Source organism: Dermacentor silvarum, chromosome 6, assembly GCF_013339745.2.
Source record: "Dermacentor silvarum isolate Dsil-2018 chromosome 6, BIME_Dsil_1.4, whole genome shotgun sequence".
NCBI classification, from domain to species: Eukaryota; Metazoa; Arthropoda; class Arachnida; order Ixodida; family Ixodidae; genus Dermacentor; species Dermacentor silvarum.
This window is the reverse complement of record NC_051159.1, coordinates 78,169,140-78,241,228: the sequence shown is the minus strand read 5'-3', so window position 1 is coordinate 78,241,228 and position 72,089 is coordinate 78,169,140. Positions and strand designations below refer to the sequence as shown.

At 46.3% G+C, this 72,089-nt stretch overlaps 2 protein-coding genes across 2 annotated transcripts in view; one reads left to right on the top strand and one right to left on the bottom strand.

Annotated features, from left to right (window-relative positions):
• The window catches only part of LOC119455077 (uncharacterized), a 4,470-nt gene extending 1,181 nt beyond the window's left edge, over window positions 1-3,289 (bottom strand). Inside the window, exons 1-2 of the mRNA XM_049668919.1 lie at window positions 3,014-3,289; window positions 2,149-2,333 (exon numbers count right to left, since the gene is read on the bottom strand). Of these exons, the coding sequence (XP_049524876.1) occupies window positions 2,149-2,333; window positions 3,014-3,175 (347 nt within the window). The 5' untranslated portion in view covers window positions 3,176-3,289. The remainder of the gene's footprint in view (window positions 1-2,148; window positions 2,334-3,013) is intronic.
• Window positions 3,290-21,683: 18,394 nt separating this feature from the next.
• Window positions 21,684-63,631, top strand: LOC119456735 (transmembrane protein 145-like; the record flags this gene model as incomplete). The annotated part of the gene is made up of 13 exons (XM_037718557.2): window positions 21,684-21,764; window positions 22,171-22,245; window positions 29,985-30,170; window positions 34,216-34,297; window positions 35,078-35,149; window positions 35,985-36,134; window positions 43,757-43,929; window positions 54,993-55,165; window positions 55,598-55,718; window positions 57,886-57,945; window positions 58,839-59,042; window positions 60,167-60,238; window positions 63,512-63,631. Coding segments are annotated over 13 exons (1,569 nt in total), but the record flags the coding sequence as incomplete, so codon positions are not given.
• Window positions 63,632-72,089: the final 8,458 nt, after the last annotated feature.

The window sequence follows — 72,089 nt, the reverse complement described above, 5'->3', positions numbered from 1 at the left end:
CTGTACTGTCATCGAAACCAGTCATCGAAACCATTCTTTATTAGGTTATGAGAACAACCCTGAATCATAATCATATTTAAAAACCAGAATAACCCTTAATCATAAATTTATTTAGGGGAGCGTAATCTGCACTATTGGTATATCGTAGACAAGCTTTTATTTTATAGTCTACTTGTGGTTCGAAGCACTGCCACCAAGCTTGGGAGTCTCATGCGCACTCGCGACGCCATCGTCTCCCATATTGAGTCCAGTATTCTGCTGCAGTTATTTGCCGCGAAAATGACCTAGTGGCGGTGGTACCGTCAGCATGCATTAGTGTGGATAAGCGTGCGGTGGCACACAGGGAAACGGACACTTGTATGAGAAATCAGGAATAATTTTCCAATAATTAAACAGCATCATTGAATTGAACTGATAACACGTCGTCCTACTGCGTCCCAGTTTTGTACGAAGAGTGCAGAACCTCCGTAGAAACGTGAAAGAAGCATAACATGTCCGACCACAGAGGACTCGCACTCAGCAACACAACTATGCTGTGAGCGTCTTCGGCTTGCATCATGCCCAACTATTTATCCCCGATGTCACGTCGCTTACCTAAAGTGTCATTTTTTCGGTAATCGCACCATGGTATTCAGAATGCAGTATTCATTTACAAAGAAGGCAAATGAAAAACTTCATGCATTTCTTAAAAGTGTGTTTCATATCTTTTAGCGCCTTGGCCCTCATAGATGTGAAATAGACTTAGCAGGCAGCGCATGTTTCCAGCTTCTCCACGTTATCAGCAGCTAAACGTGAGCAGCATTCCTGGCAAGTTGGTAAGCCATTACTCAAGTATTCATGCCCAGCAATAAAATAGAGGGAAGGAGAGCAACGCGCGCCGCGCTCATGCTCTCCTTCCATCTCCTTACCATCCCATGTCAACATGTGCACGGCACGGAGAGGAGGCGAAACACACGCCGCTCCGCGAGGTGGTTGCTAGGCAATGCACGGTGACGTCATCGCCAGGAGCAGTTATTGTTCGCACTACGCGGCGCAACCAAGAGCTGTTGCGCTTGGTTGCGCCGAATGCTTTACAAATGTTTCCCTACCTCGTTTTCCTACACCTCCGCTGTTAAAAAGGAGATGGCCATGTCCAACAACAGTCACTTCGTTCGTTTGGAATGGTGTCAAACAACTTTCGTAGGGCACTGAGCGCACAACAAAGACGCTCGATTTAAAATTTAAATGTATTTGGCTAAAGTAGGGAATGACATCCACGCAGGGCACGCTCCACATGGGCAGTCGCTGAACCTATCAAAGCGCTAACAAGACAGCGCATGACCAGTGCTTCTGTTCATCATCAAACAAGGTAGGCATGTTCTAATGAGTGGCTCCTACAGTCACGGAACAGCCTTCACAGCCTACGCACGCAGTACCTGCACTTGTACATGCATGTGTACATGCACGTTTACATGTGTACAGCCTCCCGCATTTTAGCTATACCGCACGAGAACACTATATTATGGTCGTACATCGTCCTGAAAGGTGCATCGCATTAGACGACTCTTGCACAGGACAGTGCTTAGTGCACTTGAGAGCACTTCTGCTGGTCTCACTGATTATCGCCGCTTAAAGGCTCTAAAATGACGCGTGATGGACGCTCGCGCGATATAGCTAAAATGCTGCAGGCTGTACATACTACTGGCTAAAACACGATGCAAGAGTAGTGTACAGTAACCATAGTTTTGTCATGGTGTTTCAGACGGCGATGCCCTTCCGCATCGCAGCGAATGCTTTACAAATGTTTCCCTACCTCGTTTTCCTGCCATCCCGAATGTCCTATACGGAGGAGGGCATCAACGGCGATAATATAATAATATGGCAATAGAACCCTTACCCTTCCATTAATTCGCGTGACATTCATCGGTATATACAACAGGCGCTTGAGATCGGCAGTATTCATCAGCAGGAAGTCAAGCTTCAGCGCGGTCTGATTTGTTAAATTATTTTGAGCAAAAGAACATAGCTGTGATGTACCACACGTAAACATACGGGTGTGTCACGGCAGTTAGATTCGAAACGATCTAAGTGCCGCGCTATGGCAAGCAATACCGTATAGCGCACACACATGGCCGCACTGAAATGCTAAATGCACCGATGATGCCTCACTTGACAAAGAGTTTTCGAAAGAAGTCCTCGTCGATGTGCCGGGAGAAGATGTAACCGTAGGGCGACTTGTCGAGCGGCTGACTGGCAACGACGAAGGTGCGGATGTTCTGGCGCTCGCAGAAGCCGGCCATGTGTAGCAGTATCGAGCCGTGGTCTACGAGCACCACAGCGCGGTGCGCGGCTACCTGCGCCAGCGTGGAGTCTGAGAAGAGCTGCGTAGGCATATAAAAGGCCCCTCGGGCGCGCGACCGCTCCCACACCTTTTTCACTGACTTCGAACGGCTGTGCTGCGCAAAACAGAGAAACGAAATGCGAAAGGCCGGGAGGTTAACATGAAGACAAACACTCAGCTTGCTACCCTACGCTGGGGAAAGGGTATGAGGGGACATAAAGGTACAACAAAAAGACGAAAAATTAGGTGCATGCACGGAAAAGGAGAGAGAAAAAAAGAACTCGCACCTACACGCGCTCGCACACACTTTTGTTTTCCTTATACCTTTATCCAACAAAAGCTAGATATCCGGAAGGCTTTCTGGTAAACATAGTAGTTCTACTCATCTGTAACTTTCAGTTATCAAAGCGGACATTTTCTTCCTGAAACGAGTGACCGGTTTAGAGAAATTAGACTGTAATTAAGCTTAGCAGCAGGCTTGTATAAATCATAAAAGTCAACATATAAGAAGTGCACATCTTACCCCTCCCTCCCCTAAAATAGGCGCTATAAATTTTCTTTTTACATAAATGAGCGATGATTTTAGGAGTGATAACTATTTCCAAGTTTTTTTCGTCGATTTCCCTCCTTATTGTGATGGCAAGATTTGTTTCTAAACCCGCTTTCTATGCTCACAATATATAGTGGCAATACCTCCGCAAATGCCTGGTAGTAATTTCCACCCGGTATAATAGGCGTGAGGTAAGGCCTCGCTGCAAGGTCATCGACTCCGTCCACCTCAGGCTTGAAGTTGGACACGGCTTGTTTAGACTTGAGTAGACTACCGAAAGTGTTGGACAGCACGACAACGGTCATTAACCATACAGTCACGAGCAGTCGCTGCGATGCGAGCGAGTAGCGTCTCGGTGAGCCTGAAAGAACATACAAAGAAGCAGATGAAAGGAACGAGTAGTTGACCACTAGATTTGACCCCGCTGCGTCATCGTAATGCAGAACAATAGAGTACCGCATCAACCATGCTTCCTTTACCACACCTCCTACAGCTATGACGTTCTCCACCCCTCCGCTTACTCACGAGTGCTCGACGTCATATATGGTTCTCATTCGGTCATTCGGACGAGTATGGTTAGGATGATAAACACGTCGCGCTGGCTAAATGAACTTTATATGCGAAGCAAAACGCGTGAGCCGATATTTGCGCGATAAAAGTAAGGACTTAAGGTGAGTTGGTTTTTGAACTAACTCGCTATTTCTAACTATGCAATTGCTGTTCATTTTGTAAGGTGTTACGTTCCATGTCACTACGTCTATGCCACAAAATGGGTGCCTTCTCCATGTACGAAAGAAAAACTGGGAATGAAGCATCACGTTGGTACAAGACACCATGTAGGGGAAATTCGTAACATCAGAAGCGGTGCATTGTGCACAACAGTGATCGGTGAGAAGAAACGTGCTGCTGTTTTCTAGTCGTCTGAGGCAATTTTTATTCTGATTTTCTTTGTACGCGTATAGAATTATTACACCGTGTTGTTTGTATTTTCTCGGTAGCTCTTGACAGTTCAAGAGTTAACAAACAAGCCCCTCCTCAGTAAGTCTTATAAGTGCCATGTTCTTCGTTTAAGCAAAAGAAAATAACTTTTACAAACATTTATTCGGGCGTATAGTAGACTTCCATAAACGAGCGTTGCATACGACGTACTTTCAGTGAAGAGCAGGCCAAGCAGTTCCCATCCGTAGCCGTAGGCCCAGTGGAAAAAGGTCACGCAGTTTCTGCGCTGAGCTGGCATTGCCTTCCAGCCACTCAGGGCTAGTAGACAGGACAGGCAGATTATGCACACAAAAACGGCAAGCCACACCTAAGGACAGAAGATCGCGTGCTAAAGATTGTCATGTACAGTACCAATCGCTCTTGCATTTCAATGTTCCAGCCTGTGCACTGCTTAATTATTTCAGGAGCTCGTGACTCATGTCAATAGCGCAAAATCAATCGGGACACAAAGCGAAGGCCCAGATACCATGAACGTTGCAATACAACTGAAATTCAGTTGACGTTTACTTAACGTTTGCGCTCGCACTGGTAACATCATGTATCCAGAAGCCAACTAGCCTGTCTAGCAGCATTATTTATTTGAGGCACGTTCATACACCTATTGCATGTCAATGTCTGCAAACTATAGTCATTCCTTAGTAGACATCTGTTTAAAGTGTGATATCGCAGTTTCAGTTCAATAAAAAATGGTCAACTATGGGAATGTAATCTCGCTTTAAGGCCAATTAAATTAACTTTCCTTCTGAATATGACAAAGCTTGTGCACTGAAGTTCACGACTATATTTTAGCGATGAAAACGAGGTCGTTGAACGCATTGCTAAATCAGGCACATTCTTTTTGTTTTTATGTTTGTTTTCTCACAGACCGATAAATCTCGTCATCGGCTTGTGGTTGCTTGTAGATGGCCAAATGATGATTGTCATGTGTAAACTTGGCTCCATGGTATCTTGGCTCGTACTGACCTCCATGGATTGATTGTGTTTGTAGCTAAGCAACCTCCCAGAATATTTCAGGGACCATTAGTTCCGCACCAGAAGGTGGCAATGACAACCTAGAAAGGGTTCCGTGTTTGTTTAGTTTTTTGCCTAATTTCCTGTCACGTTTACCAAGCCACATATTTTATTTGCTGCGACATTCACCATGGTCATACCGACGTCACTGAGGACGCCAAATGAAAGGCCACTACAAACTATCACCTAAAGCCTCCGTGGTGAGCTGGAAAATACCTCCACGTATCTCACAACCGGTGATGGAATAAAAACTACAGAAAGCTTGCTGCGCATTATTTAGCTCATGCACTTATTGAGCCGGATTCCCTGCTTTTTTTATACTCAAACTACGGATAATTGTGCCAACATGAACAGTCTATTAACAGCTTACCTCAATGTCAAAAGCGTCGATATGGCTGAAGGCGTCAAAGTGGGCTGAGGAAGAGCTTGACAACATACTGAAAGCGATCGTGTCAATGCACGGACCAAAACGCACAATGGAGTGCCGTTCGTAGCTTAGTGCCATCACAGACATGGCGGCGTCTGCTTCCTAAAGGGCGTTGCAAAACAGCACTCGTTAATGGGCGAAGCAGAAATAAATGAACTCACGAGTGAGCGAAACGATGCGTGCAATGAGCTCGGGTGACAAGTTCTTTAAGTATACAAGTTTCAGTAATGGTACGTGAAAAGACTTAATATTTATAGAGACTTCAAGTAGTTGCTGCCAGCTGTCATAAACGTGCAGCGCTCACGCACTTCACGCCTCTACATAGCTGAGTTATTACCCCTCTCTGCAGAGCGCCGACCATCCCAGTCCATGATCCATTTGGCAAACGCACGCCGTAGTTAAGCGCTTGTGTAAGCGTGTATCTGAAAAGAAAGCGGCATTCTCGTTTTGTTATTGGTAGTTGTGAATCACAGACGCTACAAAGGTATAAATTACTAGCGTAAACTTGCTGCTACTGATGTATGGTCATTTGAGAAAAAATCGCAACCCGAGGCGAAAATTGCACATGATACGAAGATGGAGCTTCGTGCATCTATACTTGTAGGCCATGCATCCAGCCTGCCCAAAATTTTATCAGTTTCGAGAATGTTGCATTACGAAAACTGTATTTCATTTTTCATTACCTAGCATTACAACTACGGTGCATACCTATAAAAAACTGATTTTAAAGCTAAACATTTTGACAAGCTTATTTGTGTGCTTGTGCTAAATAACTATCAATAAAATGACGCATCCAACCGCAAACTGGGACTTACTGTACAACGGACGTTTCGGCACCAATTCGACTTTTTTACCAACAGTTAAACTACGTTTTCAAGCCAAAAGTATGTCGGTAATTGATGAAGCACGCTTAACCTAAACTGGTAGTTTTTACAAGAGAGAAGTGGTTATTAGATAAGGGGTTGGTGTTGGAGATTTCGTGAAAGCTACTGCAAGGCATGCGTGGCCTCTTCCTCTCCTCTTTGTTAAAGAGCTCAGGCCGTGAATGTGCCCATATTACCGCGAAGTTATCATTAAATCATTGAAGTTCTTCGACATGTGCTACGACTCGTGTAACAAGATTTTTAATGCGGAAGCGTCAAATGACCCGTTAAGCGAAAAAGCCGGCATCTGTAATCTGTATAGCAGCGAAATGGCACCTAAAGTCTCACTGGCTGCGACGTCACGTCACGAGCGCGCCTAGACGGAGCAGAGAGGGCGAAAGGGTACACCTATTGCCGCAATAGCGCGCCAGGTGTTGCGTGAGCGGAGAGGGCATCGCCGCGGTGCCACATCACCCTCACGGTCACTCTCGGAAGCCGACGTATGGTCTGTATCTCTCTCTCTCTCTCTCTTACCACCAGTGGGCTTAGCTGTAGCCCATGCCTGCTGGCTTTGGTGGCCGCTGCTGCTTCCTCCATCTCTCGTCGCACAGGACCTCGGTGACATATGGCGTTGGCACCACAGGCCTGCTGCTGCTGCTGCTTGCTGGCTCTGGCAGCATGTACCGCTATGATATGTTACTCGCAGCGCAAAACTTGAAGTACCGCTCAGCGGCATTCAATTGGACATTAATGCTTTCGCATTCACAACTCATAAGTGCTTAGGTGTCCTCGGTGTCCATGGGTTGCCTGATGCTTCCGTTGAATTATTTATTTTCTTTGGACAGCCAGCACATTCGATCTAATATATGCATTGTAAGACAAGCAATATAAATATTTAAGCAATATTAAAAGCAAAATCAAAGCACCTTTTTTTTAAAAAAAAGCTTGTTGAACGCGAAGCTTTCTGCCATGCAAACAGAATTAAAGTCAAAGTCTAAAGCCAAGGACCACGACACGAACCCAAGAAATGCTGAGCGACCCGATGCGATGCATATGGGATTTGATTGCTTGTTCAGGATTGTATTTTTTCAACGTTGAAGTTGAATGAAGATACATTTCATTGAATTGCATAGCCTTTATTGTCAGATCATGCAGCCGTTGATTACATGCACACACTCACACTTTCACGGACGACTCTACACTTGCACAGTATTGCGTTGTGATCGCTGTGGTAGACGGTCAGATGCTCTGCCGTTGCCGATACGGCCCATACGGATTGCGGATCGGCCTTACGGGCACGATCGCGCTCGCGCGTACGTGTACGGCAGCCTCTCCTGCCGCGCGCAGCACCCGCTGCCTACCCATGGTGACGGCCAGGAATGCATTGCGTGACGCGCGCATTGCAATGTAGGTATACAGTTCGTCTGGGTAGCGTAGTGCTGCAGTTCCCATTGTTCTTACCGGTATAATTGCGAATGTAAACTGTAGTGTTCTACGATACGTATGTCGTGCGCCGTTGTTCCATTGTACGCGCAGATGCGCCGATAGTTCCATCGTGTAAGTTTGCTTTCCTGCAGTACGTTTTCGGTGCTCACGGATGCATCCGTGAGACATAGAAAGCTTCTCTTTAAAAAGGTAAGGCATACATATTAACGCGACGTGGAAACAAAGACTTAGTAGGAGGGAGTAGGAAAGAACTGAGTAAGCGCTAACTCGCACGTGGGCTCTTCCTCTCCTCTTTGTCACAGAGCGTTAGCGCTCGCTCGGTTCTTTCCTACTCTTTCCCATACATAATATTTTTCGACGCCGTGCTAATATGTAGTTCCTAGGCTTCAACCAACTCGCCCAGCTACATATTCTACTCATAAATAAGATTATAAAGTATTTCTTGCACACAGTGACTTCATGTTATTGTCACATTTGTAGAACAATGTAACATGCTCTGATCTGCATGTTGTTCAGTAGCAGTTGGGTAAGTACCCCGTCACATAAGGCGCAGTGATCAAGGCACTCGCAAAGTTCTGCGGAAGTGTACGTACGTGAAGTTTAGGCTGCTTGCGACCGCACTGAGTGCATTTCCTCCGGCACCCGCCATGAACAGCTTGCCATCCCGATACACAGCGGTTTGATATGGCGGCCACTGGCGGCCACAAGAGAGACATGACAACATGCAATCACATGAATCTCCCACGGCATCATCGATTAATCGAACACTTGTGTTATGGCTCGAGTTATGGCACAAGCTATCGAAACAACTAAATACAAGTGAAGTTGTGTTTCCACGCTATTGATATCGTGCGTTGAATGTAGTACCTGCGATGTTCCACACGGCAACGACATTGAAAAGCTGACACTGCTCTCGAGAAGAGGCTCAGCGCCTGAGATGAAAAGATATCTCTATTCAGTAACATCTAGCTGTGAGCGTCCGTTTTCCACTGTTGTCAGACATTTTTCAGCTGTAGCTATAGTCTGCCATTTCGACAAGTCATCGACAGTAAACGCGTCCCGGCTGCCTTCGCTATAACTGCGTAAAAAGAAACATTACAACCGGCTGTTCACAATATTTTAATATTTCAAGCTAGTGCAAAAAGTGGCGTGATTTGGGTCACTTTATGGCACCATTTTATTTGCCGCTGTACAAGTATACAAAGGCATTTGTGTCAAATGAACATCGAATCTAGTAATATTCAGACAGATTCTGGGTGACACTCTGGCGTCCATGGCAATTATTGAGAGCTAGTATGCTTTGCATGTGCTCTCATTGTATGTGCTCTCCCATGCAAAGTCAAGGACATCGAATCTAGTAATATTCAGACAGATTCTGGGTGACACTCTGGCGTCCGGCGTCCATGGCAATTATTGAGAGCTAGTATGCTTAGCATGTGCTCTCATTGGATGTGCTCTCACATGCAAAGCCAAGGATGAGTCTGTTGCAACGAGCATCTTGTTTAGTATCTGGTATTCTTGCCAAGAAACTTGAGATATTCACTCGCTACCTGTTTTATGTAATCGGTGCGAGGCTCACCAATATAGCGGTGACTGTAGGACCATTTTATGCGTCAATTTGATATTAGGGGTTGTGCAATAGACAGATGCAAGAAAACATTGATTGCTCAGAAATTTTTTATGGCTAGTTTCACGTTTTTTGCATGACCATCGGCTTGGGTGTTGCCGTAGCGGGGCACATACTCAGTACTTCATGTCATCACGCCAACACAAGCCTAGCTCACTTGTTACCTGGAGCGCGGGAATCTAATCGAGTCCGTATTTTCATCGGCAAACAAATGTTCAACGTTATCGCTCGGCGCAGTACGCGCCTGCATGTATCGGAAGTTTCTTGAATGTTATCGATGCTTTTATCCGTCGTCTGTTGTCACCGGCGCGTATGTAATCTGATTGTATGAGCGACGCGAATTGTCTAGTACTTTCTGGAACACACGCGGGCACCAGGGATTACTCTGGGACCTTCGATGACTCATGTACAAAAGCTGACGCGTTTCGCAGCTGATCAGATTTCGACGATCGCAGACTGTGTTCGCCGCTATCGTTGTACTTCGAGTGCAACTTGCTTTTGTGGGCACAGGTACGCCCAATAAAACGTCCATTTCATCATTCCCTAATTTCCATCATGAAAACGCCACTTAATATATATATATATATATATATATATATATATATATATATATATTAAGTGACGTTTTAATGATGGAAATTAGTTTTGGAAGTTTTCTAATGAAGCTGGACATTTCATTCCACATTCTTGTACCACTAAAAGATATTGAACGTTGACTATGCAGTATGAGTTCTCGGCAAGTTGAATTTCCTACGCTGAGCCTGTCTGGTATTTCTTGTGGGTATGAGAAATATTGATGAGATATCCGGCTTGTTCGCGGTTAGTGTTCTGTGGATTAGTATAGCTATGTTACAGTCCCGAGCTTGGATAAGTGGCATTATATTTAATGGTATAGGGGGTTCCAAGAACTATATATAGGGGGATTCAAGGGGCTCAACATTTTGGGGGTCACAATCGTACAATCAAACGGATAATTAAGCCAGAGAAACAGCACAAGGTGAAGGTGGGGTCGTTGATACAAAAGTTACGAAAGCTGACGAAGATTACTTTTTTCTATTTCAATGAACGCTTGCTGTCAACCTATTATGTGTACGCTGTAAGGCCTGTGTTGTTTAGTATTTCAAGTAGCCTTTGGCTGTTTCTACTTCCCAGCAGCAATCATAAGACCTCGCACTGTATCGAAGTCCGGCTTTCAAGAGATGAGAGATTAGGAAAAAAGGATTCTCTGGAGAATGTGTGCATGTTCTCCTTTAATACCGCTTGCCACAGGAATCAACGTATCAGCCACTGCAGTTCAGTGTTCACTGAACGAACAGAACGTCCTTGAGAGATCGATTAGTTTTTTTGTGTGTTTTTTTAGTGGCTTAGGCATATTATGTGCCTTCTAGTTTTGTAAGCTTGTGGTTTATCATTATAAGAGAGCATAAAATTTATTGGAAACTGGTCCGGCAGTTTTGCTTCGGGGCAAGACGGCGTAAAAAAGGATTAACCCCTGTCCCGTCCGACCCTCCGTCAATATAAGGTTTTTTGTTATCTGATGTAGATTACTGTTTCATGATTTTTTTTCTTGTCTAAGATAGAATTATTCTATGTAATTTGGAGTGTTTGTTCACAGAAGGCATGGCGAATGTTCGTTTTGAATCTTTTGTGCACATTATGCTCACATAAAAAAGGTGTTTGAAAGTAGCAAATGTGTTACAGTAGCTAAAAAACCGCGTGTAAAGAATTAGGATGCTTCAACGATGTTAAATATTTCCAATGCAGAAAACCAGTTGAGTAGTAGCATCACGTTTAAAAATTGCTCGAAAAGAATCAGGCGAACGCAAGCCGTAAAGAAAGGCATGAGAGGATGACGTTTTCATCCTAACCGAAGCCAATTTCATGAGTTCATGAAATAACTTGGATTTTTCCTTTTCACTTGGTTATAATTTATGACCCGCCGCGGTGGCTTAGCGGCTATGACGTTACGCTGCTAAGCACAAGGTCGCGGGATCGAATCCCGACCGTGGCGGACGCATTTCGATGGAGGCGAAATGCAAAAACGCCAGTGTCCCCTGCATTGGGAGCACGTTAAAGATTCCCTGGTAGTCAAAATTAATCAGAAGTCCCCCACTGCGGCGTGTCTCATAATAAAATACTGTGTTGTGGTGCGTAAAACCTCACAATTCTATTCTGGGTATAATTTATGCTTTTTCGCGGGCGTTTATGACGCAATGGTAGAAAAATGCACAATGTCGGTTTTGTATAAATCTTCCAGCACATAATTGAAGGCTCTCAATGCGGCTTTGCATGCTGTACTTACATGATGAAACATGATTCTGAATAGTTTTGTGTTGCCGTAGGCCATGCTGAAAGGAACCAAAATGTGATTAAGAATCGCTCACCAATAACTTATCAAAATGTTTGAGACCTCAAACCACTGTTTATTTCGCTTACAGAGCAATAAGGCAAATATGATTCTGACGCGTCAAGGATAAGTGACGTCTAATATATTTCGACTTTGAGCCTACGTTCCAATTTCTCTTGGCCTCGAGTAATAACCATGATAAGTAAGAGTGCACAAGCTACCACGAGTCACTGGTACAAGTTACTGGCGCTAGTAAGAAGCAATGCACGGATAACAGCCCCACTTCTCAGAAACTCCTTCGACAGCCGTGTGTGTGATTAAGTTTTGCAAAGCTTTGTCTTCTCGTAGCAGTGCATTAACCACGAGCCAGCTTTCTGCAGTGATATTATAGACTTTGGAGACCCGAAGCATTTTATATAATTACTCGTAGGGTATTACATAAATACCTGTCATTTGTAAAACTAGGAGGAATTTTTAATGTCGTGCTAGTTTTACCGAGAGAATAGCCAAAGTTGCTCCACCCAATTTCTGGGCGCCCTTTGCAGTTATAATAATCACGTTCTCCAAGTTTTCTCCGCTTGAGAAAACTTGAAAATTCAGAATGGCTTACAGATGAAGACGAAGAAAGGAACGCGTTCACACGTTGACACATATGTATCTTGCTTCGTCTTCTTCAAGACGCCTTGAATTATCGCCATAAATAATACCAACACGCCAAGACGCGCAGCAGCGTTCTTGCGGCTTTGACCATCACAGACGCATGAGGCCCCGGTCCTCGAATCTTTTCTGTAAAAGGCCTGCCATCTAAGTGCCTTAAAACTGTCCGTATACTGTCTAAGCTGTCTGTGCCCTAAAGCTGCCCTAAAGTTGTAAGTTTCCGAAAGCTTGATGCATATGTGTTTGTGTCTGTGCAAAGTGTAAACTTCCCTGCTCCTCACATTTCAGTCTCCTTTCGTTCTTCCTCAGTGCTGGGTAGCCAACCGGGTTCAGCCTGGTTAACCTCCCTGCCTTTCCCTTATGACATCTATCTCTCTACGCAATACAAATTATCTGTTTACCCTACTCCTACGAAAACTGCAATCTTCCCAACCCAGGATGGGATCCCTTGTCTACGACATTTCAGCCACCGTGCAGTCTTCGTCGTTGTAGTGACGTCCTCGATTTTATCGTCATCAATGTATTTTTTGCCATTTTCGTCATGCCAGCTAACGCTCGTTAGGGTAGTAGTAGTAGTAAACACTTATTTAGGTCCTGAGAAGCTAGGCAGGGAGCCTGCTAGCCATACACTTAAGGTTTTCCATTATGTGGCCTTCCGCAGTTTTTCCCTTTAAATGTGGATGTTTGTAGATATACTCACGTTTCTTCCCGCCTGCGGTTCTGACTGCTCCGTAGAGTCGAAGCAGTTTCTTTGAGAGTGGATGCTTTAAAGAAGGGCCAAGTACGTTTGAATTTAGCCCACTGATGTCCCTCTATTACGGCAGAAACCTTGCAGTGTTTCCGTTGTCATGGGAACGCCGTGTACAGTGAAAGAAGCCTGACATGGCATATGAACTACATTTGAAAAGTCAGAACCCTGTTTTCATATTTTAATGCTCATTTGAATTATGAACAGAACACACTGACCATTCCTCGTCAGGTCCCTGTGTTCTATTCGTGGCAAAACCGTACATTCTCTGTTTTATAAACATTAACTTCCTTAGTTCGAAACAAAACTGCATAAATAAATGCTACCGAACATTGATCATTTTTGTTGACTGAAGATGATTTCAACTGCATGCGTTGTGGTCTACCAGCTTGTGTTACGTGTCTTGCGTCTTCAATGCCTCGATACACTCAGATTACAAGTAGGCATTGAAGACACAAGACACGTAACACAAGCTGATCGAATGCAACAGAAGTAGCCAAAATGGTCGTATTTTTCACTCAACAAAACATTTGTTGTTTAGTAGCATAAATATGTAAGTTACCAAAATTTTACTGTGACAACATTTCAAAGCTAGATTGGGGGTTCCTTTGTTCATCCATTCATCCACCCGCGCTTTCCGCAACGCCGACAGCGACAGCCGTCATCGTCAAATCATCGTCGTTATGACTTCGCCGTCAGGCCACGTCCTTCATCTCCGCTTCAGCCTCACCTTAGGTCGAAAAAGAAAAAAAACTTTGCCCACATCTGCCACTACTGTGCTTTTACTGCAGAAAATCCTAGCGTGTTTACACATTTTCAGTGTGTTGAAATCGATGTGAACAAAATTTTACGACCTTGTCAAGTGCCGTGTATCACTCCTAAACGGAATATGTTATTCACGTACACGTATTTGATAAGATCCACAAGGGTTCTTGTTCGCGGAAACTCTGTGCCATTGACTGCCCCTTCTGCTTCCATCTTGTTCGTTATCGACATAAATCTACCCCCGCTATTCCTTACGCACGTATTTCATGATGCGAACCTAAGCCCGGCTGTTGCAAACACAGAACTGCAGCAAAATGGGTATATTTATTGTCGCATGCCGCATTTAATGAACTATTGGAAGACGGGGCACGTATCATAAGACACGTGAGCTTAATAAATAAAAGATTTTATGTCGGATGTTTTTCCATGGAGTGAAGACTCTATGGATACCAGCATCATGCCAGACGTTATTGTCACCATTGAACTGAATGCGATGTTCGGCACCCGCCGCGGTGGTTTAGCGGCTATGATGTTGCGCTGCTGAGCACGAGGTCGCGGGATCAAATCCCGGCCGCGGCGGCCGCATTTCGATGGGGGCGAGATACAAAAACCCCTGTGTCCCGTGCATTGGGGGACCTTAGAGATCTCCTGGTGGTCAAAATTAAGGCATGCCTCATAATCAAATCGTGGTTTTGGCACGTAAAACCTCAGACTAGAACTGAATTGCGATGTTCGGAAACGAGCAGTGATTAAATACAGCTTTGCAGTCCCAGGAAAGGCGCTAATCAGAAATTGATGTGCTAGACCGCTTGTGCTATTCCTGTGGCTTCTCCTCCTAGGCTGATGGAAATAAGCACTCATGGTGGCGCGTGTAAGTAAAAAAAAAATCTGCGTAGGAACCATCGATGACGATTGTCAAGATAACCGAATAACTTCTGTGGTAGGTAGGTAGGTAGGTAGGTAGGTAGGTAGGTAGGTAGGTAGGTAGGTAGGTAGGTAGGTAGGTAGGTAGTAAACTTTATTGAGTTCCGGAAGAATCTTCATCCCGTTTTATAGGGGCAAGACTGCGGGCCGCTCCCACGTTGGCACGGGAAGGCCAAGCTTCTGTGGAACGCAGAAAAATAAATAAGCGCTGTAGTAATGTTTCCAAGATATACTGCTGACGTCGATAATGGTGTCTGATAATGGCGGCACAAATTATAGCCAACATGTGTTAGTAGACCACATGACCCATGACGATTACGGCGCTGGCGTGACAGCGGCGGTGTGTCGACGACGAATTAACGACAAAGGCGATGATGCCTGCGCTACACGTCGGCGGGAGCTTTACCGAGGCGGCATGACCACAATGGAAAAACGACAACCAGGCAACAATTGCTCAATGGTGGTGTTTGTGCATCTCGACGGGAGACGCACAGTGGACTACGGCGACGAATGCGTCTGTAAATGTCAGCCGAGGCTGCAGAGAAAAAAGTTGCAGATGATCCCTAAGCATATTCTTATGAGATGAGAGCGCGAAAGCGTTTACTTTCGCTAGGTTGTTTTTACGGAGAGGTGCTGCAAAGTGGTGTTGCCGAGTTGTGATGAATGAGGTAATGTGGCATGCCGAAATTGTATTTATTTACATGATTTGGTGCAATCAAAGTGATGTAGACACCACTTTACATGCCCTCTTGTATTTCCTCTTCGAAGCAGTATGGATCACAGGTCTCGGGTATATCGTAGCAGTACGACCACCACCGCGTTGTGGGTGGTGTCATTTAACAGTTTCCGCTGTCATCGCCCCCTTGTGGTTCGGGTGACGACTGCGGCTGAGTAGAGCGCGCGCCGAGTGTTGCTACGACAGTTGCTGACGCCGGAGTCAGTTCCGGTGAGAGAGGTCACGTGCTTTCCAGACACGGCTTTTGCGGACGCCAGCTGGGTGCGCGCTTTCGCCAACCTAGCCAAGAAACGCTCGTTAATAAGCAGCGTACATGCATGTAGGCTCCCTACGGAGCAACGCTACAAAACGCCACCACCGAGCGCAGCATATAAACCTTCGGAAGCCAGGAAGCTCTAGGAGAGCTTCTTTCGCGTATTTGCCAGAGCCAGAAAGCCTCCAGAGCAAGATCTGGGGAATTTTCGCTTGGAACTCTTGCTTGTAATGGGTGTTTGCCTAGGTACAGTGCGGAGGACAACGCACCTCGCTACCCCCCCCCCCTCCCCCTAATTAAGCGCCGCTTAAAGTTCCGTCCGAACGGGATCATAACGACCCGGTACAAAGTCCGTAATAGGGAAGCGGCCATTGTTTGTTGTCAGCGGTTGACCCGTGGCACTGGGGCGTAGCTAACAGAATGTTTGCCGCTTCGCTGTGCGTCTTCCGCGCTCTGGCACTGCCGCGGCCGTCGGCAAAGGGAGGAGTACGTGCCACATGGGCACGCTCGCTCTGTGCATGCGCCCCCCAGCCAAACTAATTAAGCTTTATTGCGATAGCAATTATATGGACACTTCAACCGGATTTCTGCCGTCGGCGTCGCCGTCGCCGTCGCCGTGAGGTTCCGTATAGATAAAATCTTCGCCGCGCGCCGTATGCCCCAGCGGAAGCGTGCGGGGACGCGCGCTATCACGGAGAGCGAACGCACTCAATCTCCCACGCGCAAGCGAGGAAGAGGAAAGCCAGCGCCGGAGAGAGCAGAGGGGGGGGCACTTCTCTGCCAACAACCGCGCTCGTCGCTCGTCCGCACAGTCTCTTATCTCTCCCACGCGCAAGCAAGGAAGCGGGACGCCAGCGCCGGAGGGAGCGGGGGGGGGGGGGGGGGGGGGGGGGGGAGGCGCACTTCTACGCTGCCAACAACCGCACTCGTCGTTCGTTCGACCGCACCGTCTCTTATCTCCACACGGCTCTGACCTTTATGCGCCGTGCATTCGCCGCTCAGTTTCCGTTGAAGCGATAGACCGCACGCTGCCAGCGTTTTGACAGTCGTTGGCTGCAGTCATTCAGTGTGATCTATTCATGTTTGTTTGTGCGCTCTCACACCACGCTTGTTCATTCAGTTAGTAATAGTCGGGCCACATTTTCCAACGCACGCTACACATGCAATGCTGCCCAGATCGGCAGTGCAGCACTACAGGTGTGTCCCTTCGCACGCGCTGCCCACGGTAAGCGCTTCTCATCAACACCACCGTTTCACACGCGCCTTCTCGTGGTCATCGAGTCTCTCTTCATGTCGGTCTACTTACGCCGCAGCACACCTGCTTACTTAATCAGCTCATGTTTACTACAATTCATATTGCTACCAAGGCCGCTCACCTTACTTCGTATGACATTGCTGTGTTGCTATTGCATTCATTGCTTCGCCCTTAGGGCGAAACTGTGACCATTTTTTTTATCTAATCACCTTATGGTCCATATTGCAATTTACAAATTCTAGCCAGGGCGTTCGCAAGGCGGATCCTCTTGGAACGAATTCTCCGGATGACACCAGTTGCGAAATATTTATTCCCGAACTTTGCGGTGATATGCATTGGCGTTCCAGTTAATTTTGTGCTGCGATGTATAAACGACGCTTTATTTAAAAAGTAAGTGGAACGACAGGGAATTTTTGCTGCAAGTTGGGCGGCGCATATCTTGTAAATGTTGTCATCCACACAATTATTTTCAACTGCTTATGTGTTGAAATCTCGCCCCCTAGAATTTGTAAATTGCAATATGTGCCATAAGGTATTTAGTTAAAAAGCTAATTAGTAAAGTTTTGTTATTAGTCAATTATGCATTTGCATTTTTAGCATGTCCGCCTCTTCGGGTAGACAGGCTCACCTACTAGAATTGTGCTATCTGCCACAGACAATTTCTAAATGTTTCGAAAGTGTTCGCTGAAACGCCATGTATACAGCCAACAGGCAATGAAGCAAGGAAAGCGTGAGGGTGATTAGCTTTAGTTGAAATTTAAATGTAGAAAACAATGTGGAAAAGGGAAAAGGAAAGTTGACGAAAAGATAACTTGTCGCCGGTGAGAGACGAACCCACAACCTCCGTATTATACATGCTTTGCACTACCAATTGTGCTACGGCGAGGCCAACTAATCCGTCCACTATCTTGAGTATTTACGGGCACTCGATCTAGCCCTGGGAGAGTGCCCGTAAATGCACTCTCCAAGCGTCATGGCGCTGTGTCATTCAGCGCCATGGCACTTGGATGTGGAGCATCCTGTATTGGCCGATGGTCTCACGTAACACGTGAACTTAGGAGAGCAGGCACACAGCCATTAAACCCTCGTATGCTGCCTAATGACATCAAGGCCGCCAGATTCGAGACCCTCGCTATGAATGAGCTAGAGTGATGCAGCTAATTAACCCTATGCTTTCCGTAGCTTCATTGCCTGTTGGCTTTATAAGGCCGTGAATAACAAAAAACAGCCCTCTGTTTATCTTCACCTCGTTTCTTCATGCTTAGAAAGATGAAAAAAAAAGTAATTACACATGGAAGCGCTCAAAGCGTATTTAAAATGGCGGGGCATCATCGACATCAACCGACAACATCGCAGAATTTGCGGTGTTGGGCACAGTGACACCAGCCAGAGCCGCGGAAAAGCTTTTAGCTCTCTACGTTTTCTCTGACGCCCCTGACTGTAAACTCAGGCATTTAATGAACCACGTAATGTGATGTCACACTTGCTGGCTAGACGAGGAGGCCGGCGGCCCGCATCGGTCTTGCAGCTGTGGGCACAGCAAGAGTACTGCTGCGCGTGATCGTGAGGCGTGCACGTGCCCTCATTCACTCCGTGAGGACGGGCACTAATAAGGCGTCGCCGAGGAAGAAAGTCCCGACCGCAGGCAACTTCAAGAGGGCTTACTGCGCCATCCTAGAAGCCTATCTTTATGAGCAGCGCCGGAGAAGATTCTGCTGTTGGGTGGAAAGCATCTGAAGCATGAGTTCATAAAGTATGGCAGCGGCTATTGAAGTTGCTAAAATTAATGTTCGATGTGCTCCACAGTTTTATAATGAAATTACTAGAGAACACTGGCGATGTGATCGATCAGTTACTATGGAATTTATGTGTATTGGGTGGGCTTATCTAATCTTCATCCTTGTGGCTTCGAACGTTTTTGTGGCTTCATTTATTATGCTTCATGTCTTTATTGGCATATATTTTCTAAAAAAATACACTTTTCTAAATGCAGAATGCAATAATGATCTGTGCACATGTTTAACTATGACGAAATGCTTCATTTACTGCATTTTGTTGAATATGATCGATTTGAAAAGTGACAAACTTGTTTGTAGTCATAAGGATGAAGTTTAGGCCCCCAAATTTGTGTTCCAATCATCTTAAGGATGCTAGCTGCCAGCTAAACCTTTCTTGCTAAACCTTGCTAAACCTTGCTAAACCTGCTTGCAGCCCCCGTAGTGACCAGCCCAAGGTTTCGCTCTTGCAATTTTTGCAGGAAACTCCATAGCGTCCTCGATGTCCTCCAGATTGCATTTTTTTTTTACCCAGAGCGGTGGCTGACTGGCTAGGCCAGTCTGCTGCTGAATAAGTCGTGCGCTGCACTTTCGGTCGCAGCAGCCGCATTTCCACTAGAGGGAATTGTGAAATGCTAGTGTATTCAATATGCAAAGGCCCCTATATCTCTATTATGACTGCTTATGACTTGATTAAACCTTTATGACTTATTGAGCCTTTACAGATTTACGGAGTATGTCAGTAATTACGTTGGTTTTAGGTAGTTCGCTAAATTGCTTCAAATGCATACATTTCGGAACTACATCTTTCTCAGCTGTTAGTATGTTCACGTTGATGAGAAAAGTTTTAATCGATGTGCGCATGAACTGTGGCAATGCTTTACGCTTTTTTGACAACACAGGTAGAAACAAGGTGTATTGTATCTAAATAAACGTCAGTGCACGTTCTTGGAGAGGCAGCTGTATAAAATGGTTGTGCAAATAACTCCCATAATTAACCGACCTTAGAAACTTTTACCTAGGAAATGCCTTTGTTATTATGAGCGCGAACACAATTAACCAATAGGGCGCCTTTTACATTACTCACTATTTAGCTTCGCAAATTACCGATAAATGTAACCGAAGTTTTTTGTGTTTTTTTAAGTACCCCGAAGGTAATAGGTAGCAGAAAACAATTCATGGTTTGAGAAACGTTGTTACCGGCTTCGAATACGGAATGAGAAGTTCAAGGAATTCTTACAAAGCTTAACATCAAGTATCTGTGACGTTTTCATGCTGCAGAGCTGCGCCGGAAACAACCTAACATAGTAACAATTTCAGAATATATGCGCCGAGCACATTCATAAGCCAACCACTTGAACCCGAGAAACACAAAAGAGAGCGAAAGCTGTGCTAAGTGATGCGTGAGGCGTCAAATTATTTGCTTCTTCTGGGAACGAACGGCGGCACGCCATGAACGTAGCTTTAATGTCCACCAAAGCGTTCTCAAGCCGTGGACGGGCGTTCGATCACCGGCGTCCCCATGACGACCGGGTTCAAAGCAAAACAAGTCCCGCACTTGGTCAGTGCGCTTCGTAAGCGAAAGGCGAGCCAGTCCCACTGGCTGGCTTATGTGACCCTCGCTTTGCAATATCGCTTGCAATGATCATCAGTGCTCTTGTGCCAAAGGTAATCGCCACGCTTCTGTTCCTTGCAACAACCAGCCATAGTAAAATTGTCCGAGGGGTGCTCAGGACATCAGAGGTGAGTGAATTGTCATTTTCATTTGGGTTGCTCATATCCTAAGCCGCAATAAGCAGGCCCAGTTTTCTCGAACTATCTTGAAATTATGTAAAAGTTTTATTCTGATGTTTCACTGCCCCACACCCCTGTTTGCATCTGGGAGGCTCTACCGTAGAGGTACTAGATTCATTTTGACGACCTCAGCTTACTTTGAGAACGAAAAGTTTACACGCAAACGGGACGAAAGAAGCAGACAAGATGTACAGAGCAATAATATAGGTCCTGTAAGGCCACCGTGGCTTCCAACATGTGGTTTTGGCTGACGTTTCTCATTATTTCTCTCCTGATGTCACGTGACAGTGCACGTATGCGTGGGGTGAATGTTCCCGTTGGTGAATGTTCGCTCGGGATGACATAACTGGCATCGTATTCATCTTTAAATATGGGGAATATTCTTGCTTCCGATACAATTGTCTTTATGTTGTGGCATGAAACAATGCACATCGAATGATCACCAAAATCAGAATGCGTAAACCATTGCTCGTCAGAGCTTTTGCTGGGGCCATTTACAATTTTTTCGTTCTTTTATGCACGGTTTTACTGCTGCCTTTCATCACAACGTGACTGTTCAATGTCGAATAACTTTTGATCCTCGTGTTACGAAACTCGCAGAGTTTACACATTAGTTCAATTAAGTTCAGTTTGGAGAAGTTGTAGGAAACTGACGATAGTGTTTATGATATAGGTTTTTTTAGTGTTTAACGATGAGACGTATAAGTGAGATTCCTTACATAATTTAGAAAAAGGCTCTATAAAATATAAAGGTGGCGATTTTGGCGTGTTGTTACTGCCTTATCAATGGTGAGCCAGCGCTGAACCAGCACTTATCACTGTACCTTCGTGTTTAGGCGCCCTGTTTCACCATCGGATCTATTAAATATCTCCATAGACTGCTGTTCTATATTAATAAAATGGCGGAACGCTAATCTAAAAGGCTGAAGAGGTCTTACTATGTCTTTCGCACCACAAGCCTTGCTACAAGCTTCCATAGCGCCGCATACTTATGAGCACAGCAAAAGTGGTCGAAAAGTTCTGATCATTTCTAAGCCTCAGTCTCCAAGTAGGAATAGAAACAAGCTTGTTTTTCTCACTTTGCCTTTCATTGAATATATTTTAGTTTTTGAAAGCATTTGGAGACAATAAAATGTGAGGCTATGTAAAGTACTCCACCGGGTTTTAATTATTGTGATTATTTACTTCGCAGAACTGGGCATTTCTGACGAGATTCTGCTTTCTGTCACTGCAAGGCCATTTCATTTACGAGTTTCAGTACCCAGTGGTAAGTAAGGTCATGTAAGAAATTATTTAGCAGTTCTTCCTGTATTTCTGTGTAATTTGAGAGCGACAGTCTTTTTCTTTACCAACCTCAAATACTTAATTTCCAAAGTGGCGACGAAGGATGTCGGGTTATTTGATATAAAAAATTGCATGGTACACAAAACAAGTGCGATGTGCGGAACTTCGCAGGAAACCGTTTCTCCCCTAAACGACCTCAAGTACAAATTAGCACAATAATCTAGCCTGAAAAATGCAGCTCCGAGTTACAAAATATGTTTCCAGTATGATTTAACTACTATTGCAATTTGCCACGGGCATCTAAAATTTGATCGCTCTTGAACAATTAGCTTTGTAAAAAGTTATGGCAACCATCGTAACAGAAAATGATATTTTTTTTCTGTTTACAGGAATATGGCCCGCAGAACCTGCTCTTGTATTATGACGAGAAGGACCAGTGGCCTGCTGTTTATAAAAAACCAAAGGTATGAGCAATTCATGGCTGTTATTAAATGTCGACTTCGTGTGATACGAGCTGCGCTACTACGATGCGTTACCGCGAGACGCCCTCTACGCATACACGTCCTACACCGAAGACTACCGCATCGGAACTACCGGTTACCGTGATTCCGTAATAACATGGGTTAAATTTCTTTTCCCAGGACTTGCAGGCAGACGATTCTTAAAAGCGTTTTCGCCGCCGTCCGGTGGCACTTTGTACTCACGGAGGCCAACTAATGAATATATAGTTTTATTATAAAAACGTTGGATACATTGACCAGCAGCGGCCAATTGTCGGCTCGTTCGCTTCCTCCTCATCTCTACACACTCATTTGAGCACCCTTGCGAATTGTGGCGGTACCCTTATTTTACCCCACCTCTCTAAAATCCTACCAATCAGTTATTGTGCATGACAGGTTGTTTCAAAGAAGGCGGGATCATCAAAAACCTACACTATGGCCGCCCCCTTTTCTAGTCAGATTTTTTTTTTTCGAACACACAGTCCAATGCGTAAAGGAACGCCTTCTTCTTTCCGGGGTTTTACGTGCCAAAACCAGTTCTGATTACGAGGCACGTCGTAGTGGAGGGCCCCACATTAATTTTGACCACCTGGGGTTCCTTAACGTGCACTACAATGCAAGCACACGGACGTTTTTGCATTTCGCCTCCATCGAAATGCGGCCGCCGCGGCCGGGATTCGATCCCGCGACCTCGTGCTCAGCAGCTTAACGCCTTAGCTAACTGAGCCACCACGGTGGGTCTTAAAGGAACGCCACATCGCTTTCTCGCTCAAAGTTCACACACCCCAGTGCAGCTGGCCCGGCGTAATGGCATGTTCTGTGAGCACATAAATCGCCCCAAGAACCACTAACTCCCGGCATGCCGCAGAATCTTACTTGCGTGCAACGTTTTTGCTATACGTATGCCGGCTCGGTGGTGTAAACTGTGTATGCATCTCCCACATGGCAAAGGGAATGCCCCCACTCTTGGCAGTGTCTGTGTTTGTGTTAGGTCACAAGAAGTTTCATAATGCCGTTGAGTGTCATGCGCGTGGTGATGTGGCTGCTTGGCCTCCCATTGCATACGCCTCTCCATGAAATAGACATATACATTGGGCACCACAGTGTAAGCGCGCCATACCCAGAGGTCCCTGTCTCGAAGAGCAGCACAGATCGATGAAAACTAATGATTTGTCCTCGGCTGCGAAAGAATAAACAACCTGCGCGAGTGTCATGCATGCGGCCTCTAGATTTTAACGCAGTTGCATTCAGTTCATGCAAAGCTGATTATGTCAGTCAACTTTACATGTCCGCGTCTCGACCGCCTGTTTCGATCCCAATTCACCCAATGATACTTTCTCTCCGTCATCGCAGCAAGAAATAAATTATCAAACCAACCATCATGTGATCTCGCCTCCCGCTGAGGACAAAGTATTAGTGACGTTTTATTACTGAGATTGGCAGTTTGTTTTGACGTTGTTAGGCCTAAGAAGCGATGCCACCGAGCCACGCAAGTGCTTGATGTTTTCCTACCAGATGGCACCATAGCACAATAGGTAGTAGGAGGAGCCCTAGGGTACGTTGTGCGTATTGCGACCGTCTCTACCCGTTGAAAAGAACGCGGTTTGAGTCGGTAGACAAGACAGAGTGTATTTTGTCTGTAGGATATGTATGCCAGACTCGCGACTAGACCGTCTAGAGCAGGGGAAGGATAAGGTAGCATTGCGGGTCGCGAAGCTAGAAAAGGAAATCAAGATCGCGCAGAAGGCATAGAGGTTTGGTAAATGATAAGCTAACCCACGTACAAATTCAGTTGAGGGCCGCCATTCCGCAAAGCAATGCTGGACGCTTTGCTGCGAACACCGCGAACTGAGTTGGCTCTCAAGCGGGAACTGGGCAGCAAGCCGAAACCGCCAGGCCGGCAAGCAGTGGCGGCTACGTCAGTGACGGTCAAGAAGGCGCTGCCACAGATGTGGCGGCAGCGGAAGACGAGAAACAAGCGAAGGGCGAAGTTAGGACAGAGGGGGAGGGTATCGCTGCCTCAGGTACAGCATCCGGCAGCGAGGAAAAGTGACGTCGAGCTCATTTTGTTGGTAATTTCAGCATGCAATAAGTATAACCATGCAGTGATAAGAGAGAGACAAGGTGAGGACGAGTGAGTATAGATTAGAGCACTTCCGGGAAAACCAGTCAGAGAAGTGATAGCAAAGGCCAAGCAACACTTGGAGGACACAACAAAGGAATGGAGATAGTGGTGGTAATGGGAGGAGTAATAATGTACTGCAGGTATGGATGCCAAGAATCCCGAAGCAAATATCTATAGTAGTTAGCGAACCTAAGCACATTTCCAGGAAAATGCAAATCGCAGTGTGCGCGGTGCCAAAGGTTGAAAGGCAGGGATGTGAAATTGAAAGGGAAGGGCTTGCAGTAAGCAGGGCGATTTGGACGCTAGCTATGACAATAAATTTAGAGTCACTGACGTATCAACCGGAAAAGGCACCAAGCAGGCAGTGACGGGGATTTTGTTCGTGACGAAATACATACGTTTAGAGTATTGCTGAAAAACAAAAGGCAGGGAAGAGAGTGAAAGGACTGGATCCGTTACAGGCATAGGTAACTGCACAAGGTAGACATAAAGCTTTTAAGAAAGAGAGAAAATATTAGGGAGATATAGACAACATGCTAGACTGATAAGCACGTTTAGATTCTCTTGTTAGCTCAAGCGGGATAGGTGACTATGAGTCCCCACCTCGTTTCAAAAGGTGTGCTAATTAATCATCATCATCATCATAGTTACCAATAGTGCCTCAACTTCTTTCAGATATGCAAGATATTTAGCAGATTTGCGACGAGATATATGTTGGTTCACATCGAAACATAAACGAGTCCCACCTGTAGCAGGTTAAAAATTTCGCCAGAATAAGTTTCGTTTTAGATTTGATGACAACGGGTGACATTACAGCGCGATACATTCTCTTGTTATAGGCAGTCACTAATAGTGTTTCGACTAGCTTTTAATACTATTGGAACGGAGACGTGAACGAAGACTCGGCCTACTAAGATAAAACGAATACCTAAAATCACTGAATGATACTTGTTTTCGCTCAACTACTGATCAGCCCGCGCGTGTACGTTTTGTTCTCACGAGTATAATACATCTCGTGCCTTCTAGATTTAGATGGGCTGCCCTGCTAAAATGAAACTCAAGCACACCATTTTCCATGCTATGCGCCATAATACAAGTATCGTTATTACGGACCCACATGTAGGAGATTGTTGTAGTACTTCATAGCTGTGACTGTGAGCCACTTGATGGGGGTGTCGGACGAGGAGGATTTCTTCCTCAATTGCGAAGCTTTTAAAGCGAAGCTTTGTACCTCTACCAGCCAAGGGTTCTGTCGTGTCCGTCGTTGTAAGCAAAAAACGATACCGACGAACCGCTAACAATTGCAGGTATATCAGTATAGCTTACTTGAATTCAGGCATTCAGCGTACAACTAAGCACTCGTTTTCGCAAGAAACACCACAAAAACAAGCTTCAAAGTGATGAGCCAACATGATGGATGATAAGGGCTGCGGGCAAACAACGAAAACAGGCTCGGCGCGGTCCGTAAGATTAGATTGCAGCTGTTGCAAAGCTTATGCAGCTGCTTGAAAGAGGGTTGACGTCATTCGAAACCTTTTCATTTCGTCTTGGAAGAGTTAGCACTCGTGTGCTTCACCAATGCAAAACAACCAACCGCCATTCGCGGAACGTGCATTGATTTAACAGTGAAAACTGAAAATTTGAGTGTATATCACACCGATCATAAAGCAGTAGTGAACATTGTTGTGAAGTAAATAATAATAAAGGCCGTGGTTAAAGTTACGTTGCAGTGTGTGAAATATCAAGTGCGCCGCAGTCACCGTGAGGGTGGCGTAAAAAGCTTCGCTTTCCAACCACCTTCACAGGGTGGATTGGCGGGCAATTTTTTTGTCAGCCCTTATGGGGTTTCCTTTGTATATTGTGTCGGATGACATTTTTTTTTTCCTTTCATGAAGCTTACTCCACCTTGCGGGATATCGCAGAACTCATTTGCCGTGATGTTTTTTTTTTGCGTTTCTTGGTCGCTTATACTGTCGTTCTGGTTTTGGATGAATTCTTAATAACAAGCGATGCAAGCACGTTCGCTTATGTGCGCTGCGACATAGTTCTGAATGCGAGAAGAGAGAGCGAGTCTGTTCTTCATAACCATATGTAGACGTTTAGCGCTCGCAAGCCTTGAATAGCCAAGCGCACAATCTTCTGGGCGTCTGCAGCTGGCTGTACGAAAACTTGCCGCGGTGTCGCATTGCAAGTATACTAGGGAATTGATTATGCATGCTCCTCAGCACCGCCAAATGCGAGTATGCATGCTGGTGTGTCCAAATTTGGTCAAGACGAGGTATATTCAGATGATATGAGGGTGTGCCATTTCATTCGGTGTGTTGAGATCGTGCAAGAGCTCCACGTGAAACTCTTCCTGACCGTCGGACGCGCGATGCAGGATGCCAATATTTACATTCTTTCACAACTGACGCGCAGGCGTTCGCGTTCCGCCCATCCGGACCCATCATTTGCACTACCTATGCACGCTCAAAGCGCATAGATACGTGAAACCGCAGGGGCGTACCGAGCAAGTGAGCTCAGTTTAGAGTTATCGCCGGTATTTAGGAAACGGTGTTGCATTAGGGGTTGTGGGATTTTGTGCAAGTATGTTTGTGAAACGATGAGTCATAAATGAGAATTTATTACAATCGGAGCTATTATAAAAGATTCAGGGCAAAAAAAAAAGCTTTTATAATGCCCAGTCGAAATTCCTAACGGAAAGCGTTCTTGAATAACAGCAAACTGAATTCACTATACGTTTACATAGAACATAGTGTAGAAAGAAATCTCCTTGGGTAATGCAATGGATAGCCGAGTGGGCTTCGGATTTAAAATAACGAAAAAAAAGCATTGTTTTTGCCACGAACGAAAGAGCAGACCATATATCACCATCGGTCAGAAGCGCGCGTCTCGCGTTTCAAATTGCAAACGCGAGACGCGTGCTCCAGGTAAGCCGTGGTATAGTAAATGTTGATTGGGAGCACGCAATCGAACAGGATGTTCGTGAACATGTACTTCTCAGGATTTATTTTTTGTTGCTCTTACATTTTGTTTGTTTGTACACGTGGAAAACTTGTCTAATGATCAGAATCTCTGCTGAAACGCCGCGTTTTGTATTAACTCAAGGCAACCTCGTGTAACGCCTCCAAACGACCTCCTCTGATATAGTTATCAAAAAAACTGGCTCCAATCCACGCTGTGAAGGTGGTTGGACAGCGAAGCGGTAAACGACACCCACAATGATTATCCATTGTGACGTCACTTGTATTAACACACGTGGCTCTACAAAGAGTGAAACCAGAGACAAGTGAAATGTACTTAACCACACCCTTTATTACTTCCCGACGAAATTATGTTCACGCTGTTCTATTGTCGTCTTTACTTTCCGTGGTCTACGCATGGTACCCTGGAATGAACTGAATGAGTTGCTAGACCGTGGTGACGTCACTACGTAATTTCTATGCTGTTGGGTACTTTTCCACTCGGAGTGGCTTACGCAACCGTAATCTTTACCGGGAAACACACGCGTGAGAAGGAACGTGCTTCACATTATTCCAGGCGTCATTAGCGTGCATTATACGATTTGCACTTCACACGAGAGTTTTGAATGTCATCAACCCCTTTCGAAGCAGCTGCAAACCTAATCTTTACCGGAACGCGTCCGAGGATGTTCCCATTGTTCACACGCGCCTTATCATCCATCATGTGGTTTTGATTCTTGTTTTGGTGTTTTTCTTTTTAAAACGAGTGCTGAGCTGTATGCTGTAAAACCATCATATTTTTCTTTAACTCCCTCAGCAATTTGGCCATTATGGACGCCTTTATTACTGTTTTATTTTTTCATTAGTTATTACAGTTAGCACAAGTTAAGTCGTAGGCTCGGTTTGAGCGGTGAATTAAATTTTATGCGTAAGTGTCTAATGACCCATTGAGTGAAATGCAGCTCCACTAACGTGAAACGTGGGGAGGTGCGAAGCATGCAGTGATGCACCGCTAATGGGCTCATACTACCTTAAGCAATGACTCATATCCCCGTAAACGCGGCCTCTCCATTACGACGACAGAAGAGAAGTGAAATTCTACGCTGGAATGATGAGCGGCAACGTAGCCAGCTGTGGAAGACGACGACGACTACGAACGCGGGAGCACTCGGCACTCGGGACTCTCGGGACGCACTCGAGCACGCGCTCGAGCACCCTGCTTACCGTGGCGTTTTTTGGCGTTTTTTTGCTTACGCCAACGACACGAAAATTTCCTTGGCTGGTAGAGGTATACAGCTCCGCTGTAAAACTGAACTAATGAAAGTACATTATGGTGCGTGATTGCGATTGCAACATATTGGAATTTACAAATTCTAGAGGGAGAGATTGCAAAGTATATTCACTTGAAAGAAAAACTGAATTTGGCCATCTCGGCTTTCCCGCTTCGGCAACCCCTCTAAAGCTATCATTATTCTTACTCAATATGTGATTCTTAGAAAATAACCACTTCCTTAGTACACATAGGGTGCAACGCAACCCTCCATGTCAAAGTGAGTCCTCCTTCTCGGCTGAATGTGCGTGGAAAACAATATTATGAACACTTGCGCGTTTTTTTAAGCGAAGCTTTATATACTCACAAGTTTCGGCGTTGGTGGTGGTGGTGGTGATGATGGTGGTGGTGTTACGCTGAAAAGTGGGCCGATCCTGGTGATAGTGCAAAAAGGGTCCAAGCTCAATGGCACATACCAGAGACAACAAATAGAGAGAGAGTGAGAAAGGGAGAGAGAGAGAGAGGGAAATAGAGAAAGAAAGAATGAAAGATAGAGATAGAAAGATAGAAAGAGAGAGACAGAGAGAGAGAGAGAGAGAAAATCACCAGCCCTTCCCCGTGTCGAGAAAATGGGGCTAAGCGAAGGTTGTCGTGTGTGTAGTTGATCTCCTACTTTCCCTTTCCTTTCGTACTACTTTTCGTTCCCTTTCCTTCTACTTTTGTTTCCCTATCGTGCAGCTTTTCCTTCCGTTGCGTTGTACGTTTCCTTTCTTCGATGCATACATTTAATAAACGTTTATGTTTTATTACCATGACATGTCGTGAACTTAACGTTACCCTGACGAAGATCAGATACACACACGACAAGCTTCGCTTACCCGTTTCGTTTTCTCGACAGGGGAAGGGCTGGTGAATCTTTATTGCATGGTTAATTCGTAGAATACTGGCCCCAATGGTCAATATGACAGGGAACGCTCAAATCGCTCGTCAAGAGGGCATAACTAAATTGATGCACAGTAATGGCTTAGTTGAAAATTTAGCGCCTGACCTGTCCTGGGCACTGTATATTCGCCTTTTGCCTTCTTCCCCTATGATTCTTACTTCGTCATGAAACAACTCACCCGATAAAACGCTTTGTGACTCAGAATTTACGCCGAACATGACAGTGAAAGTACATGGCCCACATTCGTATGTCAGCTCCGGGTGCACGCATCGCGAGCAGTAGTAAACTGATTCAGGTGTCCTTCTCGCAATGTTCATGTTTGGATATGTTGTAAGACATTGATCACCTAATCATGTGCGGTTCTCCGCCGCTCTGATCTCTTCATCTACGGGTTTACTGCAGAGCTGTTCACAAAAGGAGGCCGTGCTCAAAGTGGCTAATGGCCAGATAGTGAACTTAACAGACCACTTCGAATGGTCAAAGTGCGACATCCTCGATGGTGTCTACCACTGCAAAGACAAGAGGCGCTTCAAGTCGGCAAGGGAGAGATGGTGGTTCATTGCGATCAGCAACTGCAACGCGAGCAAGGTGAGCGAGTCTATTGAATAACAGTGTCTTTATGAACATCATATTATTGCGACAGCAATTATATGGACACTTCAACCGGATTTCTGCCGTCGGCGTCGCCGTCGCCCTCGCCGTGAGGTTCCGTATAAAGTCCAAGGACGATACAAGCGTCGCCGCGTGGGAGGGGGGGGGGGGGTGCGCTATCACGGAGAGCGAACGTACGGCGGAAAGCAAAAGTGACCGATGCGCGAAAGGCCGTGGGGGTATGGGAGGGAGGGAGGCGGGGCGACGCTCTGTTGCGGCACCAAAGGCGTATCGTGTAACCGGGCGAAGGGGAACTGGTCACTCAATCTCCCACGCGAAAGCAAGAAAGCGGAAAGGCAGCGCGGGAGGGAGGGGGGGGGGGGGGGGCGCCGCTTCCACTCTGCTAACAACCGCGCTCGTATACTTTGCCCGACTGTGGCGGTTGCCCGCACCGGCGGTCGCCCGCACCGTCTCTCATCTTCCCACGGCTCTGACTTGTATGCGCTGTACATTCCCCGCTCAGTTTCCGTTGAAGCGATAGACCGCACGAACCTTCGCCCGCTGAGGCGTTGCTGCCAGCGTTTTGACAGTCGTTGTCTGCGGTCCTTCAGTGTGATCTAATCATGTTTGCTTGTGCGCGCTGACACCACGCTTGTTAATTCAGTTAGTAAGCGAATGTGTCCAAGTTTATGCAGCCGATAAAACTACTATCCCTACTCCGAACAGCTCTCTGCTAATTTGCTATCGCAATTGATGCTTCGCCTTTCGGGCGAAACAGCGACATTTTATCATGACCATCGCCAGCCTTAGTTGAATCTAGTCAGGGACTGAAAGGCTAATGTGTCTACTGGTATATGTTGTGTCGAAAGAAAGGGCCGCTCTTGCGTCCCGTCTACGATTCAGGAACGATCGTTCTCGTAAATATGGAAGAAAGACAACTCTTTTTACACTGCGCACAAAACCGCTTCGTTGAGGGCTACGTGATCCTTCTCTAGCAACGTAGGTGCTGTGTGGGTCGAAATGGTCAAAAGCTGGATTATAGAAACAAAAAACTGTGCAGATACAAAGCACATCTTGAAATCTCTGCGAAGCGAAGCTTTCTTGCAGTGGTTAATAAAATCATATAAATTTGCCCACTTCATTCCTGCGTTACTGACGTAAAGGAAACTGGTGCGCACATGTGTGCTTTCGCCCACACCAGCTACGCAAGGTTACACGCCTCCGTCATCTAAAAGAGCTAGCTGGCGTTGGCGCGGTAGAGGTATACGTGTGATTGTGGACTAACGGTTAGAGTACCGGGCTACTGTGCTGGGAGACAGATTTTCGATCGCACCGTCCGACACGTTATGAACTTTTCTTTTTAAGTATGAGCTATCCGGCAAGACAGCAGCCGCACCCAGCAGCCATGGTCAGAAAAGTGCGGTAGGGCTTGCAAAGAAATATTCGCGTTAAAAGCAGGTCACACGCAATCGAACGGTCCGACGTACAGATGCAGGCGCCTATCCGTTAAACAGGACGGGGCGGCTGCTATTGATTGCTATTGAGCGACCTTATTGTCGGCGATCTGCGTACCGGCTCGCTCATGCGTGACCTTGACATCTATAGCTACGGTGCAAAGCGTAGCGGTCAGGCTTTCTTTCACGAAATGTTCGTCAGCGGCACAACTCATACGGACAACTCTTTTTCTCATTGTGAATCAGCACGTTCTAAAAATGACGTTTATGTAAACTGCAAAGGCGAAGGAAGGCAAAGTATTTTAATCTAGTTAAAAGTTTTTGCGTTTTGCCTGGGCTGATACAGTAGTGCTTAAACAGCCGAGGGAACAAAGCTTCGACAGATCTTCCTGCAGACGTTCGAAGTCGCTGTGTATGATCAGTCTCGAAAATTGCTGTAAGCGCGTGCGTGGGGCGTACTTACACTGGGCAGAAGAACGTGACCGGAATAGGGCTTTGCCCATGCTAAATTTACGCAGCTTGCTAACCTTTCCCAGTAAGGTTTGGTTGACTATCCACCCCTTTTTGCGGGCTTTCCGCACCGCACCTTTGTCATACCTAATGGCCGGGGAAAAAAATTTTTTTAGTTATTATTATTGTTTGTAATGAAGTAGCCCTGCAGGCGAAGTATTTTAAATTTTAAATCCGAATCATACTGATAACACAATTTCCAGCACGGATGAAGAAATGACCAGGATAAGTCCCTTAGAGCAATAACCACACGACACCACGTGCAACGCTGTGGAGGCTAGAGAGACTTGTTGCAGTGGCTGCGTTCGCGCTTTCAAACAGCTCAATGTTTTTTGACCACCATTGAGCACAACTCTTCTTTATATAGGCTCAGTATTGAATGAAAAAAGTTGTAATCCTTAGAAACAAATAAACAGTGGTATACGGCTGCTGATGCGTCGTTACAGGGGGATTTTGCTTTTCGTTGTTGTTGTTTTTTTTTTTTTTTTTTTGGAAAGGGGGGGGGGGGGGGGGGGGTTGTGGGGGCGGGGTATTTTCAGCCCGTCGAGGCGGCCCATTCACGGAACGTGCGGAGTGATAAACTTTAGCGACCGAACTTCTTGCTTAGCTTTCACAGCATTGCACCTAATGTTTCAAATGGAGTATATAGTACTTATAATTTCAGCATAAAAAATACAAAATAAAAAGCTTCAGGGTAAGTTTTAGCATAGTGAGTATAAAATTTATTTCATTCTAGGTAATTCAGGATCAAGTGGGTCCCTCAGACCTTCAGTCAGGATCCCTCAGACCTTCAGTCAGGATCCGTCAGTGCTTATTGCAGCTCGCTGGGCTTGGTCGACCAGAGCCTCTTGGCTCTCCCGATCCTCGCTTACGGGTCTGTCCTCCCACTGCCTTTCGAGGTCGTTTGCACCTAAGAGAGGTGATTTGAATTTTGGCAAACCATCTAACCAAAAAAAATCTTGATAATTATGGGCATGCATGTCACTAATGTTTCGGGAGCGCAGCTCCAAGTAATTGCACCAATCGAAAAGTCCATGCTGGGGCCGATGGCTGGACAAGCCACAAGTGAAGTTGAGAGTTCGGAAAAACTAGAACACCATGACTTTCAGGCGTCAGCAATACTGAAGCAAGCAGCTAGCCATGTTGGATATAACATCCTTTTCTGGGCATCTTTGCAAACCGCATATACAGGGTGTCCAAGCTATCACGCAGCACGATTTAAAAAGGAGGAACGGCGTTACGCGAAGCAAACCTAATGCGTATTGTTTCCAGTACAGTGGACTAGCCGCCAGTAATTTTTTCGTTACTGAGATTTAATTAGGTAATTGTATTTAACTATCTAACTCTAGAAGTGTTATCCTAATTATCAAAGTGTCAATGAGAAAATTGTAGAGCAGCATGGAAAACTCCCGATACAGCTTTCTGTTGCTCAATACGTGCTACATAAATGTGTTTTTCCGAGCGTGAAAGAATCCCGCAAATACACGCAAAGTGCCTCGAACGGCCAGTCGCGCGGCAATTCTGCGTGCATTCGCGGGCTTCTTTCACGCTCGGAAAAACACATTTATGTAGCACGTATGGAGCAACAGAAAGCTGTATCGGGAGTTTTCCATGTTGCTCTACAATTTTCTCATTGACACTTTGATAATTAGGACAGTACTTCGAGAGTTAGATAGTTAAATACAATTACCTAATTAAATCTCAGTAACGAAAAATTACTGGAGGCTACTCCACAGTACTGAAAACAATACGCACTAGGTTTGCTTCGCGTAACGCTGTTCCTCTTTTTTAAAATCGTGCAGCGTGATATCTGGGTCCCCCTGTGAAGAGGCAGCATTTTGCCAGTGTCTGTTCGTTAATAGTACGGGGCGCTTGTAGCATTCCATCCGATACGCCATTCATATCTGCATTCTATTAGCGTGTTGTCAGCATCACCCAAGATTTTAATAAACACGCACATCTCGTATATGCTCTAGTCTAATAAGAAATCAGTGAGACGATCGAGGTACCAATTTTCCAATAAGAAAATCCCTCCCACTCTTTCCTCCTTATTCTCTGTTTTTGCGAACATACCGCAGGGACTCTACCTGGAGTACACACTGGAGTTGTACAACGACGACTCAAACTTCTGGTACAAGCATTTCTCGGCGGACGAATTTCGTGAGTGCCTGTATTCTTTCCCTGCCCAAACTAACACGCATTTTTTATACTTTCGCATTATCAGCCAAAATTTCTACTTGTTTTGGTTAGGGTCTGTAGGTGCGGCTTTCATGTTTTATCATTTGCTCAGCAGCTTGTATTTCTTGTGCGAAGCCCGTTTAGATATGCACACATTTGTCTAGCTTCTTGAAAGCTGTACTTGTAAGCCAAAATTCGCCATTATAACGCGTTCACAGGTCGTTCAACTAAATAAGTTATAAGCAGACACACCAATCTACTTGGGCCACTTTCTACCGAGGAGGAACGTTAACTACTACATACCCACTGTACAAACCGTCTCTTTCCTTCGTTTTCCTTTACTACAGCTGCCAAGCACGTGCCTCTGAGGTGCTTGGTGCGTTGTAAATGGGCATTACTAAAGTCCACTCACAATGTTCCGAAGTAATGTTTGCCTCATTTGGGCACGTTACTTCGACTGATTGACCAAAGAGCTACGTTTCCGCAGGTTAAACCTTGTGAATTTGCAAATGAATTTTATGTTATCAATTACGCAATCTAAGTTATTATTGTAGGCGTTGTCCAATGAGCACAGAAAGCACACGCTTTTTAATCCTTCGAAATTAGTTCCATGAAATATTTTTATATTAGCTTAAGACTGCAGGTGGAGCTGGGTGTGATAATGAGTTTCCTGAATAAGTGGCATTTATAGCGCCAAAATATAGGACAGCTCGTTCACTGATATGGTGCTTTTTTCATTCCGTTTCTTTGCTTTTGTTACAGACATACTCCACACGGACATTGGTGCATTCTTTGTCTATATTATTCTCTTCGTTGCAAGCTGCTACGGGGCATGTAAGCATAGCAGACCTTTCCTATCATTTTTAATGATTGTAGGTAGAACAAAGCAACAATTCATGTTCTTATCTGTATTTTGTCTTAGGTCATTTGAGCACTCTTACCGTCATGCCTTAATGGAGGCAACATGCAGCCAACTTTATGACATGTTCTTGCGGTATAGTGGCCCTGGCCAAATCATCACACCATAGTATTACGGTGTAATTCTTGTGGTTCGTTCTAATTGCCTTTGCGAATTTATAAAATCTGTCTGTTAATGTAGTAATAAAATTGCAGTCTTTGTTATGTTCAGTAAAAAATAATTCTTCTGAATGCATCTTCAGAACCTTCCTTGTGCTTCGTACGAGGTAGTGATGAAGTTGCCCACGAGGAATTTTGTTTATCAAAACTTTCGCGCGTTTGTTTTTGATATATATGACAGAGATGTACCTTACGCAATTTGTTTTTAATTTTACGAGTTGGTTTACCATATGCTACATATGTTTTAGTTTAGACGTTCCTAGAAATATTTCTTAGAAAAAAAACGTTCCTAGAAGATAGAAAAGAAACTGACGCTTGGTATGCACAATATATGTGTGCCTTTAATCAAATCCCTCGTCATGGATTATTTCTGGCACGACATTTTTCACGGGATTGTCACAAGTCATTTGTGGCGAGCTCAGAATGGCGAAGTGCGGAATTCTATGACTCGAGGAGCCCAAAGACAAGCGTGGCTTTTGGCTTGACACAAACGCGACTCGCTCTCTCTAAAAGTTTCGCACTGCCCGATGATGAACGCTGTGAATGCGAAACTTCATTTCTGATCGCTTTATTTTTCTTTCATATGTTACAGGTGTACTGTTTTCTCGCAGCTACCTGCACACAACGTACAAGATGTTCATGGTGTCCGTACTCTGCCAATTGCTAAGCCTTCTGTGCTTGGTCACGTACTACGCCATGTATGCCGATGACGGAATCGGAATTCCTCAGCTGAAGCTTCTTGGTGCGTCACAGACTCGCATGCTAGCAGTTACACAACTATCTGGAAAAAAAATCGTTATGATATGCTCCTGTTCTAAAATGTCACCTTATCTTGACTTATTTAGATAAAATCTAAAGTGTTGACAACTACTGTGTCGCCGGCTTATCGCCAAATAATATAGTGCTCAATTATCACAGAATGGTAACATGAGGTGATATGAAAAGCGTTCCGGCAAAAAATCGCATTTTGCGAACGTGCTTAGACAGTCAATATAGTAAACATGGACCAAAAGGCACGCTCTCCAATTTCTGAGATTAGACACTATACCCTATCTGCGTAGTCTATTGCAGCACCATGGAATCTACAGGACTCTTTAGCCAAACGAAAGGCCGAACGCCCCTCAAGATTTGTTCAGCCGCGTCGCATCGACTGCTCAGCGCCTATTTGGCGTTTTCTCGCCACGTCATCAAGTATCATACTAGAGCGGAGTAGTAAATTAATAATCCAGTGAACAATTAGGTCTTTATAGCGTTCAATATCGTCAACGCATCTCTAGTGCCAACGTTTAGAAGCCATCCGCTAACTGGAAATTAAATCACGTTTACGGCTCGGCGCCGCCCCTGTAGCAACTACCTGCAGCGTCAAAACAAAGAGCTGGTCTGAATAATAACCACAAAGCAGACCTGATCCTTTACCCTCAGCTTGAGATAAAACTAAGCGATGACAGATTTTACCACTTATTTCTTGCTGTCAGGGCGGAAAGCCAGTAACATGCGCGAATTCAGATCAAAGCAGGTGGGTGGTCTGGGCTGTATGGACGCTGTCATGATGCTATACGTAATCAGCCGTTAGGGTAGCTATTACGCTTACCCGCAGTAACCTCCACAGTAGTTCGCGGTATACGATCTGTATGCGCAAATGACCTAACATGTCACGTATCGCTGTAACCTATCATGTACCAAACAAAAATATAAAATCTCATATCCCGACAATAATCAGACAATTACGCTCGGAACTATCTACCACTGCCCAGTGATACTGCCTGTGTGCAAGTTACTTCTTAGATAGAGTACAGTCAATCAATGCATGAATCCAATGACAAAATATTTTTTAACGCACAAGAACATGTTAAATGTGAATACATAGATAGACTATCACTTTCGGTAAATCAGGGTGACTAAGGCCTTTAGAGCACATTGCTGTACGACGCGTTACTCCACAGGGCCAAGTAACTTTTTGACGCTGAAAGGAAGATCACCAAGGCGACTCATAGCTAAGCTATACCCAGACCGTTGCTCCTTAAGTTGAGACAGCCTACGAGAAGGTTTTGTACACTCTCCCATGAATGGCAGCCCGTTCAATACATCTGAACGGCGTATACGACACAGAAATCTAGGTCGATGGATCAGAAAGCCTATTGACGGCAAGCACCAGCAGTCATCAGACACTGCAGATATGGTTAATTTTATTTTAAAAAAAGGTATGTTAATAGAACTGACATCAAATGTAGAAACTTGAATATATTTCCGTAACTGGTTCGTTGAAATTTTAGCTGTCGTGAGTTGATTTAGGTGTGACACGAGCGGAATAATGCACCATCGCAGTATATCCTGCGATGCTGACATGTCCAGGAATCCATTGCAGCTTCGTTTGATGCCTTGACGATTTGATGCCTAGCTATTTTCGCTGACATATAACAAACTTGAAACTTTATTGATGACACCCATGGTGACACCTTGTTCCAAACTTACGGTGACTCTTCTGAGACTTGCTACCACTATGTAATTTACGCATATAAAGCTCTATTGCTTGTTTTCTGGTGCTTTGTAGCGGTGTTTATATATACGGTATTGTTAGCGGTGATGACGGTATACAGTCGACCTAGATATATCAAACCCACATATGACAAATTATTGTGTATAACGAACAGCAGTCAAGTCCCCATAAAAGAATTTATATTTTTTATAGATCGAATTACCGACATATCAACTTTTTTTGTCATCCCCTTCAGATTCGATATAATCCGGTTCGACTGTATTTCTAATCACTTCTTTACTCGGTCTACTCGCCATGCATGAATTCTCTTCTTGATTTTAATTGCAAAGTATGCTTCACTTCTGGCAGAAGTAAATTAAATGCTATGTACCCCGAAAGCAAGTACCTAGGACTGCATAATTACCCATGACATCATTACGCATCTTGAGAAGTTGCTTTGCATCAAAATCCGGGTACCCGTTTCGCTTTAATTGAGGCGTAACTTGTAATAGTGCGAGGGTCTACTCGAGCGCGGTCCCGCACTCCTCGGGTTGCTCCCAGAAGACTGCGCTCGCTCCGCCCTAGGCGCCTGTGCAATGGTCACGTACTACGTCATGTATGCCGATGACGGAATCGGCCTTCCTCAACTGAAGCTGCTTGGTGTGTCACACAGTGACTTGCAGGATAGCAGTCACACAACTACCTGGGAAAAAATCCTTATGTTATGAATCTGTTCTAAAATGTTCTTATATATATATATATATATATATATATATGTGTGTGTGTGTGTGTGTGTGTGTGTGTGTGTGTGTGTGTGTGTGTGTGTGTGTGTGTGTGTTGTGCGTGTGTGTGAGTCACAAAAGAGAGCTTAATCCAAGCGCGCGCCACGCGTGTCAGGCAAGCCAGCGAAAGAACACGCCGGCCCCGCGGCAACTTCAACAGAGGGGGAGAGCGCATACGCCTCAAACAGAAACGTGAACGGCGCCTAGACGTCCAGAAGAGCATCGACGAAGCGACGTTAACCGGAGAAAGAGAGAGAGCACACGCGCGCGCCGGGACACCTTCTCACCCGGCGAGTCGAGAGAGATAACTACAGCGTGAGCGTGCGCCAACAGCATGAGTCATCACCCCCCCCCCCCTCGACGACGCTACGACGGCGGTGGTCGAAGGTGCGAGAAAAGACTCGAAGATTCCCAAACTTTGGCCATGCTACGAGATCACGACTCCGATAGGAAGGTTCGAGAACGCCTGTGGAAGCTATATAACCGCCGTTCGAGAATCCTTCAGTGGAGTTCAGTCCGCACCGGTGAAGTGATGTAACGTGAAGACCGAGGGTCTGCGGAAGAAGGGGATTCCTCGGCAAGCTAGTCGACGAGTTCATCGAGCGTCTGCATTTCCGGAAGAAGTTCCTTCTTCGAGATTTGCACCGAGCTACGCCGAGATCGTCTGACTCCAGGACCAGCACGGTGAATACGATTGGACACTTAGTGTTCCTATTCATTTTGTAATTTACGTGTTGGACTCTTAGTGCTAGTCGTGAGTTATTTTCTTGTGTTTGTTAATACCTATCTGAATTGTATTGTGTTGTGTCTAGCCTAAGTGTGCAAGTGTGTGTGTAACTGCCTTGTGCGAAGAATATATTTTGTTGTGTTTTGACAACTCTGGGCTCTGACTCGGTCTTTGGACAGCAACCGGCGTTCGCTGGCGCAACAGAGGGCCCATTGTTACTTGTCCTTGCTTTCGTGGATTATTTTCGGAAGCTGATAAATCGGCTTTGGAATTTGGTCCGGCGTCTGCGCCTCGTTCACGGGGTCTGTACTATATATATATATATATATATATATATATATATATATATATATATATATTCTACTAGTAAAACTACAAATTTAAAGGACGCTTAAGCTTCGCCTTTAAGAGTGGAACGCGATAGCATTCAAAGTTCCCTGACGGCTTGTCACGCTTCCCGGCAACTGCAGCTTTTTTTTTTTTCTCCACCTTCGCCTCTGTGCGCCGCTGCCGCGTAGGCGAGCGCCATCTGGATGGCGTTGTTGCAAGGAACCGAGCGGGCGCGCCGCTGTATGACTGGTAGAAACGCTGGGTTTGTGTTTGAGTTTCCGCGCAACAGAATTATGTTTTCTCGCATATTCAAATTACAATCCAGCACTAGCATGCCTATAGGTTGTGTTTTAAGTTGTTCTTTACGATTTTACTAATGCATATAACTTTGCAAAATTCAATTATTTCAGTATCGCCCCTGCGCCACGCGGAGGGCCTGAGTAGTTGTTGTCCGGAATGATTTTTCGCCAAACGACGGTCGGCGCCGAATGACACGGGGACCTTAACGCTTTCGCGTTAATACCCCAGGGAGTTGATGGGAAAACGGCGCCGTGATAGCTCAAGTGGTCAAGATCATCGCACGCGTAATGCGAAGACGTGGGATCGTTCCCCACCTGCGGCAAGTTGTTTTATTGCGATAGCAATTATATGGACACTCAAAAGCAGATTTCTGCCGTCGGCGTCGCCGTCGCCGTCGCCGTGAGGTTCCGTATGACGTCAATGGAGATGAAATCGTCGCCGCGCGCCGAACGCTGTATGTGCGAGTGAAAGGGCGCGAGGGGCGCGCGCTTTCACGGGGAGTGAACGCACGGCGGAGAACAAACGCGCGTTCGGCGCCGTGCTCGCTTAAGGGCTGCAGAAGTAGGTGTCTCTTTCCTCCTTTACAATCACCATATATGTAGAGCAAACGCGCCTTCTTCCGACGCGCGAGAGGCCGTGGGGGAGGGGGGGAGGGGGGGGGGGAGGGAGGCGACGTTTAGCTGCGGCACTAAGTGCCTATTTATATCAGAGGCTCCGGCAACAGTCACCAACGCCGCACGCATTTTGAGCGAACGCGGGCAAAACGCCGACGGCGTCGATAACAGTTCTGCGTGTTCCCGGGGCTGCTGCATGTCCAAGTTTATGCAGCTGATAAAGCTAATATCATTGCTCCGTATAGCTCTCTACAATTTTGCTATCGCAATTGATGCTTCGCCTTTCAGGTGAAACTGCGACAACTTTTTATTGCGATAGCAATTATATGGACACTAAAAGCGTATTTCTGCCGTCGGCGTCGCCGTCGCCGTGATGTTCCGTATGACGTCAAACTGCGATGTTTTGAAGTGTTAAGGGGCTGCGATGTGCTGAAGCATACGCCGATGATAAGTGGTTCTTGAGGGAAAGGGAAAGGTTGGCGCTATCTTCTGCAGCCCTTGAGGGAGCACGGCTCAGCGCCACATACGCCGCGCGCCGTATGCTTTATGTGCGAGTGAAAGCGCGCGAGGGACGCATGCTATCACGGGGAGCGAACGCATAGCGGAGAGCAAACTCGCGTTCTGCGCCGTGCTCCCTGAAGGGCTGCAGAATTAAGCGTATATTTCCTCCTTTACAATCCCCATATGTATATAGCGCAAACGCGACTTCTTCCATCGCGCGAAAAGCCATGGGGGACGGGAGGGAGGGAGGGGAGGCGACGTTAAGCTGCGGCACCAAATGCGTATTCATATAAAAACGTTGCGAGGCGAGAATGTGGTAAAGACTTCGGACGCTGCTCGACGAGCGTCCCGTTCTGATCTCGTCGAAAACCTCTGAGCCGCCGACAGAGCCACTGGCAACAGTCACCAACGCCGCGCGCGTTTGGTGCGAACGCGGGCAAAACGCCGACGGCGTCGACAACAGTTCTGCGCGTTGCTGGTGCTGCTGCATGTCCAAGTTTATACAGCTGATATTTCATCCATTTTCATTTCCCTTAATTTATCATTTTCTTTATTTCACTTAGTAAGTACAAGTAATTTCCCCTATGTTGTCGTTGGTGTCGTTGTTTGTTGGCTCCTTATGATACGATTAATAAAAAGAGCGGGCAAGTTTGCACTCGGTCGTGCAAAGCTTACGCACATCGAAAGTGTCAATCCTAAAGTATTACTGGCTGCTACTGGTAGGTATTAACTGGGTTGCTGCTAGGTCTTAACTTGGTTTAACTTAACTACTAACTAACTTGGTTTAGCTTAACTAGGGAAGGTATTTTCGAGCGATAATTTTCGGAGGTACCTTCCCTTTCGCGACATTTCATGTGACTAGCGCTGAACGCGTTGGCTCCTACGAGTGACAGCGTTCCTGGCATGCCACAAACGCAGGCAGGAAGGCATGAGCCGTGTATGTGCCAGGCGAAGCGAGCCAACACCCTCTAGAAAAATTCTCGAGGGTGTTGAGCGAGCGCGCACCTGCGCAGGTGGTTACTAGGCTACGTGAGGTGACGTGATCGCTACTGCTTCGGTGCATGCGTGGCTAGGCAACGCGTGCGGCGTCGGCAGCAGCTCTGCGCGTTGCCTCGTTGGTGCTGCTAGAATTTTTTTCACTCCATCTCGCTCTCATTTTCTCTTTCCCTCTCCTGAGCATTGCGTGCGCCGCGTGCATGCTCTCCTTCCCTCTCCTTAACGTCCCATGTCAAAGCAACATGTGCACGGCACCGAGAGGAGTTGAGGCACATGCCGCTCCGCGAGATGGTTACTAGGCAACGCAGTGACGTCATAGCTCGGCGAGGTTCTGCGACAGCAGGCGCCACTTTTACGGTTAGCTAGCACAGCTTCGCTGTTAAAATCGGGCCCCTCGGTTTCCTTTCATCTCGTATATATATATATATATATATATATATATATATATATATATAAACACTAGATAGACCTATAGGTTACACACGTCGCAAAAGCAGCAACCGTTCGCTGCAGAACAACTGGTAATAGTCATAAAACCGTTCTCTACCTAGCCAACTATGCGTTGCATTACTCCGATGGTTGTCTGCTTTTTCAGGAGCGCAATCTGCGCGCTTTGCCAACGCAGCTTTCCCTTCGTTGCCACAGAAAGTTGTTCGCGAGTATAGCAAGTCTTAGCTAAAAAAAAGTTCGAAGGAGCAACTGACATTTATCCCCTATGTAGCCGTCCAGTTATTTTTTATTGCGATAGCAATTATATTATTGCGATAGCAATTATGTGGACACTCAAAAGCAGATTTCTGCCGTCGGCGTCGCCGTCGCCGTGAGGTTCCGTATGACGTCATTTGGAGAAGAAATCGTCGCCGCGCGCCGAACGCTGTATGTGCGAGTGAAAGGGCGCGAGGGGCGCGTCTTTCACGGGGAGTGAACGCACGGCGGAGAACAAACGCGCGTTCTGCGCCATGCTCGCTTAAGGGCTGCAGAAGTAGGCGTCTCTGTTATCCTTCACAATCACCATGTATGTAGAGTAAACGCGCCTTCTTCCGACCAGCGAGAGGCCGTGGGGGAGGGGGAGGGAAGGGAGGCGACGTTTAGCTGCGGCACGCAGTGCCTATTTATATCAGAGGCTCCGGCAACAGTCACCAACGCCGCACGCATTTTGAGCGAACGTGGGCAAAACGCCGATGGCGTCGACAACAGTTCTGCGTGTTGCCGATGCTGCTGCATGTCCAAGTTTATACAGCTGATAAAGCTAATATCATTACTCCGTATAGCTCTCTACAAGTTTGCTATCGCAATTGATGCTACGCCTTTCAGGTGAAACTGCGACAACTTTTTTCTTTGCACACTATATCTATCAGAACCCTGACTGTCGCTTAAGGTAACCGTGCTGTTTTTGTAAAGATATTTCGTGAGTGCACATGAAAAACCCGAAGCAATCAATGTTTTGCGAAGTAGTGGCTATTTGCAACTGTTCCTCTTAATGCTACTGAAGGAATTGAAAATAGCAAGATAGTTTTTTTTATGGACGTCGCGAATACAAAGTAGATTTGAGCTAATAAAAGCTACATAATAAACACGTATACACTAATTACTTATGAAACTGATGTTTCCCTTTTTACTTGGCTCCTCTGTTCGCAGGCAGGGTGCTGTCGTCAAGCAGCACGCTTGTGTTCCTCCTGCTCCTTATACTGGTGGCGAAAGGCTACACTGTAACCCGAGGCAGACTGAAACCCAGTACGTCAGCCAAAATCGGGACTTTCATGACACTGTACGTGGTCGTGTACACGGCGCTCTTCATCTATGAACGTCAGGTGAGAGAGACATACAGGGATTACATGGTTTTCCTTTCATTGCCTTTCTTGTTTTAACAGCAAAGCTGTTTAAGCCAGCCGTAATTTGTGGTTCGTACCAAGAAACTGCCGCGCCGTAAACATGGCAACCAGGAGGGCGAAGGAGGGCCGCGCGGCGCATGCGCACGCGATCTCCTCCTCGCCAGCTTCCTCCCTTCCCGACCCCCGCCTCTCTTCTCTCCGCGGCGCGCTGGGCCAGGAGAAAAAAAAGCGAAAGCTTGCACTAGGCCGCGCAAAGCTCAAGACACAGCGAAGGTGGCCGATTGATATCAAGCAGCTAGCCTCCAACGCGTTCGGCATCGCCAAGCAACAGCGTTCTTGGCACTGGGGTGCTATGCAGGATGTGCCGAGTTTCTCGTCCGCACGAGTTTTACCCGAGTTTTATCGATGGCAGTCAGTGAACGGAGGTAGCAAGGAACGTGCAATAACAGCAGGCAAAAAGAAATGTCGAGATAAAGCCGCGTATGACAACATGAGCGCACCCTGCGCAGCACAGTGTTTCCGCGCTTCAAGCACAGAGGACTGCGCAACAAAACGCGCCAGCGCCGCGTATTGTTATCAACGTATTATCGAAATTTAGCAATACCGTGACTGTCCCGCTGTCTATCTGCACACTTGCCGTGAGCCGCTTGCCACGCCTTTTTCGGGCGCGTCAAGGGCGTGCCTCCTCTTTCGAGCATTATCTTTCTATCCTCCGTCGAATGCGAACTGGGCACATGCGGTGCATTCTTGCTCCTACACTTTCCCTCAATCGAATACATCGAAATGCAACAAATAAAATAACAAACATTTTATTTCTTAAAGTATTGGTTTTTCGTTTTGAATGCTATAAATTTGTGATGACAAACGGACATCGAGTGAAGTATTACATTTTGCACTTTTTTGCCGCGAGTGGTGACAGTGAGGCGAAAGCTTACAAGCGGATACGTTCTAGAGGGTCGCGCGCACGAGGGAGTTCATACGGTGAGCAGTCGCCAGGGGCGCTGCAGTGCTATTCTCGATAAAATCGATGTGATGATGATGCATAAAGTCAGTCATGACGATGATCTGTCCATTCCCTGTCTATTAGGGGAATGGCAACGCAGGGCTGCGGCATGACTGTTCACCGCAGGTGCTTTCACTGAGACGGCTAATAAGGCCGCCGCTTTACCACCCAAAACGACACTCTAGCCATAGACACGGGGGCAACGGCTGTCACTGCAAAATTGCTGTGCGGTATTGTAGGGTCCGTAGTGACGCAGCATAATTAAAATGCACCAGTTTATCTGCGTGCGCGAAGTCTCCGCGATGCATTACGAAGAAGAGCGTGCTATCCAGCGACACAATTCATAGCTTGTCATCGCTTGCCAAGTGAAGGTGCCTCCATGCGCATGTACGCAGAATTTGAGTGTGTTGTTCACTCCAATGCCGATTGCCTCTGCTGCTGAGGTAACAGCGATCGCAGATGGATATTGTAACGACAGCACAGCAATCGCATTTTGGCGGATGAGGGCTCTTGTGTACAGTTATGATATTAGACTTCGAACGTAGGAAGGTGTTGCAATTGTTTAGTGTGCCGTGCTTGTGATGAAGAAATGCCATCGCACGGGGTGTGTTTGCGCTGACCGCTGAACGTGTTTGCGACACTGCGGCTCCGATACATCACTGATGACAGAGCAGCCATCTCAAATGAGAGCTGCGATACGTTGTCGTTGGAAAACACTGCGCACTGCTCCGGATCGTCGTCCACCGCGGCGCATCGACGCCTTGCAAGCAGCTACAGTGACGTGCCGATAATTATTTGCTGTGCGCTACGTCACCACAATGCAGGCAATGAACCATGTTGTGGGGCCATCACAGCCCAAGAAGATATATGCATAAGCCAGCGAAAGTCGACGCTTTTTTCTTTTTAGGGGCGAAGCTCTTTAGGGTGTGGGTCTGTCCCTCCTCTGTAGTATGTAGTAGTAGTAGTAGTAGTAGTAGTAGTAGTAGTAGTAGTAGTAGTAGTAGTAGTAGTAGTAGTAGTAGTAGTAGTAGTAGTAGTAGTAGTAGTAGTCGTAGTAGTAGGTAGCCACGTCTACTTTTATGAAAAAAAACACCGCATATCCACGGGGTGAATGATGATGAGTGGGCGAAGCTCCGGAGGGAATCATCTGTAAACGGTGAATCTTCCGTGTAATTCGCCCAGTCTCGCCGCACTAAATCGAACGATTGACTTCCACCAATGGCACGCGCCATATGCGAGGTCATTCCTATTTTATAACAGCGCCCTTCATTATAATTGCACCATCTCCCGCTTAAGGGGACGCTAGCACAAACGCGTTAGAAACGTGCAGTACTCTCTAGTAAGGGGGAGAGGCCACAGCGTCTTACGCAGACGTTTACACATGCCGGAACGTGCACCGCGTTTGCCGACGTCATCACATGACTGCTGAGAGAGTATAACCCCCTTATTCATAAACGCTCCTCGACTTGAACTTGACTTGCCACCGCCTTCAACACGTTTCGAACGCGCTGCCCAAGGCGGTGGCAAGTCAAGTTCAAGTCGAGGAGCGTTTATGAATACGGGGGTAAGGCGGAGAGGCTACAGCGTCTTACACCAGCTTCTTACACGTGCCGTAACGCGCTAGCACAAACGTGTTAGAAACGCGCAGTCTTTCGTTAATGTTGGGTATTTATTGTCATCGTGGGGCCTGTGTCCATGTGCGCTTTTTTTAAAAAAAAAAGTGTCCATGTGCGCTTCGTGGCCTAGTGTTTAGCGCCGCGCGTTTGGAAGCGAGTGGTCCCTGGTTCGATTCCGCGCTACGGACACAACTTTCGGAATTTTTTTTTTCATAAAAGTAGACGTGGCTACTTACTACGGCGACGACGACTACTACAGAGGAGGGACAGACCCACACCCTAAGGAGCTTCGCCCCTAAAAAAAAATTCCGAAAGTTCTGTCCGTAGCGCGGAATCGAACCAGGAACCCCTCGCTTCCGAACGCGCGGCGCTAACCACTACGCCACGAAGCTTTTAGGGGCGAAGCTCCCTATAGCGGCACCCGTTCCGTCCCCGTCGTCGTAGTAGTAGTGTGTAACCAGTCTGAGAAAAATGAGAAAAAAAATTCCGAAGTTGTGTCCGTAGCGCGGAATCGAACCAGGGACCCCTCGCTTCCGAGCGCGCGGCGTTAGCCCACTACGCCACGAAGCGGACATGGACACACGCACCACGATGGCAATAAATAACCAACATTAACGAAGGCCGCGTTTCTAGCGCGTTTCTAACGCGTTTGTGCTAGCGCGTTACGGCCCGTGTAAGAAGCTGGTGTAAGACGCTGTGGCCTCTCCGCCTTACCTTCAACGCGTTTCGAACACACTACTACTACAACGACGGGGACGGAACGGGTGCCGCTATAAGGAGCTTCGCCCCTAAAAGCTTCGTGGCGTAGTGGTTAGCGCCGCGCGTTCGGAAGCGAGGGGCTCCTGGTTCGATTCCGCGCTACGGACACAACTTTCGGAATTTTTTTTAGGGGCGAAGCTCCTTAGGGTGTGGGTCTGTCCCTCCTCTGTAGTATGTAGTAGTAGTAGTCGTCGTCGTCGTAGTAAGTAGCCACGTCTACTTTTATGGAAAAAAAATTCCGATAGTTGTGTCCGTAGCGCGGAATCTAACCAGGGACCGCTCGCTTCCGAACGCGCGGCGCTAACCACTACGCCACGAAGCGCACATGGACACAGGCACCACGATGACAATAAATACCCAACATTAACGAAAGACTGCGCGTTTCTAACGCGTTTGTGCTAGCGCGTTACGGCCCGTGTAAGAAGCTGGTGTAAGACGCTGTAGCCTCTCCGCCTTACCCCCGCATTCATAAACGCTCCTCGACTTGAACTTGACTTGCCACCGCCTTGGGCAGCGCGTTCGAAACGCGTTGAAGGCGGTGGCAAGTCAAGTTCAAGTCGAGGAGCGTTTATGAATACGGGGGGTATACTCTCTCAGCAGTCATGTGATGGCGTCGGCAAACGCGGTGCACGTTCCGGCATGTGTAAATGGCTGCGTAAGACGCTGTGGCCGCTCCCCCTTACTAGAGAGTACTGCACGCTTCTAACGCGTTTGTGCTAGCGTCCCCTTAAGCGGGAGATCCGATGATTCCCTCCAGAGCTTCGCCCACTCATCATCATTCACCCCGTGGATATGCTGTGATTTTTTTTCTTTATTGCCGGTCTTTGGCACACACAGAAATATATAAATTCACAGAGAATAACAAAACAGAATCACCATCACAATATTCGTTACATACGACCGCTCAACTTGTGCGGACGCGTACACGCTAAAATTGTCTCATCGTCAGTAATAATTCCACCCGAGGCAACCATTCTGGGATACATTCTAGCAACTTTTGTTCTTCCACAAAGTCCATTATGCTTTCTTTAAAATACTGGCGAGCCGCTCTTGCGTCGAGATCAGCGTGCCTTACTGCCATTCTGCATTTCCAAATGCTATGCAGGGCCATGAGCATTACCATATCGAATGGGGTGCCGTCATCACTTTCTATTGGCAAGTAGCGAATGCCATACGCATCGAGGGGGAATTCTTTTTTGATTGTGCGCTGGAGCACATCCCAAAGAAAAACAGCATCCCAACAATCCAGGAATACATTCTCAATTGTCCCCTCCTTTCTGCATATTATACAATGGGTGCCCCAGGGAACAAAAAAACCCCTTTCAGCCATCCATGATTTGACAGTGCACGTTCCTGTATGTAACTTAAAAAAGAAAGTCTTAACACCGGACGGTATTAGCATTGCCTTAACGCGCTTTAGAACATTATGCTCATGGCCTGCACCATAAAGGGATCGATATAGAGGCACGGGTAGAAACACATCACAAAGGTCCTTGTACAATTTTTTCCGATTGACTTCACTCAAGTATTCTAGTGAAAACCACGCTGACAAAAACCTACAAGAAACCACAACTTCATGAAGAAAACCATAAACACCACCGGGCAAACTGCCGGTTGAGACAACCATGTTGGGCAAGTGTCTCCCCAGGCGAAGTTGACATACAGTGTATAGGAACGGGTTTTTTACGTCCCTGAAGAAAGAAAATCGATTGACTACCTGTCTCAAAAACAAATTTGACAAGCCAAGTTCTCCATTTCGAACTCGAGGAAATAAATTGGTTCGACTTGACCTTTCCCAAGACGATGCCCACACGAACACAGCGAACACACGGTGAATTTTCTGAATGTTTACCCTTGAGCAGTGCAACACTTGGAGGATATACCAAAGTTTGCTCACTAAAAAAATGTTACAAATTGTAGCTCTGGAAAACATAGACCAATTCCAGCCGTTCCACTTGTTTACTTTGTCCCGCAGGTTATCGACTTCACTCCTCCAGTACGATTCACTGTCTTTGTAGCACTGGAGGGGAGCTCCCAAGTATTTAACCGGAGTCGTTACGAAACTCATGTTGGCAAAGGTGTCCGGGGCCTCCGGCCAGTCTCCGTGCCAGAATCCCAGGCACTTGCCCCAGTTTACTGCGCTGCCACTCACAGCACAGAAACGTTTAACACATTTGACAGTCTGTGTTATACTGTCGGAATCTGTGCAAAACACGGCAATATCGTCCACATAAGCCAACAGCCGTACTTCAACCTCATTCAATTTAAACCCGCGGACACAGTCATTCTTTATGACACTCAAACAAAACGACTCTATATATAAACAAAACAACAGTGGCGAGAGAGGGCAACCCTGACGTACCGAACGCTTGACTTGGATGCGCTCCCCCACCGCCTTGTTGACAATTAGCCGCGTTGAGCAGTCCCGGTAAGCCATGGCAACCCCCTCTCTAATTATTTTACCCAAATTCACATGATCGAGAATACACAAAAGAACTTCATGAGGCACCCTGTCGAACGCTTTCTCAAGATCAATTTGGAGCATTGCCACTCGTGCACCCATTGCGTCGCAACATTCGAGAATACTCCGTGCTACGTGTATATTAGAGAAGATAGTCCGGTCTTTAATGTCACGCGTTTGATGAGGCCCGAAGCGCACATGGACACACGCACCACGATGACAATAAATACCCAACATTAACGAAAGACTGCGCGTTTCTAACGCGTTTGTGCTAGCACGTTACGGCCCGTGTAAGAAGCTGGTGTAAGACGCTGTAGCCTCTCCGCCTTACCCCCGTATTCATAAACGCTCCTCGACTTGAACTTGACTTGCCACCGCCTTGGGCAGCGCGTTCGAAACGTGTTGAAGGCGGTGGCAAGTCAAGTTCAAGTCGAGGAGCGTTTATGAATAAGGGGGTTATACTCTCTCAGCAGTCATGTGATGGCGTCGGCAAACGCGGTGCACGTTCCGGCATGTGTAAACGTCTGCGTAAGACGCTGTGGCCTCTCCCCCTTACTAGAGAGTACTGCACGTTTCTAACGCGTTTGTGCTAGCGTCCCCTTAAGCGGGAGATGGTGCAATTATAATGAAGGGCGCTGTTATAAAATAGGAATGACCTCGCATATGGCGCGTGCCATTGGTGGAAGTCAATCGTTCGATTTAGTGCGGCGAGACTGGGCGTTCAACCCGGACCAACCAACCTGCGCAGGCGAAGTGGTCACATTATATTGGAAGGCTCAAAATGGACACAGGGCTGCCTTCCGATGAAATAGCTGGCGAAATCAGTTTTCGCAGTTACACGGTACCGCTGCATTGCACGGGCAGAGAAGCGAAGAAAGTTACTTCGCCAACACGGACCGCCTCGGACGTCCGAACGACCACCTCTCCAGGCGGCAAATGATTTGGCTCACGTACTGCATGAGCCAAAGTGTAGACATATGGCTGTTGAAGGAGATGACCGGCAACTTGTTTCCTCTATCGGAGCACGCCATCGCCGACTGGAGGAACTACCCCCGTGAGGTCTCAAGGGGCGAGTTGCTAGCGCGACCTCCACTCGGCGACCCCAGGAAGATAGCGCAAATTGACGACTGCCTTCTTCGCGGCGAGCAAAAGTACAATCGAGGCCGCCTAATGTCGGGCGACAACTTTCCGCCGATCCGCCAAAATTATGGCGGTGTTAAAGATGGTGGACCATGGGTCTTCGGCATGTTCTGCGTGACCAGAGGGGTGCAGCTACTTTCAAGGTCGACCGACGAAAGGCGGCGATGCTAGGTGCCGTTATTGCAGCCAATGTTCAACCGGGCACCATTATTCATAGTGACGAATTGGCCGCATACAAATATATCCCAAATTTAGTGGATGCTAACGGGGCTATGCCTCAATCTGCATTGGGAGATAGTCAACCACAGTGTGAACTTTGTGAACCCCATCACGGGCATTCACACGCAAAAAAAATTGAAAGTTATTGTCAAAAAGTGAAGCGCCACCTCGTCTGCGATGGGTACAGGGTAACTGCACCGGTGCTGGAGTCCCACCTGGGATGGTGGCACTCAACGGCCACGTGCGCTGCAAAAATCCTTTCTTGCGTTTGTTAGAAGGCACGGATCGCTCGGGCTACCCAGTATAAAGAGTCTTTCCTGTGGTTGTTAGAAGCCATCGCTCGACGCTTGCCAGTATGAAGGTGCATCACAAAGTAAAAGACAAGTTGCATCGCAAAGTAGGGTGCCTCGATGCGCACCCTACTCGTAGTCTTTCTTTAGCGTGAGCAACGAGCGATCTGTTAAAAGCCCAATGTGAAAACCAGGCACATATCAATCTGTGCTCGGAAATGGGAGCGCAAGCACGTAGCGAGCCGCACCAATCCAATTCAGAGGAAAGAGAAAGAGCAACGAGCGATCTGTTGAAACGCCAGTGAGAAAACCAAGCGCACACCAATCTCTGCTCGGAAATGCTAGCGCAAGCACGTAGCGAGCCACGCCAATCCAATGCAGAGGAAGAAAGAGGAGGGCTAGCATTCCCCTCGTGGTATAACGCGAAACGTATTAAACTACAAATTAGTTTAATACACATTAAGCGTACATCTTGCAAACTTTAAAATGCTTATAACACACATTAATGGGAGTAATATTATTCTACTAAATGCGTTTATTTTATAACTTGCTTGTGCCTGTAATGCACTCGGTAGAACGACAAACAAGTGAAAGAAGGCACGACCATGCACTGACCGTATGATCACGTGATCCCCAGTTTGTCGACCGCCCATATGGCAACGCCCAAGGGTTGATAGCCACCCAGAGGGAATCTTGATAAACAAATGAAACTGGAGGCGTGCCGACGGACAAACTTTGTCTTGTTACCATTTGTTCTTTCATCTTCTGGTGTCGCCAGAGCTCGTGAATATACCGAGTTTCGCCAAACTCGGCGCATCCTGCATAGCACCCCTGTTCCAACCTTGGTTAGCTTGCCTGCGTTTGTGGCATGCCAGGAACGCTGTCGCTCGTAGGCGCCGACGCGTGCAGCGCTAGTCACGCGAAATGTCGCGAAAGGGAAGGTACCTCCGACAATGATCGCTCGAGAATACCTTCCTACATGCGTAGTTAAGTTAAACCAAGTTAAGGCCTAGCAGCAACCAAGTGAATACCTAGCAATAGCAGCCAGTAAGACTTGAGGATCGACAGTTTCGCTGTGCCTAAGCTTTGCACGACCGAGTGCAAACTGGTCATGAGCATGACTCAGCAAAAATGAAATTGACTCAACGAAAAAAGATTAACACTCAATAGCCACTGAAATGGGTTCTGACGTGGGTACTAAGTGAAGGAATCACTAAAGGATGATGGTAGAAGTGATAGTCATGACCATGACGGAGCAAAAATTACAATGACTCAGCGAAAAAAAGATTACCGCTCGGAAACCACTGAAATGGGTTCTGACATGGGTACTAAGTGAAGAAAACACTAAAGGATGGTGACGGAAGTCATAGTCACGAGTATGACTCAGCAGAAATGACAATGACTCAGCAAAAAAAAGATTAACACTCAAAAACCACTGAAATTGGTTTGGACGTGGGTACTAAGTAAAGAAAAGGCTCATTCATGGTCAATGGTTGAAGTCATAGTCATAAGCATGGCTAAGGCTTTCGCCTTAAGGTTTCCTAGGCGTTGCTAAAATACTCCTAAGGACTCATGACGTGAATGTCATGACATTCGTGTCATGTAGGTCATGAAAAAGCCGCCTACGCCTTGGTGCTCTCCTGGTCGTTTTGTTAACTTGGTTGGCTCCCCGCACACTGCTTCGCATAACATCGATTCCCACAGGGCATGGGATCTGCCGACGTTTTAAATGCGAAGCATTTCTTGCCGGTGGCTCCATCTGTTGTACCGCGTCCCACACCCCCACAGTGCATGCGCGTCCCCTCCCCCTCTCTCTCCTCTCCTACGCTCCCCCCCTTTCTCTCCTCTAGGAAAACTCTACGGAGCGGCGCCCGCGTGCCACACCGCCACAGCGCATGCGCGTCCCCTCCCCCTCTCTCTCCTCTCTTACGCTCCCCCTTTCTCTCCTCTAGAAATCCGGAGCGGTGCGCTCGACAGGTGGTGCGACAGCTGCATACTCCGCTGGGGGCGCCACGGTAGTTCCGCGGTATGAAAATGACGGAGCGCGCGCGCCTCATTCTCTCTCCAGTGCAGCGCCGCGATGAGCGCTCGGGCCGCTGCCGCGAAACCATCTCCCGCTCAAGCTAACCATCTTCCCGCTGCTTCGCATCCACACATGGTTCCCTTTAGCGGGAGATGGAATCATCTTTTTTTTTTGCAACCTTTCAAAAAGAATCACCGCCCAAGCACTCCGTACAGACGGTTAACCAGCGAAGCTGAACCATGCGGCCTCGGTGTTTATCACTGGGTTAATCCCGTCAGTTCATTAAAATCTCTGTCAATTATTGGTTACGTCTTTATGTTTCTGAATGAGGTTACACACACGTAAAGCTGGGACGTCGAGAACGACGTCACTGACGGTATGTGCCCGCAGTCCGCCTTTGTCGCACTGTCGCTTGCGATTCTTCAAAATTAAATGGCTTCAAAATGAAATCTGCCCAACACGTAAGACAATGAATGGCTCATATCCCCTTAAGCAATAGCTCATAACCCCGTAAACGCGGCCTCCCCATTACGACGACAGAAGAGGAGTGAAATTCTACTCTGTAATGATGAGCGGCAACGGAGCCAGCTATGGAAGACGACGACGACGAATGCGGGACCAGTGGCACGAGCGCGTATGCGCCGGGGCACCCACGAGCCAGCTGTGGAAGAAGACGACGACGCTCGAGCCATTGCTGCTGATGATAGTTTCGGCGCACATCGGACGGATGGATTTTGGTTTCGCCTGGCCATTTACAGCTTCACTGTAAAAAGAAAAGTTTGCACAGACGTTTCGGTAAACCCACACTATGTACGAGTACATGTAATGCGTAGGATGGATAACCGGTGGACCATTAGGGTTACAGAATGGATACCAAGAGAAGGGAAGCGCAGTCGAGGTCGGCAGAAAACCAGATGGGATGATGAAGTTAGGAAATTTGCAGGCGCAAGTTGGAATGCGCTAGCGCAAGACAGGGGTAATTGGAGATCACAGGGAGAGGCCTTCGTCCTGCAGTGGTCATAAAATATGGGCTGATGATGATGATGATGATGATGATGATGATGATGATGATGATGATGATGATGATGATTATGATGATGTACGAGTAACTAAAAGATGGCCTCGCCGGCTATCATCGTACAAAATGACTTACTCAGGAGCGACCCCCGTCACATACGCCATTCTATTTAAAACACTAATCTCTCTGACATGCGCTGTTGCACCTCATTTCTCTTATCGTATTCTTCTTCTATGGTGTAGTGCATGGTAGCCACGACTTTAATGCATTTTACGCAAGAATCATCAAGCCGGTCCCCTGCATGGTAACGAATGCATATTACTTCATCATACATGGTTATGTAAAGTACTCACGAGGCCAGGGAATAAATTTCAGACTGGAGGTCGTGAACTCACAAGCGGAGGTAAACTGAGAAAGTCCGGCTTTTATTTTCGTAGTCGACAAAATATCTCTGCTACTCAAAGAAGTCAGTGTTCTCCACCCTTTCACTGGTATACTGAACTGCGCGCGCAGTACTTCGACCCTGGAGAAGTGCTGTACCTATACGAGAGCCCAGCCGGCTACGGCATCGTGGCGCTGCGGCTTGTCGGTTGGGGCTGGTTCGTGTACGCCACTGTGTTCACGCTGCTTCACTACCCGGAGAAGACGGCCTTCTACACGCGGCTGTTCCTCCTCTACACGGTCTGGTGAGCGTTTATGACTAACTTGGTGCGCGTGCATTATCCAGCAATTCCCCATAAATTCGTGTCAACTGGTTCCTTAAGCAAGATCACTGCCATTACGACGAACGAAACCTATTGCACTTGTGTACTGCGGTACACAAGTAGTTTGATGATGCATTATTACCCACGTTTATATCTGCCAATCCACAAAATATGCGTTCCTGGCGTTCGCTTCAATACTGAACAACAGAGGTCTGACAAATCGGATGTTCGCATTAAGTGTTATGTGCTATATAAGGAATTATCGCCTATAACAAAGAACTCCAAATGTGACTGCATTGTATTGAGTTGTCGCTGTAGTATAATGGTGGATCAACTGCATGGTAATTTTGTTAACTTTAAGAAAATTGCTGATTTTTTAATATCTTTAACGCGTCAATGGCAAAATTGATGCAGGTTGCTCTCGGCACCCGTCATCATTTTGATTGCAGCCTTTGTGGTGCCAAAGTGGATGCGAGAGAAAGTCATCAATGTCGTCGAGCTCATGGTCATCTTCTTCGCCCACATCGTCTTTGTCGTGAGTTTCTATCAAGTCTCAGTAATCACGAATTCGATCGCACGAATAAGGTTACATTTAAATGCTCAGACCCTGCTCATTACAGCTCTGAGTCGCCAAGGTCGAAGCAAGTCTTCAAAATGACACTTTTGGAGCGCGAAAAATGCATTCGTCGAAGCTAGATTGTTCTTATATATTGTTACAGAATCGGAGTACTTAAAAATGATTAGCAAGTCTCTTCCCTCGCAGGAGCGCAGTGCCTTAGTTACATTGTTGGTCACACACGCTAAAGTATTTGATTTTGCTCAAAAGGTTTAGACATGTTGGTGTGTACTTTGCGGTGTAATGCTAATCATTATCTTTCTCGAAAGCATATTATTGAACACCGTGGAAGCTGTTGTTTTCGGTCAAGAACATATGGCGCCGTTTGGAGCCACAGCGTGCTACGTACTCTGAAATTAACGCACGAATAGCATCTGATTTTATTCACTTCAAGAAAAAGAGTGAGACCAGGTTTTTTTTTTACGCTACGCCTCTTCTAACAAGAGTGGCATAAACATTTCTTAGTCTGTTTTACAAATTGCAGCAAGATCGCTTCTCGTAAAAGGCATGTATACCCATTTGCTGCCCGAATATTGTTTGTACACAGAACACACAAATGTACATCTTTTGCGGAAAGCATGGTTGCGCGAACAGGAAAAGAAAGACTTGGAAAGAAAAGTATGAAACGATAAGTCAGGCGCTGAATTTCAACTGTTTTATTCTTACAGCAGAGCAAGAGGGAGTCAACAAATGCGCATACGCGTGTCAGTGTCGTCTAAGGCGATTACAGTGACGTATTAAGCAGATGCATCTCGTTTTCAAACAGAAAAGCAGACGTATCACTAATACAACTCGTGCCTCTCTTTTATGTGATAGGCCTCCAAAAGTTCTCTATAGCTAACGTATCACCACTCTTGCAAATTATCTTAATGTCACGCAGACGTGGCTCACATGTGCCGGCCAAGGTAAGTGCGCATTAGCTTTGTTTATGATTTACAATTCATGCTCCCGTGCCCGGTCATTGAAACATCTTCCCGTTTGGCCCACGTAGGACTTCCCACATTTCAGCGGTATCTCATATACAACGCCAGTCGCACATTTCACATATGGTCAGGTGTGGTTTTTCTGGCATCCTGACTTTTTGTCAATGCGGCTAATGCGCGGACATAGTCCAGCCAATTTGCGTGGCGCCGAGAAAACAACAGGTACACCAAACCTATTTGCGACTTTCTTCAAATTGTGGGAAAGTTTGTGGACATATGGCACCACTGCGGGCTTGCATCCTTTTTCGTTAGGGTTAGGCATATGCTTTTTGCCCTTCACCTTCTGGAGCAATGTTTTTGAGACGGCCCCTACGACCGAGCTCGGGTAGCCGGCTTTCTGTAGCCTCGCCAATCGGTTGTCAAAGTTAGCCTGCATCGCGTGAGAGCACGACTTCATGAGAACAGATTCTAGGGATAGAGTGGCTATTGCTCTTTTTACTAACTTTGAATGTGCCGAGTCGTACGGCAGCAATTCCTTCTGTGCACGTGGGCTATACTGCACGTGGGCTATATACGCGCAACCATGCTTTCCTCAGATGTCAACCAACTCGCCCAGCAACAAGTTCTGCTCTACATCTTGCGTATCTCCACGAGAAAAGAAAACTTTAAAAAATTCCGGTGTACCTTTTTATAATGCATCAACTTGGTGCCGCTGGTCATTTGTTTTCCAGATATTTAGGGAATACCCAACTCCTAAAGGCGCAGTGTGATTAAGCATCTGTTCCACACTTCTGCATATTGTGGGCAGGTTGTCAAATGGGAAGTTTCTAAATTCCTAGCCCTAAATGTGTTAACTATGGTCAAAAATTATTTAAAGGCTGTTTGCATGCCACCAGGGTTATGTAGCCGGCCTTAGGCGTTACGCTTCAAAGCTGTAGCGTAGATGCTTAATGAAACTGTGCTGGACCGTGTGGACATCTGCAGCAAAAGTAATGGCCTGCCACACCAAGTGCAGATTTACTGTGCCTTCTCATTTCACTTTGGTTTCACTTTGGCTTTTCTATCGATCAGATGTACCTTGTGAGGCACTGATTCCTACATGAATTAGTGGAACTTAAAATTACTCTCATTTTTTTCAACCTATTTATTGTTTTTTTTTTCAGATCTTGACAAGGCCGTCGAAAGCCAACAAGAACTTTCCTTTCCACGTCAGGACCACGCAGGTATGACCACAATGAGTACATCAAGCTATCATGCGTACATCGACGGTTTTATCGATTATTTCTTACGAGGGCTAACTCAACTGCACGGCAATGTCATGGGTTTGAGTTTGTGTACCGACGTATCTGATTGTGTCTTTTTATCAATGGTCAATAATGTTCGCAGTTTTCATTGCTATTTATTGCTAGCACTATCACTGCGTTTAGTGGTAACAGAACTATGATAGTCACTATTTGGTATATATATAATTGCACCGCAATATCAGTGAGTTGCCATTACCTTGGTACCCACTTGATTAGGCTACCAGAGCATACCAGATATATATTATACACAATACTTTATCGGCCTAATTGCACTTAATCATATAAAGGTCTTAAAATATTGCCTGCCCGTGCTTTCTCGCTTATCCACCTTTCTGTTTGCCTATTTTTTAATGTGACGGCTAAAATTTCTTCGTTCTGTCGCTTATTCCACAGTCATCAGCCTTCTTTGTCAATTTTTGTTATCTTTCCAGTTTAAGCACTATAAGATGCCACTGGCAAATACATAGATTTGTTTCTTTTGAATGATCAGGCGTGCTTCCAGTATCCTTGAAAAGAGCGATCAAATTGAATCGTTTGGAGCCATAATATCAAGTGGCGAGTGAAGGCCGGGACGATTAGAGGTCGCTGAGAGACGCGTTCATCCTGCAGTGTACTCAGAATGGTATCATGATTGCGATCATGATAATTATGATAGCCGTTGATTGTCCTGCGCCCTCGTTTGCATTGTATGAGGAGCTTCGGCCACTGTTTGAGCTGTATTGATTTACCAGGCAAGCAGAGATGCACTGCGAGAGAGCGTGATTCAAGATAGTTCATGTTTTTTTTTTTTTTTCAATCACTCAATGCCTCAGGTGGACGTTGTACAGCATCCAACCATAGGTGTCATCTCCGAGAACTACATCGACCGGTTTCCGCACCACGCGTACGCGCCCACAGAGACCGTGGTCGCTGAGCCCCCAGCGGGCACAGTCGCCGCAGTGGCAGCGATCGACTATGCGACACTCTTCGGTGGCGCTGCTAGACACGAGCACGAGAACAACAATTGGCAGCAATTGGTGAGTGATCTACCGCGTCCAGGGGGTCGCTTGTGATGAAAACTGGCTTTTGCCAACAGAAACTGTTCATGTGCGCATTTCTGCATATTTGGTGTATATGGAAGTAGGTGAAGGACGTTAATAACAAATACTCAATGACGAAACTTTGCCAGGGGGAGGTCCCGTTACTAGTTTCGTAACGTACTGTTATGCCAGTGTCCGTTTCACCTTTTTCTTTAGCAGCAACTACAAGCTGCTGAACGTGAATTCTAGTCGAAATTACTTGCTGCCACCAATAAGCTTGACGGTTTGCTTTAGCCAAAATAATTCTATGACAAGGAGTCTTAAGTAAAAAAAAACATTGAAAAATAACTCGATTTTTGCCTAAAGTGCATGATACTTTCGTAGCTTGCTGCAGGAGTGACATATGGTATCAAAATTCAGCTACAAATTGCAGTAATTTGTGAACGTGTTGCTGGTGTGGTGTCGTGTCTGCATCACGCGCAGCGACGTTTCATCATTGACGATGGCTGAAATACTGTGATTGGATTTTTTGTGTACTTTATGAACGCAAGCACATGACATGAAATAAGGTGCAGAGAAGTTACAAATATAGGCTTTCCGACAAACTCTTTAGACACTGATGTTAAGTGTAATATGCTATAATACAGCGTTAGATTAGAATCATAATAATCGCATGGAAATTTTAATACGTGGGTAGGGCGCGCCACGTAATCCGCAGCTGGAGCCGCGAGAAAACGACGTCGCAAGAAATGCACATGTTATTTATTACATTATATTGGTTGACTCCGCTTTTTGTGTTGCAGATAGTTTCAAAGAATTTGGAAGTCTGAAAGATGGCAGCATATTTTTTCTGCATGTGGAGTCTATTTTGGAATAATAGGCCTATCTTAAGTGACACCTTACATGTCTTGGCTATCAGAAATGACAAATACAAGAAGCCTGAGTGCTCCACAGTTTTTTGAACTGCGTAGTCTACCACCTTCAAGTTAGCTTTGTTATTATAATTTGTCAGAAGACCTATCTTAAACAGCACGAACGAAATTTTAAATTTTACGTTTCTATATTGAATTTACATCAGTAGACCACTGGGCGATTTCATCGTTGTTGTTTTTCTTTTTCAGAAAAATTATCCGAATCAACTCAGTGTGACACACATGCTCGACCACTTGAACGGACACCCAGGGGGAAGCATGGTAAGCCCAGAATTTTACCGGAGTGATTGTGGCTTGAAAGAAGCGTTGAAACCAGCTTACGGACGTGTTATTAGCATCTCTGACACGAGCAGGAGTTCATTTGTTGCCGTGGTGCGCATTTGTTTTACAAAACAAAATAATTTGTTGCCTAAAGTACGAGAGTGTAAGATGAACCAATATGTTGAGGTTCTCGCTACACTAAACAATGTACCTTTGGAGCATTCCAACCATGGCATCGCCATTCGCGAGCGTGTGCGCTGAAATTAGATTAATCGCACGAGAATTTTTCGGTAGCTCTTTACGCACTGAGAAGTTGGGGTGCACACATTTTGTGTAGTTCCTTTCCCACTCTTACCCATAATGTTGGGAAGGATGTTCCGTTCCGTAGTATATATTTTCATGTAGCGAATACACATTACTCATATCAAAGAAACCGTGCTACGGCAAATACTACAACCACAACTACTATAATATACTAATTACTTCTCGTGTTATCACCACAGCACCTGCGCTACCAATACCGGCAGTGCATATTATCGATTAGTGGTTATTACAATAAGTAATGGCATTGGAAGTGCATAGTGAGCGCTGTAGTGATGAGGAGACAACAGTCATTTGTCTGGCATTCACTGCCCAAGCTCTCACTGCCCGGTGAAAGCTTGGAATGGTCCTCCTTCAGACGATACGAGTCTAAGAGCACCGATGCTGACTCTACCTCTTTTCTGCCGATTACAGTCATTAAGGCATTAATTAGGCCAGCCCATAAGAGCCCGGCTTAAGACTCTGAAACGTTCTTATCTTCAACACCGTCATTCTCCATACTCGGCTTAAACCAAAGGTACCTTGTTGAGACCAGTATTTTACTTTTTTTATCCCCCTAGGGAACTTGATGAAAACCAAACTTTTCTGGACTCCATCTCTCGTACAAAGCTCCCCAAACCGAAACATAGGATATAATCTCCCGTGTCTTCATTCGGTCGGGATTAAATTATGCTGTCTTGCCATATTACCGAGTCACACGCGTATGCCTCCGCAAATGACCTACAGCCACTGCTACTTCTTTTATTGCAGCCTCCTGTTAGAACATCTTAGGATTCGTCGCTCACCTACTTTTTCTCCTTTGCTCTTTTGCTTTCTTGTCCGCTCAACCGTCTGTGCTCAACTCTAAAGTCAAGGGTATGTTGCTGTCGAACCTGAACGCACGGAAAGCACGACGTGTGTTTGTGTGTCTGCGAACGTCACCGCACACGGGATCTGTTTGATAAAACGCATAAACGCGTCTTCCACCATTTTCTGCACTTATAAGCAAACACGTCGGCGTAAATGGCAGCACGTTCAGGCCTGGTTCCTTGCGTGCTTCATCAGCTGTATACGGCATTGCCAAAGCATTATCTTATAAAGTGTCTACTTCACATTGCTGCTTCGCGAAGACAATTATACAATCGTGCATTAACTCTGAAAAAGTGCACTACTACCAAAGATAAAGCTAAAGAACGTTATAATACTCCGTTACGAAGACACCGTCCGAGATTTGGTACTATTAAAAGCTCTTCAAAAGTCCACGCGTAATTAAGCCTCGACAATGCAGGTCGCTCAAAGAAGAGAAGATTACCATGCTTGCTCAATAATAATGTGCGCCATCTTTGTGCAAACATGATATAGGCTGCATTTCTATAAAAGCGGTTTTTACATTCTCCTTGAGTCAGCAAATTAAGTGTCTAGTATATATTTGATTTCGCTTTAAGGTATCTATTATAAGTTAACAGGCATTAGGAACTTCTTTACGTCTTTTTCATTGCATGTACGGTCATTTCAGTCTCCTATAGCCTAACTCTTTGGCAGGACTTGTTTTTACAAACCCTTCACTGATGATCTCAAAGCTTTGATTTGCCATCTCAAGTTCTCAGTGCACTTTTTCAGAGTTAATGCACTTTTGTTTTACATAGAAACAGAAGATTATAGACCACGAATCCCACGTGCACACTGAAGTGTTATATATCTCTGCACCGACTGGACATTAAAAAATCTTCACAGCATTGGTTCTCCTGTTTGCATCTGGTAGAAGCGCAATTCAGCGGTCTTCATAGGCATTTGAAAGGTATTCGTACAGACCCATCCCGTAAGACGTTTCACATAACGCTGTCACCATTATCTTCTAAGAAACAAGGAGTGTTTCTACTCGTAATCATTTATGGTCGTAAATGTTGGGTGAGAATATGCTCACACTCGGTTGAAAAATATAATACTGCAAGCAAACAGGTTTATAGTAATGGTTCCGGCAACAGTTATTCTGTAACATTTTTCATTAGAGACCTTATTTTAAATAGCACTTTTTATTCCTTCTCAATAACTCTTTTTTTTTTTTGGTCAGAAAGCCAGAGACAGTTGCGAGAACATGTAAGAGAGGAAGTCTGGTTTCATAAGTGTTCCATGTGATAAAATATGTAGTGACAGTTCGAATAACCATCATAAGATGTACCAAAGAAATTACTCATGTTTTTACATCGCATGGGTAAGCTTATTGTTGAAATAATTAAAGTATTGCAATAAAGCGGTGACAACCGACGATTTCACAATGTTGAAGAAATCGTTTAATTACCATATCAACTGCGTGTCAAAAAAAAAAAACTAGACACAAACTTGCATGATGACCGTACGTATGTCTATGTTGACCTACTGTGCAACGGTTTATTCAAGTACGGAACACTCGCAACGCCACCTGCATTTGCGAAATCAAGCTATTTGCAACTACATCAGCTGCATGTGCACCTACCGCCATTTCATCATGCACACCACGCACAAGGGGCAGCTCTGTGCACATGGCCGATAGTTCTCAGCTTACTTAGCACGACAGGCTGACGTCAGTGCACCATTCGCCGTTGTGCAGCTTTGGTCCTGCCTGCCACCTCAGTGAAACACTCTGCTCGGTTTTGCTCGATTATTTGTTGAACAGATGCCCCAAAATACAAGGCGGCTTGAGTCACTTCTATTTTAAAGTCAAAATTATTTGTGTTGTATTCCGGTTAGCTGTCTTCATTCTTATCAGACGTGTTTGCATTGCAAGCTACCTTTCATCGGATCTCAAGTTTCCTCTCTGAAAGCACTGAAAGTGGAGCGAAGTAAACTTTCATACGTATGAAATAATCCCCGCGTATCTATAGATGTGTACGCTACGCACAAACATTCTCCGAATTCAATCAAGGAGCTTTGTCGCAATATAAATAGACCGGATGACTACGGTCACTATTTCCAATGTACTCATGTCTTTTGCAGTCTTCACCGACGCGTGTTGCACATCCCACAGAAGAGGATTCCGAAGAATCGCCAGCGGCACCTGGCGACAACACTGGCCTCCCAGAGACAACTCCGGGCGTGCGCGAGCATTTAATATAAACTGATGCGACCTTCAGTATTAAAATGATTTCTAGCAGTTTGCGATACTCGTGCCCTTGTGTTGTCAAAGACACCAAATTCCAAACTGTTGTGTGTGCGTGTGCGTGTGCGTGTGCGTGCGTGCGTGTGTGTGTGTGTGTGTGTGTGTGTGTGTGTGTGTGTGTGTGTGTTCTCTGTGTGGTATCCGTTAATGCTGCGTTAAAGAAATCGTACTGTGAAGTGCACCAGATTGCCCAGCATGAAGTCTCTACGAACATATTAACTAACGGTGTAATAATCTCGTTAAAGGCAGAATTTGCCCCTTCAGCCATCATATGGTAAATATTGCTAGCTCCCAACACCATAAAACAGGGCTACAACGCCCAAAACTAGCGATGGCAGAAACGATAGCTTCTGTGGGAGCCACACGGGTGACAGTTGAGTGGGAAATGATGCATGCCTTTATTGGGAAGAAGCTTTTGGCGCCATCACACTCGTTCTTGTTCTCACCACTCCTTGTAGTGACACGTTTGGCGGTAAAGACCGAAAGCGGCTCTTGTTGAGACTCATCAATAATAAAAAGAAGATAACGTCATGATCACGGACGTATGTAAGTGCTTCTGAACAAAGACGCCAGCTTGAAAGCACTTTTTTTGTGTTTCCGCATTTGTTATCGTAAAATATTTAGAAAATCGAAGAAAGGAATGCTCCTTCTGCGTGCTGTTTAGCCCCGCGGTAGACACTGCAGGTCGATGAGCTATCCCAAAAACAATAAAGAATAAGGGGAATCGAGAGGCTATATTTTTGTAAGTCACGATCACACTAAATGACAGACAACTAAACCACAGTAAGCATAGGGGATGTTAAATGCTATGTTTAACTGATCCCCCAACCCTCTATCCTCTACCATACCAACAGCGGCGCGCTTGAATAGGTTAGTTGCGAAATTCATATCCAGATGGCGCTCGCATCCTCGGTAGGTCAAATAGGTGACCCGTAAAATGAAAAATCGCAGGGAATTTTAGGACGCGCCACTTGCTAGCAGCGTCCAGAATCACGGACGACGCGGCGGCATAGGCGGCAGGCCCGGCACACCTGTTTTTCTACGCGGTTTCAACTGTCAGTCGTGCGAAGCTTTCCGTCCGCTTTGTCGACCAGCAATGTCGTACCATTCATGCAGCTAATTTCTAGGTTTCAGTTCACTCTGGGCGCGACGATGACGAGCCAATAAAGGCAAGGATACGCTTTTATTCATAAACGAACTCTGGTTTTCGTTTCGGCAGCCTTTTTTGTTTCTGCCAGGTTTAGCTCTACGACATTTGCCGCTGCTTGAACGCCCCGTCACTGAGTGCTCTGCCTGTGGGTCAGTCATTTTATCAAGCGTATAGAAGCATTACTTTAAAAATCGGGTGCTGAGGCGATGGCTATAGCAGCCTGGTAAATACTGCCCTGTGATCGTCGCTGCAACCGGTATCGTCCGTAACGGCGCAGCTAGCTTAATTAGAAAATGAAGTGCTGAAAATGTTTGAAACCTGCGCGCTGTCAACGGCATTTCTTGGTCAAAACTCGAGGTTCGTTTGAAGTGGTAAGTAGTTAGAAGTTCTCGCTTTTTGGTCAACAAGATGGGGAAATGGCCGTATCGCCGACATATTACGGCTGCGCAGTTACCTCTATCTGTGTGCAAGGAACTAAGGTGGGCTAGTTGGTTACGAGTATTATGTATGTATCTCGCTGTGTCCCGTATAAGTTTGCGCCGTAAAACAATGTTTCATAATACCTCTATATGTGCATGCGTGTACTGTAATAGTTATTATTGCTTGAGTTATGTTAGAGAAATTGGGATTGAATCCCGGCCACGGCGGCCGCATTTCGATGGGGGCGAAATGCGAAAACACCTGTGTACTTAGATTTAGGTGCACGTTAAAGAACCCCAGGTGGTCAAAATTTCCGGAGTCCCCCACTACGGCGCGCCTCATAATCAGATCGTGGTTTTGGCACGTAAAACCCCATAATGTATTTTTTTAATGTTAGAGAAATAAATATCTTGGGTAATCATTCCGTGCCGGCCCTTACACACCTCATCGCCACCTGATAAGTGCCACTGTACGTTCATTTTCTTTTTGTTCACTGATGGTTCAGTTTTGGAAGTGGCAGCCATGCCTCTGATGCTTATGCACAGCTGACTCAGTAACGGACGCTGGAAGGCCATAGTTAGATGAGTTTACCTTTAACGCTTGAATTTGAGCAGCCAACCCGATCATGGTTTTGCTAGGTGCCTGCAACCGGGTAATCTTCGTGTGTGGCAAAGCCGGACTGCAAGCGCATCAATAGGCTTCAACGGCGAAGCGGTGGCAGCGGCTGCGCTACCTCGAGCCGGAAACAGCGAGCAGACGGCGCATCCCAGAATCCCTCGCTCTTTTACGCGTCACCTATTGGGACTTCGCCTGCCTAATGCGTTGTGGACACGCGCGCGCGTCGGGGCAATAGCAAACAATTGATAAAATAATAAAAGAAGGTTTAATATAAGACGACCTATATTGCCCCTGGAAAAACGTCTTCCCAGCAATGCATTTCTGTTTAAATGTGAAGCCGACTTTAAGGGGATTAGTGTAAGCTTGGTCTTTGTAAGCTGGCTTTCCCACGTTCTGTTTAACAGTGAAGCCTACTCAAAGAAAAATGCGATGCGAACGGGGCCCGATAACGCTATCGCGTTCCACTCTTAAAGGCGAAGCTTAAGCGTCCTCCAATTTTGTGTTTACGCCACGAAATATTCCAACCAACGAGAGGTATACAGCTTCGCTGTGAAAATTTGTATACGTGTCACCTTTTTCTGTTTTTGAAGCTAGAATTCCTAAAGCCGTTTTGGCGCAAGAACAGTTCATAAAAATGAATTCGGCACAACTTTTGTGATGGATAAGACTTTAGCAAAGTTGCCGGAAAATAACAAAAAGTATCATGTCAGTCTTTCTTTAAAGTGCATTCTCTCTCATTAATCCCGCTGCAGTGCTCTATAGGCGCAGCAAGAATCGACGGGCAATGAAGACCGCGATTGTCATTCCTGACGCTCATATGTGTATTCGTCAGAGTTAATGTGTCCTGACGCGTGACAGGAAGCGTTTCAGCCTATCCGCTCTGGGCGCTTTACACAGAACTCGCGCCAAATTATAGACGTTTTCTTTCCAACTGTTCAGAGGAAAAGAGAGAGTTAATTCTTCCGCATGTGAATATCTCGAGTATTCGCACCTGCCCAAGTGCCGTGGAACACAATAAAACAAAGTAAAATTTCGGAAATTTTTACCCATCATCTTGCTGACACCATCACCGGCAGCAAAACGTAGGAATGGTAAGCTGCCTAACCTGATGGTGTTCCTTGCATGTCTCGAGCTATTTTTCGGATAACAGTTTGTAATTATGCGGGAACTTGTCCACCGGCTTGTGCGACTTTCAGCTAACAGGCTTCATATTTTTATTCACCCTATAGGACCAAGGCATCCTATAGGGAACCTAAACCAACGTTTATTTAAAAAGTGCCCCGTCTTTCTTTACAGCCATGCATTTCTGTCAAACCGCTAGAATTCAGTGAGGAACAATAACATGTAGTGTATGGTTACTGCAATTACGGCGTATGCACAATTAAGAAGCTCGGAAAATGTTTATGGCTTTCGTCTGCTCGGCAAGTTATTTTCGTAGCTACTAGTCATGAGCTCTCATTATTATGACTAATACGTGCAGCTGGGCCAAATAGTTAATGATTTAACCTTAATAATAGTGCAAAATAAGACACCGAAAAGAAGTACAGGACAAATGCCGGTACATTCGTTTGCAAATCGAAGTTTGTTTAAATGCGAGTATTTTCACTTATATCTTACGCATACCGTAACTGTTCTCAATCCAGCACCGTGAACAAGCCTGTTATAATTAAGAGAGGTATCATTGGACGCTTTTCGCTGACACTCTTCCTAGTAGTTTTTCTTATCTTAAGCATTGTGGCACCGGCTGTGAAAATTTCGGCAGATGTTTCTTTCAAAATTCACGTATATTTTCTCTACTCTTTGACAACGCAATGAGTCCTTCACGGCTCGTATATAGAACGCATCTCCATAGTATGTAAAGGCTACATAGAGGAATTCTTTATTGTGCAGGCTTATCAACGAGCTGAATAATGATATCTATGTGGTTCATCAAAACAGAAAGAAAGAAGCTTCTGTATCCTTCTCGCCAGACGGTATTCCGTCGAACTGTCGACTATGCGGTTCAATGCTGTATGTATCTTCCTAAATCACAATTATTTTGTGAGGTATTGTGAATATTTTGCACAATATTGAAAGTAAGCTACTGTGAATTTATACACCTGTCGTGGTTGCTCTGTGGCTATGAATTTGCGCTGCTAACATGAATGCGAGGGAATACCCAATTGCCCATGGTCCACAGACCCAGTGGCACTGGCTATAAGCGTCTCTAGAAATTCGCAGGCCTGCAACAATGTGAAGTCACAAAAAAGGGCGCAAATCTATATATACCTGACACCGATACACACTTTATGGGTGTAAGGGTGTAAGTTATAGTTTAATTTACACCCTTCGTTGCTTTTAAGGGTGTAAATTATTTTACAGTGCAGAACGGGATCGAGCGCAATGTGCGTCTCTAGAGCGTGCTGGGAGCAACTAGCGAACACTCTAGCGGACTTTCGGACTGTGACCAACTTAGCGGATTTTTGCGACGTAAATCAATCATTATGTATGTAAATAAATCAATCAATACTCTTATTACAGCCGGCCGAAAGAAGCAATTCGCGTGTACGGATCCTTTATTCAAAATAAGGATGTCAGCACGTAGATATCAGGAAAGTCGATGTCAACGGCGCATGTCGAGTGTTTTCGTGTGTCGCGAGATAGGCCAGATACCATACCAGATACCAGGGGCGAAGCCAGGAGGGGGGGGGGGGTTCAACTCCCCCCCCCCCCCCCCGAAATTTTTTCCGCAACCACCCCTGACATAATTCAAGGAGCCGGTGCTACTATCACAATTTCATTCCTAGGCGCTTCCGTTTGGGTTGTTAATTTAGAGCGAATCATTTCTGCATATGGAAAAAACTGTCACGGTGTTTGTCAAGGCTTTGACACTCTCTGAGGTTTTGGGCGAGAATGTGGCGGCCGCATTTTAGATGAAGGCGAAAATGATCGAGGCCCGTTTACTTAGATTTAGGTGCACGTTAAAGACCCCAGGTGGTCGAAATTTCCGGTATACATTTCCGACGCTTCCCTTCAGGTGCCGGTTAGGCCGCGCTCGCGCAGGATCTTAGGCTACGTTCACACTTGGTCTCGGAGCTGTCGGAAGCGGCAAAATCTTGCAAAAATCCACCCGCCTAGGCGGCAAAACAGGCAGAAAAACAAGCGGCGAGCCAAATCGGTCTCGGACCGATTTTTTCGCTATGGCGAAACGGAAACGTGGCGGAAAGTCGTTCTGCTCGACCGGAAGCTACACTAGCATGTAAACAACCGGTCGTAAAATTTAACATGGCACCAAAAGTGCAGGCTGCAATGCTGATCGACGCGATCAAGAACCACCCCTTGCTCTACGACAAGAGTGGTACTGAAACGTACTGTCAGCAATACTCGCGATAGTATTCAATGTCGCGCGACCGGAGATGCGGCAACGAAGCCTTGGCGTGACCCAACTTCTCGCGCTTTTGCAAAGCCAGGCGAACCCACCACCACCGTTTCCGAGGTGTCCGCGTCTTCCGCTTATTCATTGTCCATTGCTAGAAAACAAGTAGGTAGAAGTATAAAAGCCATTTCTTCTTCCACTTCCATGGCAGACAATAGTTAGGCAGATTCCTCGTTGGCACTCTATAATTGCACGTGCACGGTATGTTGCGGAAGTCGCCGTGTGCTTTTCTCGTCGCGACGATAGACTGGGAGCGTAGGTCTCACGTAGGACGCGCAGGCTTCGGCGAGCCCCAACACAAGGGCCAGCCCGGGTTTTAGCTTTGGTGTTCCCGTTGCCGCTTTGGTGTCCTGGAGGCGCCGACAATAATACAAAATGATGAAATGTTATTACAACTTGTAAATAAAAACTATTAAAGAAATATAATCACGCCTAGGCACTAACCTGTAACTCAGCGCTACCGCGCACGTGTTAGGAGAATCACGGAACGCCAACGAAGAATTTACCGAAGGTCGCAGATGAAACGCGAAGTTGCGCAAAATGATCACTTTTGATGACGGGTGGGTCAATGAATGAACATACCGCTCGAAATAATGCGATAATGAGCGCCACCACGCCGACAAACGTACGCAGACTAGATGGATGTGGACGAAAGCGGCAGCGGCGGTAGCAAAACAAATGTGAACAACTTGGACATGCGCGGAAAATATTTTCCGGCCGCTTTGGCCTTTCCGCCCGCTTGCCTCTTCCCAAGTGTGAACGTAGCCTTATCCTGCGCGCGAAACGTCTCTTGTTTGCGATTGCGCCCCTACTGTTGTGTTGAATCCCAAACCAGCAATTACGCAAGGCAGGTAGTTGCTGTTGTGTTGTGGAATCCCAAACCAGCAATGTACACACGAAGGGGTTGGTGCCAGCAGTGAAATTCCACCGACTCGCAACATAATTCACGAAACAGGCAGCCGACAAGCATGGATTACTGTTGTGCGCAGTACAGCGTAAGTAAACTCTTGTTGCAGGCGCTGACAGTTCTCGTCGGAGTTCACGCGTCCTGAGAAATTGATTATGTGCACTATGCACTGAACAAGACCGTAGTTCATTCCTGCATCACTAGTACACCAAACAGTCGAGATTCAGTGAGGTACGAGGCCGCTTCCTGTTTGCACCCGCGTAAGTGATGCCGAAATGAGTTGCACGCACTAGAGCACTGCACGGGTTCGGGCTTACCCGAAAGCCCGGGCCGGGCCGGGTAGAGCAGTTTTTTCACGGGCTCGGGCCGGGCTCGGGCACTGCATGTGCTTTTTGACGCGGGCCCGGGCCGGGCTCGGGCTTTCTGGTGGTGTGCATGTAACGTGCAGCGAGTTATCCTCGCGCGTCTCGACTCTGAAAAACATGTCCTTTTCGGTCTCGGGCAGGGTTCGGGCCGGTTTCGAGCCTGGCTGGGGCCGGGCTCGGGCCTAAGGTAAAGGGGTGGCGGGCCAGGGCCGGGCGGGTAACGTAGAAAACTTCTGGGCCCGGGCCGGGCCCGGGTCTCCCCATAAATGTTTTGGTCGGGCTCGGGCGCGCAGCCCAACGTAAAAACGGGCCCGGGCCGGGCCCGGGCTTAAATAATCGGCCCGTGCAGTGCTCTAGCACGCACTACTTAAAATGCGTACACATGCCATATCTATGCTGTGCGGTGAAATATTCTGTACAATTCTGAATCTGTTGACGTAAAGGCAAATGACGGCTGCACGCTCACACACAGCGGAAGACACAGCTGCCCATGCACTTGCCGCAGGAAATGCAACCCTCTCGTATGAGGGAGCAGGGCAACGAAAGCTTCGGGAAAAAAATCCTTACGCGTTTTTGCGCGTATACTTAAGTTTTCTAGCGCAAAGACGCAGCGAACAAGCTATTACTATGGGAATAGGTATAGCCTGGTCACGCATGCATTTTCACGTGTATAGCCGGGCTTGACTTGTGAAACTGCACTTCGCCCCGACGAGGACGATGCCATCTACGCTTAACGAAGGTTAACAATTAATGATGTCTGCTCCAATCGGGCGGGTCGTCTCAATGATGCGTTTTCGAAGACTGGTCCATTCAGTGGCGCAATGAGAGACCGTTGCTCCTAACGCCCACTGTACCTGTCGTACTTACTGTATTGTACTGAGCTTACTTTACTTTTCACTTAATTTCTTCACAAGCACAGGCGAGGGGGGGTCTTTGATATACATGTATAGAGTCTGCTTAAACTACCGATACTTATTATCGATCACGTCACGTAGAGGAGAGCAGACGCTTGCCCCCCCCCCCCCCCCCCCCTCCCCGAAAAAAATTTCTGGCTACGCCCCTGCCAGATGCCCATTACAGGAAAGTGTGTTGAACTGACCATGAATGATTCGCATTAAAAACTTTCTGGGTAGTTCTCCGCGTTCACACGGCCAGAATCAAACGACTTTTTTTTGTAAGCGACAGCTGTTAAGGGCTGAATAGACTTTACAGCCTGGCCTATCATCTGCATCGGAGTACACTGCCCTTCCTCTGTGAGCATGTGTCGTTTGGCGAGTTATCCAGGCAATATATTACAACCTGCTGTTCCGAACGCGAGGTCAGGAAGAGGGTAGGCCACGTGTTGAATGCTATTAACGATGTCAGCGCAAACATGGTATCGGCGCGTCGGATCAGGAAACTCACATGTGTACTTGACTACGGTGCTGTGCTACTCGACGGGCTTATGCATTCGCCAGGTTTTACCATATCCAGCAGCCAATGGCAAAATGGTAAGATAAGGTTAAGGTTAAATAATTTGAAGCAAGTATCTCCCGTCAGC